This window comes from Pteropus medius, unplaced genomic scaffold (genome assembly GCF_902729225.1).
Source record: "Pteropus medius unplaced genomic scaffold, Ma_sr-lr_union100, whole genome shotgun sequence".
NCBI lineage: Eukaryota > Metazoa > Chordata > Mammalia > Chiroptera > Pteropodidae > Pteropus > Pteropus medius.
The window spans coordinates 4040030-4111948 of record NW_024354502.1 but is presented as its reverse complement, the minus strand read 5'-3'; the positions used below and the strand labels follow the sequence as shown (position 1 = coordinate 4111948).

Sequence of the window (71919 nt, the reverse complement as noted above, 5' to 3'; positions counted from 1 at the left end):
TGCCACCCAGCTTCCCCCATGACACCATCTTAAAACCATAGAACGTTTTCGAGACTAGGGAACCGACATTGACATTGGTACACCACCAAGGCTGCTTGGTTTTCATCACTTTTTACATGCACCTTTGTGGGTGTCCCTATGAAATTTTATCTCGTGAACTAGATTTATGGATTCATGTAATCACCACCACAGTCAGGATACATAATTGCTCCATTACTACGAAGAAACTCCCTCCGCTACACCTTCGCTATGAGACCCTGCAGCCAACCCTCTTCCCCGGCAACCACTGACCTTTTTTCTATCACTATCGTTTTCTCTTTTCAAGAGTATTCTACAATGGAATCATGTAGTATGTAACCTTTTGAGATTGGCTTTTTTCACCCAGCACGACATCTTTGAGTTGCAGCCGTGTGGTTGCATGGATCAGTAGTTCATCCTTTTTTATCTCTTAGTATTATTCAATTGTATACCCGTACACAGTTCGCTTATCCCTTCCCAGAGGGAGTCATTTAAGTCCCGCCCAAGGGGACCCTCTGGGAGGGTGAGAGGAAGTCTGAATGGAAAGGATTGGTGGGGAACCAGGGGTGGAGCAGGAAGTGGCAGCTGGGATAAAATACTTCTCCTTCGTCCTGAGAATTAAAACTGGAGTGGTCCCAGAGATGGACATCTCCAAAGATTCCATGAAAATCGACATAAGCAAGAGGCATTTTTGTATACTGGCAAAGCCCAGAGAGCACAAAGTTAGCTTTCAACAGTAGCAGTCACAAGCCAATTATAGTACGTCCGGACAGAACCAATGGTGTCTTTGCCTTCCGTCCATTTCGACGTGGAATCCCAACAGCAGCTCATGAGTGGGGGAGGAAATGTGAAGGAGTCATGGGAGAGAAAGGAAGTCGACTACATATAAGTCCCCTTTTCACGTTCCCCCGCTCCTCAGAACTGCTGGCTCTAGCTGAGAACGGACAGAAATCTTTGGAATGAAAACTGAATTCTTAATAAACATAATGAACTGACACATTGAATTACTCTATTAAGACCATGTACGTGACTCAATGTGACCATTGGGGCTGTCATTATAAAAGTGACCAGAGCAGGCAGGTACTGCAGTAGTTGTCATATAGAGTCAAAGAAAAGCTGCTTTCCCCTTCCTACTACTCACTCCCATGAACAAATTTTAAAGGGTGGTGGGAAAAAAACAATAAAGTGTGTTTTGATTATGTGCACAAAGCAGTTACATAAATAATTGGGAAATAAACATCTATACGTAAGCCCTTTTTTATAGTGTAATTTTCTTGGAGCAAACTCTTGGGAATGGGGTTAATAGGTCAAAGGGCACGGATATGTTTTATGGTTCTCAAAACATATTGCCAAATTTCTTTTCTAAGGATTTGTACCAATTTACATTCCCACCAGATATTGTATGAAAGTTTTATCACATATTTAATGGTACAGGATAATATCATAAGATTGTTAATGTAATGGCGTTTAAATGCTATTTGATGTTTGGAGTAATTTTTAAAGTGCTTTTATGACATGACAATTTCTGTATGAGGTGTTTTAGCAATCTCTTTAAACTTGGCATTCATATCTTAAGTATAGAATACTGCTAAGGGTCTGATTTTATAAATGAATTACTGTCTCTTCCTGTCTAGCTTCCAGAGGTTTCCCTGGAACACTTGAAATATCAAGTCCTGTAGGATTTGTGGGCAAGGGAGAAAGGGAGCGAGAATGGCCAGAGGATCAGTGAATACAACAGACAGGTTCGAGGGCTATGGGTGAGAGGTAAACAAATGAAACGGGGGACCAGGAGCAAGGAGGTGGCCGAGAAGTGGAGAGGAGGTGGGAAAGGGCCTCTGGAGACAAAGATTCTGGCACAGGCCCCAAACAGGGCAGCGGGGTGGGAAATGTGTCCTCTCCTCCCCAAATATCAATGAATTCAAAATTTATTATAAAAAAAAAGCCAAAATTTACTATCTTAACCATTTTTAAGTGTTCGTTCCAGTAGTGTTAAGTATTCACATTGGTGTCAATCACCCCTAGAAGTTTTCCTCTTGCGAATTGGAAGCTCTTTACCCCCTGAGGAGCAGCACTCCCTTTTCCTGTCTCCCCGGCCACTGGAAGCCACCATTTTACTCATTGTTTCTATGAGTTCGACTACTTTGGATATTTCATATAAGAGAGATCATGCAACATTTGTCTTTTTGTGACTGGCTTATCTCATTTAGCATACTGTCCTCGAGGTTCATCCATGTTGTATGGCACTTGAAGGGATTTTCTTCCTTTTCAGGCTGAGTCATATTTTATTGTGTGTTTATGCCATATTTGGTTTATCCATTCATTTGTTGATGGATATTTGGGTTGCTTCCCCCTCTTGTCTGTTGTGAGTAGTGCTGCTATGAAAGTGGGTGTGCAAATGCCTCTTTGACACCCTGATTTCAATTCTTTTGTATATATACCCAGAAGTAGATTGCTGGATCACATGGTAGTTCTATTTTTAACTTTTTGAAGAAACTCCATATTGCTTTTCATAGTGGTTGCAGCATTTTACAATCCCACCAACAGTGCACAATGGTGCCAATTTCTCCACATCCTCACTAAAACTTGTTATTTTCTGTTTCTCTTTTTTTTTTATTAGCCATCCTAATGGATGTGAGGTGATAGCTCATTGTGGTTTTGACTTGCATCTCCCTGATAATTAATGATGTTGAGTATCTTTTCATGTGCTTGTTGGCCATTTATATATCCTCTTTGGAGTAATGCCTGTTCAAGTCCTTTGCCCATTTTAAAATCAGGTTATTTTATTTTTTGTTGTTGAGTTGTAGGAGTTCTTTATATGTTCTAGATATGAACGCCTTATTAGATAAATGATTTGCAGATATTGTCTCCTGTTCCACAGGTTGCTTTTTCACTCTATTGAATGTGTTTGTTGATGCACAAAATTTTAAAGTTTTATGTAGTCCTGTTTGTCAATTTTTGCTTTTGTTGTCTGTGCTTTTGGTGTCATATCCAAGAAATCATTGCCAGGTCCAATGTCATTAAGCTTTTCTCCTGTGTTTTCTTCTAGGAGTTTTATAGTTTTAGGTCTTTAATCCATTTTGAGTTAGTTTTTGTATATGGCATAAGGGTCCAACTTCATTCTTTTGCCTGTAGATACGCAGTTTTCCCAACACTATTTGTTGACGGGATGACTCTTTCCATATCGAGTGGTATTGGCAACCTTGTCAAAGATCATCAAACGTTGCTGTTATTGTCTTTTCGGTGGAAAAATGATAACAAGGTCACAGAATTCTTCTTTTACAAGGTAGATTTGGGGGCCTTACCATGACCTTTTGAATGAAGTGGAGGAGTCAAAATAAAACTGCAAAAATGTAGATAAACCTTTGAGATTATCAGATGGGACCTAGTAACACCTTTTCATAAAATGTCTTCAGTGCCAAGGGAGAATCAGTTGATTGACAAACAAATTAAGCGAGTGATTATTGAGTGCCTACTGTTTAGGCATTAATCAGGCCAAGGGAATGCAGGTGGGTATGAGAGAGAAGTCCTGATACCTGTGTTTCTGTGTAGAATTTTGTTTTCTGTTAGCGTCATCAACAAAGATGTGTGTGCCTGCCTTTTCTCTGCCAGAACTTTGGAGAGGCATAAGGGACCTGAGTCATTGTCCTTGCCCTCAAGGGCCCATGAGCTTATTCTTTTCATGGCCCCCCAGAGCCCCTCTGTGCCCACTGCTCTTTGCTAAGGGCTAATACCTGATGAGATAGGCACATTTCATTACTAGAAGAATGAAAGAGATGAAGCCTTAAAGGCTGAGGGTTTCGTCCAGATCTCTGAAGGAGCCAGTGTTCCGTCTGAAGCTAATCTCTGTAGGGCTATTTCTCAAAGTCTCCTCAGGCACATCCCACTCTGGCTGAAACCAGAGGGTCTGTTGTTTCAATAACCCGAGCATTCCATTCAAGAAACAGGGAAAAAATAGGGTGAATAGAGATATTGGTTTTGCAAGTCACAGACTAACAGAGCCTTTCAATAGCACCCTCATTTGGGCTGAACAATGGCAGTTGTGTATGAGATAGCGTAATACTTTGCTCTGCAGTTATTTGGCCAGGTGTTTTATTTCTTTTTAATGGAGTCGGTATGCCTGTGTGAATTGGAGTCTCTTTTTGTATTGACTATTCCCTCGGTGCAGCTTCTCTTAGCAGCTCTGCATGAAGGTTTTTCAGTATCGTTGAGAGGTGTATCAAATTCATATGAAAAAACCAGTTGTAGTATTCGTTGTTGTAAACAAATTATTTATGCTAAAGTTAACTGTCCCTTAACCCGTATATAGTTCTCACTCCATAATGTAGGTCCAGTGTGTGTGTGTGTGTGTGTGTTTTTTAAATAAACTTTTTACTTAGGGATATTTTGGATTTACAGAAAAGTTGCGGAGTCCCCCTATATCCCTCACTGAGTTTTGTTGTTCCCTAACGTTACATGTTATCACAATACTTTTGTCAAAACTAAGACACCAGCGTCGATGTGTTGCCATCAGCTGAACTCCAGACTTTATTTGGAGTTCACCGGTTTTTTCACTAATGTCACTTTTTTATATTCGACAGGTCAGTTTAGGGGACCACATTGCACTGAGTTGTCACGTCTCTTTAGTCTCTTCTGGTCCGTGACAGTTTCTCCATTTGTTTTCCCTTTCGGCACCTTATTCACCTTGCTTCACTTTATGAAGTCAGGTTGTGAAGGTTAAAGGAAAGAACAAATACAAACTCCGCCTGCAGCTCCTGGGACATTCTAGGTGGTCAGAAAGTGAATGTTTTAAAAATGACATTATTATTATCACTATTAATATTATTAATACCATTGGTATGCACAGGCACTGAATTACAAATACTTGGCTTTGAACATAGCTGTTCCTTTTTAAAAAAACTTTAAAAATGTTTTGAAATAATTTTAGACTAAAAAAATTATGAAAATATTACAGAGGATTCCCATATTACTTCAACGTCCTCCAATGTTAACATCTTATGTAGAGTATGATGATTATAACCAGGAAATTAACATTGATACAATGCTAAGTAAACTACAGATCTTCCTTAAATTTGCTAGTTTTCACATTAATGATCTTTTTCTGGTCCAGGATCCAGTCATGGATCCCACATTTAACTTAATTATAAGGAAACTAAGTCTTCGTGTAGTTTTTCCTTGTTTTTATGAGCTCTACGGTTTTGAAGATAAACTGTCAGTTACTTTATGGAAAGCCCTTTGATTTGGGTTTGTCTGTGTCTTCTCCAATTCAATTGAGGTGATGCAGTTTTGGCACAAATACCTCAAAGTAATGCTGTATTCCTCTCCATGCACCATGTCAGGAGGTACACAGTGTCAGTATATTTTGTCACTGGTGATGCTTACCTTGACCCCTTGGCCAAGGTGGCGCCTGCCAATTTCTCCACTGCACATTATTCTTTTCCATTTTGTAACTAACAAATATCTTGGAGAGAGACTTTGAGACTATGAAAATACCCTGTTTCTCACAGTTTCACCCGTTAGTTTTAGCATCTATGGGTTATTCTTCTTGAAATAATTATCATTGTGATGTTTGATTATTGATGGTTTTCTATTTCTTTCATGCCTTCACCATTTATTAATTCAAATTCCTCTATAAAGAAGAGTTGTCCCTATTTATTTACATTAGAATGGGCTTATGCATATTTATTTCATTATGGGTTATAATCTAATATTGTCACGGTTTATTTTGCTGCTCAAATTATTTTAACTTTGGCCATTTATGAGCTTAATCAGGTTGGCTCCTGTATTCCTTCAACATGTCCCATCATTTTTGAGTACCTTTTTTTTGGTACTTCCATTTTGTTCTAGGCTTTTCTTATATTTTCCTTGCCCCGACCCTCAACCTTTTCTCCAAAAAGCACTAGTTTTTGAAGTGGAGAATGGATTTGGAAATCAAATTTTGGTGGTGGGTATGCTCATTGCTAATGGGGCATCATTGCTTCTAGGTCTTTTCAGTGAACAAAAAATATTTGTGTGTATACAAACATACACATCTATATTAGTTTCAATATGTGTATAAATATTAAAGGCCATTCATTCTAAGATAAATGCATGGGTATCTGCAAGGCAGACTTGTTTGTCTCCCAGTAATAAAGAGAACAGGTTCATTACCACGTTGCAGAGTCAATAGTACTTGTTTACTTTCAATTATATGTTATGATTCAGATAGTCAAGGTTGACAGAGAGGAGACCTCACCTCATGGTAGATCCCCCACACTGTATAACACTGCCCATGGGTTATTAAAGGAGATTTTTAAAATGTGTTTTCCAGAAAAAAATATATGTTCAAAACAAAATATTTATCAGACAGCATTATGAAGCAGAAGATAGAAGAAGTAAACATGTCAAATCTATATACATTTTCTGTCGCATGAATTTATTTGGGACTAAACGCACAAAAACTCAAAAATTTTAAAGTGTAACCACATTTCTCGTTCATAGAAGTTGCCAGAAGGTATGACTTGAAGTGGCTTTTAAAACCTGGGAGGAAAATTGCATTAGCTTTATCAAGGAGCAAATATGTTCTTTAGAAAAAAAGGTGTTCTCTATTCCTGCCACTGAAATGGAGCTTCACAGAATTTATGGAAAAGCTGACAACAAAGACAAAAGATCCTTTTTCAAAGTAGTCATTTTGTGGATGAAGGTAGAAACCTACAATCTTTCCTCCACCACAGCATTTCATATTTAAACCTTCTATTTTTAACCTGATGGTGGGATTCATGGCTAATGCTTATGAGATCTGTGTCTAGACAGTTGAGAAAAACAGGAAATGAGTTACATTGTCGTAGCTCAAGAGAATTTAACCTTTTGTCTTCTAGCTCCAAGCTCTGCTTGCTTTTAAAACAAACATTCCTTCTTCCCTTAGAGAATTTTGGGGCATTAAAGGAACTATAATAATCCAAGGCCTCTTCAGGGAGCAGAGATGGCTATTTTGGTGGAAAGGGAAATGAGAACATGCATTTACTGTGCTTGGACCATAAAGTGAATGGAGCCATTTGGAGGGACATGTTTGCTGTCTTCTTCTGAATGCTAAGTATGTGCTCACAGCTGTCTCTGATTGTGAGCTTCTAAAGGGCAGGAACTCAGCCTAGAGAACTCTCTCTCCTACGCTTGATGCATAGTTGCAGGACATGAAATGTCCCCAGAAGAGCAAGTTAAGGAGAAGCAGCTGGCATTTATGAAATGTGCCAGGCACTGAGCTAAGCATATCACATATATTAATCTCATTTAGTCCTCTTAACAACCCAAAGCTTTAGTTACTGTTATCACCCCCATTTTACCTATGAAGAAATAGAAGCACAGAGAAGTTAAGGAATTTTGAGAGTAGCAGACCCAAATCAGTATAATTCTAGAACCTATGTTCTTAGTAGATCTGATCTACTGTTGCAGGGCTTTCGTGAGTATTAAATGAGTTGATGTATGTAACAAACTTATCCTAGTTGCTGGCCCATAATAAGCATCACAGTTAATTCCTGCTATTATTTACATATGTAACTAAAATAATGTTGTTCTTCAGTATTAAGACCCTACTCATTTCGCTGTTGTAAGACACACAACTTTGTGCTTCAGAGGGTGGAGACATAGAATAATGGAGTCGGGACAGAAGGAGGAGGTCCAGATCCTACTGTGCATGGGGTAGTAGGTGACACTTAAGACCTGATGGTGAAAACAAGTCTAAGAAGAGGGAACAATACAAAGGCTTTGAGGTGGGAAAGAGCGTGACACGTTCCACGGCTTGAAAGAAGAGGAGAGTGGCTGGACTATAAGAGGGGGAGGGGAGTGAGACGAGACTAAAAAGAAAGGCAGGGCCAGATGGCAGAGGGCCTTCTCAGCTTGCTGGTCCCAAACTGGGTTTCATTGTAAGTGTGATGGAAACCCACCAATGCTTCCTAAATAGACGAGTGACATGATCTGATGACCCTACTCATTTCGCTGTTGTAAGACACACAACTTTGTGCTTCTAAGTAGCTATTGAATTAAAATGAATTGAACAGTGGTGGTGAGGATTTGTACGCAACGTACTTATTATGGCATTGTAATGGGGCTGCAGATACAATCATGGCGACAGCTGTCAGATCAGAAGGTTTGTAAACAAGTGCAGGGAACTGGCCCACACCGTGATGAAGTCAAGCATTTTGGCTTTATTAACCATAGCTTATTAGAATCTTAGAAATGACCATATACTACATTTAACAATTATATTAAGGGCCCATTTTGTCAGACTCAAAGGCTGTAGGGATACCATGTTAGAGAAGACATAATCCTTGTGCTCATGGAATTTACAATCTAGCAGGAAATACATTAAAAACAAACAAAAGAAATCATTACAAATTGCGATAAGCACCATCAAGGAAATACTCAGAGGGTGGAGACATAGAATAATGGAGTCGGGACAGGAGGAGGAGGTCCAGATCCTACCGTGCATGGGGTAGTAGGTGACACTTAAGACCTGATGGTGAAAACAAGTCTAAGAAGAGGGAACAATAAATACAAAGGCTTTGAGGTGGGAAAGAGCGTGACACGTTCCACGGCTTGAAAGAAGAGGAGAGTGGCTGGACTATAAGAGGGGGAGGGGAGTGAGACGAGACTAAAAAGAAAGGCAGGGCCAGATGGCAGAGGGCCTTCTCAGCTTGCTGGTCCCAAACTGGGTTTCATTGTAAGTGTGATGGAAACCCACCAACGCTTCCTAAATAGACGAGTGACATGATCTGATTTGCTGCTGTATGGAGCAGAATGGTGTTGGTTTTGTCTGAATCAAAAATGATGGCGGCCAGGACCAAGAGTCCTTGTAAGCGGGAGGCTGGATGGTCGGAGACGGGAAGGGAGATGGGCTGACAGAAGTGGAGGTCAGAGCGATGTGGGGCCGAGAGCCAAGGAATGCGGGCAGCCTCTAGAAACTGGAAACGGCAAAGAAGTGGATTCTTTCCTGGAGCTTCCAGAAGGAATGCAGCCCTGCCAGCCCATTTAGGACTGTTGACCTATAGACTATAAATAACATCATAAGTATTTGTTTGCTTTTAGCCAATAGGTCTGTGGGAATTTGTTGTAGCAGCATTGGAAATGAACACAGGAAACTTCACAGCCCTTTGGCCTAAAGAAGTGAGAGGAGGGAGGCTGTGACCAGAATCCACTGGAAAAGCTACATGGAGAGGGTCAACTGACCACCGCGATGGCCTTCGGGAGAGGGAGGCCGCTAGCTGGTGGCCCGGCAGGGCGGTGTCAGCAGGAATGAATGGTCTTCCTCCCCTCACCTCATTCTCCAAATCTCTTGTCTTCCTTCCACTGGCCAGGCCTAACCAGCAGCCACAGGCAAGGGACCCACAGATGGTGTCCATGGGGGTCAGCCTCCCAGGCTACGAAGGGGATGGAGAAGGGTGGAGAGCAGATCTGGAGCAGCAAATGGAAAATATCCAGCCTCGAGCAGTTACCAGGTTGAGTGGTTTGCTCTGTATCTGGAGCTTACAATAAAGTAGCAAGTTTGGAGTGGTGCCCTTGCTTGCCTTTGCCCTCTCTTTTGTGAGTTATATAGGCTTCTAACCTCTTTGGTTTTTACCTCATACTTTTATAGCACAGATAAATGATGTCAACGCACCTATTTCTAATATCGAATTCACTCCTCGGTGTGATGCAGCAAGTTTTCAAAGTAAATGACCCAAATTGAAGTTAGTTCATCATTTTCTATAAAAATAGATGACCAAAAAGCATGTGGCATCGCAGCGTCACAAATGAACTCTCTTTGACACTGTTCATATTTTCCCCTAAAGTAGAAGTCCCAAACCATTTATCAACTACATCAGGATTCCCAAGGATGTTTTAAGATTTCACAACTTTGGGGATTTCACTTTTGGAGATTCTGATTTAGCAAGCCTGGAATGAGGACTGTGGAGCTGTTTTCTTTTTAACATGTGCCCCCAGAGATTATTGTAAGCAATAGTTGCCTTAGATCTAGACCATTTCTTAAGGCAAAATGACTATAGACTTCTTAGTTACATATTGTGTGAAAGCAGAATTTTTATTAATCTTAAACCTACCTTCTACAAATGCTTACCCAGTTCTACCTCTAGTCAGCTCGATTGCGGTTGGAATTAAACTCACCAAACAGAGTTTTGATTGAGCAGAAAAATCCATTTCGTTAATGGTAGTTATACCGTATATATGTGATGAACCACTGTGATGTGGCAGCCGCTGAACTAGGCACTGTGGATACAAAAATGAATGCGTTATAATACAGGTTTTCAAGGATTTAGTCTTTTGGGAGGGACAGCTCTGCAAACAGATAATTATAATACAGCAAGATCAGGTCTATGATGGGAGTATGAACACGGTGCCTCAGGAATTGGGGGGCGATGCTCAGAGAACTCTTTACAAAGAGGTGACATTTCAGCTGGGCCTTGTAGGTTGTATAGGAGTTTACCAGGCAGACAAGATGGGAAAGGTCATTCTGGACAGTGAGAACAGCACGTGCAACGGAGGCATGAAGTCAGAGGCTAGTTGAGGGAGCTGCATGTGCTTTGGAGGAGCTGAAGCAGAGGATGCTATGGCTCTTGATGAGGCTTTGAGAGAGGCAGGGGCTTGATTATAACTGGCCCTGCCTCCGTAGGGGTGAGCTTGCATGGTAGACCAGTTAACAGGAAGCTTCAAAATAATTTGAAAAATTATTATAAAATTGACAAAAGTAACTCTTGCCAAACTTTCAAACAACCCAGAATTATTTTACATTGAAATGTGAAAATCACCTTTCACTGCTCTCTTCTGTATCCATTCAAACTGGTACCCTGCCCCTCCGCCCCGGGCCGCCCCCCTTGCCAGAGCTGGCCACAGTCCATGGTCTGGGGCATCCTTGTTGACGTGTTACAAATTTTATTATGTCAGTTTTCAAACCTACTGCTATAGACTGAATTGTGCCTCCCCCCACTAAAGTTCACATGTTGAACCCTGAGCCCCAATGTGACTCTATCTGGAGAAAGGGTCTTTAGGAGGGAATGAAGATTAAATGAATTTATGATAACATGGATGGATCTTGAGGGGATTATGTAAGTGAAATATGTCAGACAGAGAAAGACAAATACTTTATGATCTCACTTATATGTTTAATCTAAAGAAAAGAAAAGAACTCATGGATACAGAGAACATATTAGTGGCTGCCGGAGAGATGGGGGGTGCCGGTGGGGCATGGGTAAAATGGGTGAAGGTGGTCAAAAGGTGCGAACTTCCAGTTACAGCATAAATAAGACCTAGGAATATAATATGCAGCACGGCGACTATAGTTTTTAATAGTGTCGTATACTTGGAAGTCGCTAAGAGACTGGGTCTTGAAAGTTCTCATCACAAGAAAAAAAATTGTAACCCGTGCGTGGTGACGGGTGTTAAATAGACTTATTGTGGTGACCATTTTGCAGTATACAGAAATATTGACTCATTATGTTGACGTGAAGCTAACGTAACATTATACAGGCATGCCTTGGGGATATTGCAGGTTCTGCTTCAAACCACCACAGTGAAATGAGTCGTAATCTTTTTGCTGGTGGAGGGTCTTGCCTTCAATTTGTGAAAAGAATGCAACATCTGTGAAGTACACTAAAGCAAAGTGCAGTAAAGCCAAATATGCTTGCATGTCAGTTATATAATAACCGACATGTCAATAAAATATAAAGATGAAATGAGGCAAGGTGGTCTGCACTGTGAGGCTGCAGTAGAAGGCAGCTGTCTGCAAGCCTGGAAGAGGTCTCACCAGAAACTGAACCCTGCCAGGCCTTGATCTTGGACTCTCCAGCTTCCAGAACTGTGAAAAAATAAATTTCTGTGGTTTAAGGCCGCAGTCTATGGCATTTTTTTTTTAATGGCAGCTGGAGACTAAGGCACCTACCAAAAATAGGAAAAATAGGAAAAAGAATTTTCATTTAGCCATTACCCAGATGCAACAATTATTTATTGTATGATTTTAAGCAAGGGAGTGATATGATTAGATATGTGTTGTAGAAAGACTTCTTGGGCAGCAAAGTAGGTAGGTGTGCTGAAGGGATTCGGGCTGGAGATAAGGGGACAGGTTAAGCACCTCTTGGAAAATTCGAGGCAAGTGATGCCGAGGGCTCTCGTTGGAGAGGAAGCAGTGGAGAAGGAGAGAAGAGGCCGATCAGGGAGAGATTTAAGAGTAGAATTGATAAGTTACATGTGTTCCAATCACGAATCTGTGTTTCATTAAGTCTTAGATGCCAGGGATTGTAAGATGTAGCCTGAATTCAAAGACATTAAGAATGAAAAGAATGTTCATCTTAGAACTGATAAAATGCATTAGAATTAAAAGCTGGACTGCTAACCTTACCATGGGAACAGTGGACACGAGCTCACAATTTATTAATGTGTAAAAGAGAAGCACAATTTTGGTATCTGAAATCCTGATGCACAGTATGGATTGATGAATATGCCTTTTTTTTTTTTATGCTTCTCAAATTGAACTCTCGCTCTCCTTGATTAAAAAACGCGTTTTGTGGGGGAGGGGATTTATGTGGCTGGGAACTTTATAGGAGCCTCTCCATTTAACAAAATGCTACCCAGATGCGATGATGTCATTTACGAGACCACAGTCACTCTCAGTTTGTGGGCAGCCAAATTCTGTTTATTGAATAAAAATGGATGTTTTGAATGGTGGCGCTAGGGGACCTGGCCTGCAGCTTTCTTTTCCAGGAGCTTTCTTGGGCTTCCGGAGACAGAGTGGATTCCACAGACAGATGGAGCTATTATCCGTGTTTTCTCTCCCTAGCGACAGGCCTGCAAGTCTGTAATTACAGAGGACCAGCATCCCTTGTTTGGGAGCTGGGATGGTTACATAAACACTGAGAGCAGGCATAGCTCACCCAGGCTATGCTTTGAGGGCTCAAAATTCCCCTTAGGAGGGAGTGGCATCTAAAACCAAGCCAGGCACTTGTCTGAGGGGCAGGGACAAAGCTTTCTGCAGAAGACTGGATGTAGGGTTACAGGATCAACATGCCAACATGGGCCCCAGTGGCACCAGCTAGCAAGCTGATGTCTGTGTGCCCTGGACCCCGTGATGAATTTTTATCTTTTCTAATTGTAATTGGATTGAAAAATCATGCGAATATTTGTAAAAAGTTTCAGAGCCAGACTTTTTGGTTGCAAGTTATTTTAGGACCACATTTTATTGGTTGCTGTTTTGGAAAAAGTATTTTTGCCTTTGCATTCCTGGAAGCACCCCCCAAATTGGCCATTCTAACCCCTATGTTGCACAGTGAGTGCACACTTTGGGTTTACACAGAGTCTAAGTTTGAATCCCGCCTCTGCTGTGTGTCCCTGGGCAAGCTACTTCTCCTTCCTGTGCCTGCTTCTATATTCTGTGGCATGGGAATAATAGTACCCATTTCATAGAATTGTGTGGATAATCAAGCATTTAGCATGCTTAGAACAGTGCCGAGCTATGGGATATAAAATAACAGTAATAACTATAATATTGAACACTAACAAGCATCATGTTTATTCTGTGCCAGGCACTGTTCTACATAAAATAGCTCATTTAATCCAACCAAACATCCTATGAGGTGGGTACTCGTATTATTCCTATATTATAGATGAGGAAATTGAAACACAGAAAAGTCTATTCAATATGAGTATCATTGTGTCTCTGCCGAACCTCATGTGTACTTGGTTGTAGAATACGAAAATTATTGGTTTATATGCCTGGCTCTCTCCCATTAATGGGTGGCTCCTCAAATACGATGACTCTATCTTCTTTGATTCGATAGACCTAGGGCCAGGCACACGGTAGTTAAATAATATTGAATAAATTGGAACTAGCTTACTAGGAAGGTTCAGTTTGAGGTATAAACATGAAAACATTTTTTTTCCAGTATTGGCTCCCAACCATCTCATATGGCTTCGTGGGAATGGCTCCTTGGATGACCTTCGGACTAAATTCTGCAGCTTTTCAGTGCCTGTTGGTTATTAGCGGTCTCATTCCAGTATCTGAGCATCGGTCTGGTTTATTTTATAACGTCTCTCTCAGACCTGATCTGTAGCTCTCCTCTTCATTGGCTGCAGTGTGAGGTTAAAAACAACAACAAGCTAATGAGATCTGACCAAAAATTGGCCAGAAAGTTCAAAAGAGTCACAACTATTTGAAATTTATATCCATCATTACTAATGATGACTCTCCTAAGTGTTCATTATGCTTTGAAATGTTGGTTAATAAAAATAGTGCTTGCCTGTACTTTATAGATAAATAAATACACATATATTGGGTTTATGCTTAAAGAACGTTTACCAACAGGATGGATGGAGGCTACTGGTTTAAGTAATAAGCAAATGCTAGCATTTGGGGGGTGGGTGGTCATTGATTTACTTGTTATGCTTCTCTTTGTAGACAGTGAAGTCACCATGGTTTTGCTGCCTGGAGCACATAATGCAAAAGCAAGAACAAGATCCATACTAATGAATGTTTATATAAAGCTTAGCGTGCGTTAACCATTGCTCTAACCACACACAATGAATTAATGTATGTACAAATTAATGTATGTACAAAGTATATCACACACAATGAATTAACGTATGTACAAATTAATGTATGTACAAAGTATATCAACTCAGTTGATATCCTCACAGTAATTCTGTGATGCTGGTACTGCCATCATCCCCATCTTACAGATAAGGGAACTACAGCGTGTCAAGGTTTAGCACTGTGTCCAATACAGCTAGGAAGTGGCGAAGTGGGGTTCGAACCCAGGCAGTTTGGCTTCAGCTTCTTTGCTCCTGATGGCAGTGCTGTGTGCTGTGCTGCCTCTCTGAAGGAAGGAGGGGCTCTTCGGAATAATTTTGGAATTAAGAAAAAACTAAATAGTTAAATATAATTAAACCAACTGAATGCAAGTTTAAAAAGTATAAGGAAAGGGAGCCACTCAAACACTCGCGTGTGGGTTGAGTGACTATTTTGTTGCCCTCTTTGGCATCTGCCACGTGAGTTTTCAGGATGTGGTAGTTGGCTGACTGCCTCTTGCAGCCACTAGATTCTGCGCTCCCTCTGCTTTTTCTCGCTTTCCCTCCTGCCGTCTGAAGCCTTCCTCTAGATTCTCCTTGTCCTTATTCTCTTTCTAGGAGCTCGTCTTAGTCAGGGTTCTCCAGAGAAACAGAACTAATAGGATGTGTCTGTCTGTCTGTCTATCTGTCTATCGATCTAGTATCTATCTAGATGTAGATATATAATATCTCAATAGATTTTATTCCTTAAAATTTTAAGAAATGAAAATTTTATTCTTTAAAATTCATCTAGCTGTAGAGATTTATTTAAAGAAATTGGCTCACACAATTGTGGAGCTGGCAGGCCCGAAATTTTCAGGCAGGCTGGCAGGCTGCAGACTCAGAGAAGAGTCGATGTTTCAGTCTTGGGTCCACAGGCAGTCTGGAAGCAGAATTCCTTCTTTTTGGGGAAATATCAGTCTTTTTCTCTTAAAGCTTTGACTGATTGGATAGGGCTTCCCCACATTATGGAGGGTAAATGAGCTTTACTCAAGGTCTCCTGATTTAAATGTTAATCACATCTAAAAAATACCTTCACAGCGACATCTAGACTGGTGTTTGACCAAGTAGTTGGGTACTGTGGTCTTGGCAAGCTGACACATAAAATAACCGTGACAGAGCTCCTTGGAGGGACCTGGGGTTCATTTGGGTTTCTGTTAGTTTTCTAGGACACTGGTGGACTCGGGCATTGGAGTTCCCGGGGACACAGAGAGCTTCAGTTTCCTCCAAAAAGGAAATTTACTTAAAATTCAGTGGTTTTTTTTTTTTTTTTAAACATCAATACCACCATTTGACTTATCACCGTGTGGTAAGTCTTGGTCTCTGATGCTTAAGCCACAGCCTCTGGCTCCTGGACCCCAAAGGAGGAGGCCCTGTTCCCACTAGTTCAGGAAGAAGGTGTTGGGGGCTGGCGTATTACCTACATCCTTCTCCTTCTCAGAAGCACGAACTCTGTCTTTCTCTGATTTCCTCTAGTACCTCCCTAGGGCCCTTGGAACTTTGGATCTTGTGTCATAGTTGACATACATGCTCTCGTCCCTCTCGGCCCCCCACCGGGTTGGTAAGTTTCCTTGGGACAAGCGCCAAGCTCACACTTCTGAATGGCTGTTCCAGTGCCCAGGGCACTGCTGCTCCATAAACATTGCTTATTGGAGAGAATTTGAAATGCTGATTCTCTGTGATGTCTCGTGGGCATAACTGTGATTGACGTCAGCCTCACGTAAAACGGGAAGGCGACAACTTCACCTAGTTTTTGCAGTGCACATATCTGGGCGGTCAAAATAACTCTCGCCGCTGAATTAGGCTATAAAGACAGTTGTGCCTTTCATTCGCGGACAGATCTTCGCTCAGCTTGGGGTGGGGACAAGCAGCAGAAGGGTCAGTGGGAATTTGTCTGAAGGGGCAGAACCGATAGGGAAGAGCTTTGTAGGGATGGGCTGCTGGGCATGTTAGAGAATCTGTCAGATTAATTGTTTCTGCTGTAGCGAATTACCACAAATTTAGTGGCTTAAAACAACACGTTATCTGTAAGAGTTCAGAAGTCTGACATGGGTCTCACTGGGCTAAGGTCAAGGTGTTGGCAGGGCTGCGTTCCTTTCTGTAGGCTCAGGGGGAATCATTTCCTTGCCTTTTCCAGATTCTAGACTTCGCTTTTATTTTTTGGCTCGAGGCGCCCTTTCTCCATCTTCAAAGCCAGCGATGGCAGGACGAGTCCTCTTTGTGTCACATCAGTCTGACCTCATCTGCCTCGCTCTTCCACTTTCAGGGACTCCGTGGTCACACTGGGCCCACCCAGAGAGCCCAGAGTAATCTCACCATCAATTACCTTAATCACACCTGCAGTTTCCCCTTTGCCACTTAATGCACCGTATTCACAGGTTCTGTGGATTAGGATGTGGATGCCTCTGGGGGCCTTTATTCTGCCCACCTCAGTAGCCTTATGATTTCCATTTAAAATAAGAAATCAGTGTAAGGTATGACTTTAGATGGAAAGGTATAATAATTTTCCTAATTTTAGTAATGTTAGAGTCTTTTTTAGGGAGTTGAAGATACATTTATGCTTTATTAAATCTGTAATAATTTTACTAATTTTAGTAATGTTAGTCTTTTTTAGAGAGTCAAAGATATATTTATGTTTAATTAATTAAATCTGTAAGTTATTACTTGAGAATGTTTTGCTTATTAGGGTCGAAGCTTATCCGAGCAGGTATGTGCAGTGCTTATAAAACAGCAAATTCATTAGACTTCTAATTGCGGCTTTAAAATGTTTACAGGAATTTCTATTAAGTTTGTTAAAAGGACTTATTTTTTAAAGGGACTTTAGTCTGTTCAATTTGAGTTCATCAAACAGTAAAGAAGGCCCTCTTATTTTGTATGAAAATTTACTAGACTTGTAAAGATTTAGTCGAACTTCAAAGAAACTTTAATGAAAACTGGGTCTCTACCTTTGTTACCATCATTAATTTTTTAACCAAGAAGCTATAATGCTATTCGTGCCCATAAACTCATGCTGATTTTTATTCTAGTGGAGGGTAAATATGTGGTCCTAAGGGAGACTTTCAAGAGCATTTTATGTGTGGGTTTATTCAGCCTGGGCATTGTGCTAGGTACTATGATACAGCCAGAAATCAGACTACAATGTAACAAAGTCCATAAGCAAAAAGCATTGTGGGAGCCTACTCATTGGAAGAGGCTTCAGCAAGGAGGTAGCCCTCAGGAGCAAGAGATGCTCACCAGACAGAGGGACAGGGGAACAGCATTCTAGGAAGGTGGAACAGCCTGAACAAAGAATGCATGAGATATTTAGGCAGTGGTGAGATTTTGTGATCCTGGTGGAAATGAAAAAAAAAAAATTTCTAGTTACTCTCATGCACCTTTTATGTCATTTTCTAATGGGGAGTTAGTGGCCGGATCAGGGTATGTTCCAGAGTGAATGAACCTAGTAAATCAGTCACCCGCAAGTAAGTCACCTGAGCAAATCACACCCAACTCACACACACAGTGCGATTCCTGACCCGATTTTCAGACCCGATTTTCAGATTCTCGTTGCTCAGGAAATCAGAATTGCCTATGTTTATTGAACTTATAGTATGTGCTCGGCTCTAAGCACTTTAAATATATTCACTTAACTCTCACAACCATAAGAAATAGAGTATCGCCATTTTGGAGTCGAGGAAATTGAGACAGAGAGGGGTTTAGTAAGGTGACAAAGGTCACACTGCAGGTAAGTGGCAGGACCATGATCTGAACCTTGCACAAGCCATCTCCTCCTCTCCTTGTGCCCTCATCCTTCTGAGGCTGGCTCCTCCTCACCGTTTGGGTCCCATCTTCAACACAGCTTTCTCGGAGTGGTCCTCCACGAAGCAGGTCCCCCGCGTTTAGCCTCTTCATAGCACGTGTTACAAATTAAATTATTTTCCTACCTTTTTTGGTCTTTCCCACTAGAGTCTAAATTCCGTTAAGGCAGGGACCTTATCTGTCCTGTCGACCATTCTGTTCCTTGTGCCTGCACATAGACTAGCATATAGCGGTTATTCAATAAGTGTCTGTCGCTGAGTAAATCGATATTGACTTCATTATTCCCTAATCATTATACTATATAAACAGTAAGTGGAAATATCCCATTTAAACATAATGCTGTATTACTGATGCAGGTTGGTACTCGGCAGCAAGCTTTTTTTTCTGTGTATTCCTAGAAATTTTACAACACTGATAAGTTTCTGGGAAAAGAAATATAAGCCTCACTAGGCAAAAGATAAACATACTCAGCATGATAAAAAGCCAACTGGAATTGACACACACTAAAAATGCACCAGTGTATGTTTTTGGAAAAACATTTATTGCAATTCAGTGTCAAAAAATTTTTACAAAAATATGCCACCGTCTGGTACAAACAACTATAAAAAAAATCAGTTTATCATGCAAGAAGAGTGTGCAAATAATTTATACAGAAGGACTCAGCTCACACAATATTAAATAAACACCTTTGCATGTAATTGGTCTAACCTTATACTTTTGGTTACAATGTTCAACCCTCTATAGTATTTTTCATTAAAAAAGTAAAGCCTCTAAGCCTAGGACATGGACTTTAATATACATCCTCTTTAGCCAGGATGATTGGCACTTGGTGGAATAAAGATGGCGCCAAGAGTTCTCAAGTATAGAGTACCGACCGCTTGGAGCCTTCTGTTTAACAGACTCGTGTATCATTAATTAAACAAACATTTCTATACTCAGAGACAGAAAAAGTCATGTTTAAAATCCAGAAATAATGTTGTAGCAGATGGAGTTTCAAGAAGTTCAGCGTTTTGGAGCAGCCATCCATTTTTGGCCAAATGGAGCAGGGCCTAAGTTTTAAGAGATTTTTCAGGAAGCTTTGTTTGCTGAATGAGTTCAAGGGCACTTTGAAAAATGTCAGCAGACAAAGTCATGAGTATTGTGGTCCCTTGCTCCTTGCTGCCTCATGGAATAATCAATTGCCTTTGTTTAGTAAAGATAAGGTTTAGTGGAGAGTGAGCTTGCACTGGGATGGAAGCTTATGGGATGGAGATGCAGAGCAGGTACTGGGGGATAGGGAGGTGGAGGGGATAGATGAAATGTACCTCTTAGCCTAGGGGGAGAGGAAATGCCTGCTTGGTAATCATCAGAACCTCAGTTTCTAGAAAGTAAGCCTGCTGCTCAGCCATTATGGGACTTAAGGGCCACCTTTATCATTAAAATGTAGGTACCCAGGGGAAAGCGAATTTGTCAAAACATGCTGCTTACTTTATGGCAAGCAAACTGCACTCACTAGAATGCTGTGCTCACAACAGAGTCAGTCAGAAGTCTGTAAAAACATTAGGTGGCTCCTTAACTTCTCCAGGAAGAACCAGGGACTTAAAATGTTTGGAAAAGTTAACGGCCAGATGCCTAACACTGGACCTTAGCGTTTGCCTTTCACAGTGAAGGTCTTGAGAAGAATCAGGTCGGGTGTCACATGTCTCCGGCCACACCAAAAAGTGCTGCGGAAGGAGACACAAAGTCAAGGCCTCGGAAAGTCTCAGGTTTATGCTCAAGTCCATCACAGAGTACCAGGGGGGCTGAGGCATATCCCCTGAATATTCTAGACCCACTACTTCACCTTGAAAGGCAGAGGGAGTGCCAGACGTCACTATCCTAACCTTCCTTCCAGCGCTGAAGTCTGGGGTAAGAGTTTCCTTCCCTTGGAAAACCACAGAGGGTTTACTTTTCCTTAACAAAACAGAGAAGAAAGTATCTACAGAAAATGCTGAGTTTAAAGGAATTACGACCTTGTTTGTTGAAGACATCAAGGGCCCAAGATATATCAAAGAGTCACATGTCTGCATTTGCCTAGAGGTTTAGGGTGTTTCTGAGGTCTGTTTAAACACTAATAGGATTTTAGGCCAGTATCCAGTCAGAAGGGATGGTTCACAGACTCAGATAGTTGGAAACAGATTAAAAAAAAAAACAACAAAAAAAACCAGATGTCAACATAGAAACTGATGATAAAGTTTAGTTAGAAAAAATTCACACATAAAATTATAGTTAAAAAAATTCACACATAAAATTGAATGTTTGCATAGCAAGACATTATTGCCCTACAACCTGGCATAAAAATATAAACTCAGGTGCATACGTTATGATAAACATTGTATTGAACACTAAGGATGATAAACTGTCAAACATGTCTTGAAATGACTGACCTTCTTGTGAATCACACCTCTTGCTTAGACAAATGAAATTCCAAACTCTCTTCTCCCACATAAAAACAAGAGGAACAAGGAGCGTCTGTTAATAGCAAAGTCATCATGAAAAATAGTTTCTGAATCCATAAAGATGAGAACTAACGCAATACACACTTGGCCGACTTCACCATCACCAGGTAAAACTCGCTCGTGTTGAGTTTTGCAGTGTAAACCCAGCTCATCTAAAATATCTCCTCCAAGCCCCTTCATTGTAAAATTGATCATCACTAAAGAACTGTCGTAACACAACTGACACCCTGGGGATGTTTTTACCTTGTAACTTCTGCCACTTGCCCTCCTATGGGATTGTCCCATCTGCTCAAAGTAACAGCATTGAGTAATAATGCTACCTATCTAGTTTAACACGTCATTGGACTTTTTCTGGGTCTTGCTATCAAGTGAGCATTCCTAAGCTTCACATATTCCTTCTCCTCAAATGCTGTGCTTTATTCCCAAGAAACTCTAGGCTCATTGCTCAGAAACCTTTGAGTTGGACGAAATTATAACATTACTGCCTCACCCTGCCCTGGACAAAAACTCTTTCGTTGTCTAGAAGTCGAAATTACTTCATGTTTGATATCGACTTCAAATTCTACGTCACAGGCTTGGGGGACAGGTAGGTTAAGTACAGTGAAGAGAACAGAGCATTCTGTTTCTTCCAGCAATTTCCTTGGTCACGTCCCTGCAGCAGTTCTCAGGGATTCTTGGGATTCTTGTTTTTCTGGGTCAGGTTATTCTGGGAGGGTTTACCAATAGAAATTCAACAGATGATTAGTGCCCAGGGAACAAGAATTTTCTTTCCACCTCACTTTACTCATACGCGAGGCTCTGGCCATGCTTCACAGCTACCACGTGGCACCGACACAGATGCTCGATGCCTGCTATTCTTGTCCCCATGGCCCTCACACAAACCACAGCATCGAAGAAATGCACTTGTATTCCTTTCCCTCTCCCTCTCCACCTGCCATTTCCTTCCTTATTCTCCTTTTCCAACGAGAGAACCACACGTTCGTTTCTTTTCTTTCCTTAAAAATTTCCCTCGGCTCTGTCACACACCACCTCCATAACGCCAAAGGAGATGGGAGAGCCCAGAGGCACCATCTAGGTAAACATTTCCGAAAACCATAGTCCCGTCACTTCTGGAGGGTTCGTGCTGCACAGATGTACCTTGCTGCTTGGGGACAGATGTACAATCAGAGCTTTGTGCCGACAGTCCAGATGAGACTGGCTGGCCAGCCTCGTGCTGACAGTCCAAAGTGACAACTCTTCTGGGACTGCAAACCCGAAGGCGCCTGGGAGCTTTCGCCTCCTCGATCAGCACGAAGGGAAGATATGGAAGGCCTCGAATAAACTGGAAATGATCAGAGTCCAAGGTTCCAGAGCTCTCACAGCAACAACAGACCCAGCTCCACCCCCATCTTAGCGGAAGCTGAGGCATTTGAGAGAACATGTCCAAATTATGGAAGAACTAGCTTTTTCATTTTCAGTGTGATTTGGACTCTGGGGAGGGGAGAGCGAAAAGCACCGCTTGGTATCACAATAGCTTGTGGGCCTCTGAAGCTCCAATTTGCCCGATGAGATTTTATTGTTTCATATTTAATTTTTCTCATTCGGGAGAATTTAAATTCAGTTCTTTTCCTTCTTGGAGGGTGATAATGAAAAAAATATTGAGCAACCCCGGTGTAGGCACCAACACTGCAAAGTGAGGCGCACTGATCGGCAGTTGGTTCTCTTCCAAATGCTGGTACTTGGGGGTATGTTGAGGGTAGGGTGTCACTAGCGGGTCCCCAGGCTTGTTTCTACACACGTTTAACCAACTTTGCCCTCTGCAGGTCACCCCAAGCTCAACCCCTAAGGATTGACCGTTCTGCAACGTTAATGTGAACCGATGTGAACCAAGTTCCTATTTCTGCTTCACTAACTTGCCAAGGACATGCAATTTTATTTACAAAAAGAAAAAGAAGACAAAGCAAATACAATGGCAAAAATATGTACATTGTTGTAGAAAAGCAAAGTTCTATAAAAAGTAAAAAACAAAAACACTCCTTACTCCCTCCCAGGACTATCTGACAACAAACTGATTAAATCCTGAGATTTCCTTTCTTCCACATAGGTATCTGCTGATATTTGTCTAACAAGATCCCCTGGGGTATGACGCAGGTTTAGATGGACTCACGCCTCAGTTCCCTATTGGATTGGAAGTCCAGGCTTTATTTGACCATCCTTGCTTGAAGCCTTAGCTCAGGTTGACTAAATTTTCATGTGGGACATAAAGCAAGCTCCTCGGCTCATCACCCGTCAAGAGGAACGAATGGTAGCCGGTAAAAGGTTTCACTGATATGTCAAACCTGCTTTACAAGCCTTTATCAGCATTCTGGCTCCGACCAGTCCACAGAGATATGCTCATGCTTATCCGTGAAGATACCCCAGGAAGCAGACAAGCCAAGAAATGAAACAGGAATAAGAAAGTCTTCACAGCTATGGGCAGCTAATTCTATCTTTTCTGTGGCAGGACTTCCTCTGGGACAGTCTGTAATTGGCCTAATGTTGTCCCCCGTGAGCTGTGACATGAGAGGAACAAAGGCCTTACACGTTCTGTAGTTCTCGAAAGGAAGCAACACCAAGGAGTGCCCCGTTCCCTAAAAAGGAACAGGGTGAAGTGTGCTTCCAAGTTCACTTCCCATTTTAAATCACTTTTGTATATGATGAAAAACAAGAAAAACAGACACTGCCTATTGGACAATGCGCTCTGTCAGAGAAATCACTGTATGCTTTCCGAGGTAGACTATTGTGTGATATCTTCGTAAGATAAGGCCCTACGTCCATGCAGGTTTAAGATGCGTGGTGCTTCTCTGCCTTTTCAAAGCAAACCCAAAATCAAAACCAAAAGCCCAGGGAATTTTCATCTGTAGTTCCTCTGCTTCTTCTTCTCCTTCTTTTTTAAATGCATTTTCACATTGTAAACAAAGCGTGTTCTATCTCGTATTCGAGTTTTGTCCTCCTTTTCCACATCTCTGGGGAACTATACAGGAGTGTCAGTGATCATCGAGAATTCCATTTTCACCAATGAAACAGAACTCCTGCCCTTACCGTCTTGCTGGCAAATCATTGAGAAGAAACGTTTATTTACAGTATTTCTGCTTTTCCATACCGATTCTAATGAGAAGTCCGTATTCTTAAATTCCCAGCCAGCGACTGCATCTTTCCCCTCCAATGTCCTCTCCATGACCTATCTCAGAAGCTTGGAGCCAATGTTTCAAATGTACACTATTTACAAACGAAGTGTCCAACTCTGTCTTCCCAACCATCCAATCAGCAGGGGAACCTCTCTGAAGTGCTGTCACGGGCTGGGATTCAGAACTTGAACAAGTTGATAAAGTCCTGGGGTGAAAGTGAAACGGAGCAGCTCTGCGGGTTATTGGCTGTGCACGGGTGGTCAGTGCCCTGCAAAGGAACACGACGGTTAGGTCTGAGTCCTCAGAAGCATCTTGCTGGCCTGGAGCGCCACAAGGCATTCCCCAACCTCAAAACCACATTCCTCTGTCAAGGATGCCGTGTGCGTGTATGTGTGTGCACCTGTGCACAAAGAGAGGGGAGAATTTGGGGGTGGGTGGGTTGCAGGAAAAAATAAACATGGAGGGGGGTGAAGGAAATTAAGTTCTTTGAAAGTTTCTCTTCCCAGGGACAGAATTGGTTTGACCTTCACCTTCAGCTGGAGGCTGCAATAGTGAAGAGCAGGGGACGATTTGGCATTGTAATGCTGGCACCACTGGCTCTTAGTTGCTGGGCTAGGGGTCTGTGGCAGTCACCTCCGAGACACATACCTTCCAGGAAAGAATGTGACAGTGTTTGCAGAGCTGTAGAGTATCTCCATACTGCTCCTTCCGCGGGTAACATCGCACAAGTTTAAAATACATCTTCTTCCAATCCAACTGTCCTTTGTCTGACAGAATTAATCGCTTGCGGATCTAAATATCAAATAAAAGTCATTGCAGCAGAGTTCATCAGGAAAAGGGTTTGTGGTTTTCCCGTTCTGAAAGGTTCTGCTCCCACCCTGTAAGCCCCTTTTCCATCCCTACCCTGCGATAGCTATGGGAAAGAGCCAAGATAGAAAGAAGTCTCCTGGGCTCTACCCAGTTAAAAAAGGAGCTTTTAACCAGTCTGTAAAAGAAACAGGTGGTTAGTGATATCTTTCTAGTGACCTCCGCTAAACTGCATTTGGATGGTCCCTTACAGTTTAGGTGACCTGGTAAACACCTTCGGCCTCTTCTTTGCTACAGGCTTGAGTGATCACTTCCAAGGAGCTGTGTGGCACAGTGACTATTTTCTATTTAACTATTAGAGGCTTCACGAACAGAACTTGAACTCACAGTTCTGTGTAAAGAAGCTGGGGAAAAAAATCGGAGGCCATGTGCGGAGGGGAGAGAGGCCCAGAGCTGGTGTCAGAGGGCGTTTCCGCACCTACAGAGCCACTTCGCTAATTTGCATGTGTCACGCAGCCGTTTGTGGCCTCCGTCTGTTCATCTCTTTGAAGTGGGCATCACGATATCTACCCTTTCCCGGGTCATTAAAATAAAAAGAAATAATACCTGTAAAAGTACTTTAGCTATAAAATATCATAAAAGTATGTTACTTTGTTATAGAAAAGAAGGACCAGTGCCAATTTGTGATTTTCTCTTTTTTTGAGAATATTGTAAAATGTGACCAGGTTAAGAATATAAGTGTTTCTTTCCCTCATCAAAACCACCTTAAAAAACCCTCACACACATTATTTAGAAACTCCTTAGACTACTGTTTTCCAGTCAAACCAAGAAGGTCTAGAAGGTGGGCACCTGCACCTCGAGCTTGAGAGAGGTGCCCGGGAAGCTTGAGGGTCGGGGGCAGAGAAGGGAGAGAAGGAAGGAGGGCTGGCTGGGCCCCACCGACCTGCCGCTCGGAGAAGTGGTACTGGCAGAGCCTCTTCCACAGCAGCCGGTCCTCGCTGAGCACATGCAGGTTGGGGCCCACCTGGCCCAGGCTGACCAGGTCGCGCCCATCACTCAGCCTCTGCATGATGTTCAGTTGTAGGCACAGAGGCAGGTCGGTGAAGGTGAGGCCTTTGAAGGCAGGCTGCAGGGAGAAGGGTTATGTTTAGTTGTGGGGACTCGAGCTGCAGTTTGCTAGGCGACACCCTCCAAGGATGCATCTGTCCCTTCGCGCTCCGTCTTCAAGCTGGTTTATTGATCAGAGATCAAAAACAGTAATTCTTCCTGCCCTAAGTGCAGAAACAGGACCCATGGCCAAGATCACAAAGTACCACCTGTAACGGCTGGAGCTGAACGCTGCCAGAGGGATTTTCCTCTTTCACAAAGTTTTCTACTTTGACTCTTAAAGATTCTCCCAGCCGCACATGTTGGATTCTTGTGCTTCACTAAGTTGAAAGATTCGCTAACCTTCTGGAAGGGCTCACTGCACTGGACAGAGCACCCCCGCCTGCCACCCCAGCCTCGTGTCGCACTGTCCCCTCTTGACCACTGATCCCCCCAAGCAGGTTTTCTCAGCAGCACCGAAACAAGCTGCCCACAAGGTCCCCACTCCGCCAGTCCTCTCTGCCTGGCCAAAAGTTACTCCTCTTCAGAGCCCGTCAAACCCACTTCCTCCGAAAGGCCTTTCTGGTTTTCGTGACTCCCTGGGCCTTATTCTTTGCATCGTCCTAGAATTCCTACGATCTCTTTCAGATACTTTTTGCAACAAGTCCCCTTTAGTTATACAATGAAACCCTCTCCAACAGAAAGCTGGAAAGGAAGATTCCTGCAAGAATATAAGCTCCAAGGAGGCAGGAATTTTGGTCTTTTTTCACTGCTGTGTCCCCAGTGTCTAGAAGAGTGCCTAGCATATGGCAGGCACCCAATAAATATTTATGGAATGAATGAAACCCGATAATTAAAGAGGAAAATAGCAACAACAAAAAGACCCTGTACTGACGTGTGCGTGTGTGTGTGTGCGCGCACTTGCATGTGTGCACACCTGTACGTGCACTTGGAAAATGGCTGGTCCAGAACCCTTTGGCCTCAATGCCACCATCGCTGAGGCATCTCTGTTCAAACATAGGGCTCCTTGAACATTTCGAAAACTTCCTCTGTGGATAATACATTGGTAATTAATCATGAACTTCTCCAGAAGCTGCTTCTACTATATCCCTGATCTTATAGTTAAGCCCTTTATTGCTTAAAATTTGATGGCCTCATGTTACCCCACCCAGCCCTAGATCCTTGCGGCCTGGCTCTAATTTCATAGGGCTTGCAGACTAGCTCAGCGCCACCTCTTTTGGTGGCCAATATAGGCTGGCACCGGAGGTGCTGCAGTGGGTTCATTAGGCTGGTGAGAGACCCAGAGACAAGCAAATAATTCTAGAGCAATCTTAAATGGGATCAAGGAGGCATGCACAAAGTGCTCTGGGAACAGTCTGTACACAGGGGCTCCTCACTAGTATTTGCTGACAGGCCATTAACGGCAACTGGATGCTGCCATCTGGATAAGGAGTCAGCACAAGTCACCTGAGACTGGTTCTTTGCCCTTCCCTTGATTCCTGGGTGAGCGCTTCACTTTGCACTACTGACATTTTTAGCTCAATGTTCTGTCACCTCTTGGGGGGTCACAGGAAAAAAAAAATACAGAATGAAGAAACCCTTCCTTAGCTCAGGGGAAAATATCCCGGGAATGGTATTGCGTTCCTGCCTCAGAGGTTTAGAGAATCAGACTCCGTACGAGACATAGCAAAGCCGGAATGCGCAGGGTTCCCGGGGGATGTGTGGTCTTAGCAGTTCCATCCCGTGTCCCCGCAACGCAGGACAGGCCTGTAGAGGGAAGGTGGGCAGTGGAGAAGAATGGGAGGTGGCGCGGGTGGGACATGGGATGGACAAGCGGCAGGTCCCCGGTACCCTGAGGAAGTCTGGGTCTCAGTTTCCCCATGTCTGAAATGAGCTGGTTTAGAAGAATCTGCAGATCCCTTCCAGCCCCAGCGATCTGAGATTTGGAGCCGTTTCAGACCCCTACCTCATCAGAAGTGCCTCTGACTTGGCAATTTTTATTGCTCAGGCTGCTGGGTTGAACTTTCGATTGTTTGCAAAACTCAGGACTTTGCTGGGCTGCAGAAGGCCCGAGACCTATTTGTCGTTTATCATCTGCTGCTGATCATATGAACTAATAAAACTGCCATGAGCTTTTCTTTTTTGTTTCCAGCACTTCAAAGCGTCTACTTTTTTGGTTAAAAGTCCCAGGCCAATTATTATATGAACTCCTATTAAAGTCCACTTGGCAGGGTTCACGCTCAAAGTTTTAAACCTGAACTTTTCCAAAATCCTTGCCCAGACCCCATGCCAAGCCCTTATTCCTGATAAATGGTTAACTGCTTGCATGCTTTCTTCTTTTTGAATATATAAACATATATGAGAAAAATAAGTCACTCTCGCTCCTGCAATCAAGCATTCGGCTAAAATCCTTTATGTCCGCCCTGCCCCCCACATTTCAAAACCCTGCCTTGCTCACAGCACACTGTGATTCTATTTAATTTTTCTCCCTATAAACCATGTCTCTTTTTCTTCGTCTTTTATTATGTTAATTGTTTTACCAATAAAAATTGGCTCCATAGGATTAGATACGAAATTTTGAAGGAAAGCAAGATTATGAGCTGGGAAGACACCGATAGAATTTTGGCAAATAGAAAGAAATTACTGGAAATGTCACCTTAACATTTTTGTGTAGTAACATACTTTTCTTTGGTCCAGCCTGTTAAAAAGTGAGCTTTAAAATACAGTCCAGACCGAAGTAATTAAGTCACCCCTGCCTCTTCGATCTTTTCCTCTGGAGAGTTGGGCATTTGTGTGAAAAGCTCTTTAGGGCTCTCTGGGCTCCTTGCTCTCAAAATCATGCAGCTCAGAGCCAAGGAGGGTTGGGAAGGCTGGCACGAGGGAGGAGAGCGTGCCGAGTAGAAGCACAGCCTCTGCAGACAGGCCTGGGTTTGATCTTAGTGCTACATCTCACTGGTGGTGGGGCCCTGGCCAGAATCTTCCTAACTACTCAGTCTGATTGTTCTCATTTATAAAGTGAGGAAAAGCATATCTTATTATACTGTTGTTGGGAGGAATGGATGAGATAGTGCATGGAAGTCCTCAGCACAGTGCCCAATAAATATTAGCTATTGTAAGGACTCCCACTTGTGATTATTCACTAGATGAGTTAATTACTATCTGTAAAGGAATAGAAGGGTGTCTGCCACAGAGGGAGCCCTTAATAATAATAATAGCTGATGCATATACAATACTTGCTACACGTCAGGCACGGTTCCAAGTGCTTTCTACGTATTAACTTATTGAATCTCACACCAGGGCTATGAGATACGCATCGAGACATGAAGAGGCTGATAACTTGCCCCCAATCCTGCAATTGGTAAATTTTCATCATCATCCATAATATAGGGCGATATTTTCCAATTGTATTTCTCTGAACTTTGAACAAGTGCTTCAGGCACATGGTGGGAGGAGACCTCCTTTCAATCATTCATTTACTCAACTAAAATTTACTGACTGCCTTCTGGTGTGTCAGGTAGAAGGAACAGAGCAGGGAACGAGATGGTAACGTTCCTTCTTTGTGAAGCTGATAAGCCAGTGGACGGAGACAGGAAAGTGAATACACATATGAGATAACTTCAGGTGGTGATAACTGCTCTAAAGAAGGTGAAATGATCGTGGCTTCAATAGATTGAGGAATCAGGGCAGGCAGCAAGCTCAAAAGCCCCAACATAGGACCAAGCATGGAGCAGAGAAGAGCTTGCCCTGACTGGAGTGTGGTGAGCAGAAGGGGGAGCAAGGTGAACCTCAGTGTTTGACTGGTCCTGCGTGGGATTTCATTGGATTTAAAAGGCCTGCAAAAAGCTGGATCACTGAATAAATAGTTGGAAGAAAGCTGGATTGAAAAAAAGAGTTTGGAAACTACTGACGTTAGGAAAGCTTTGCCATTTTAGGAATAAGGAGTCCAGGATTCTGGCCTCAGCTCTGGCCCTAATTGCTGTATAACTCATGAAAAGTTACTGGGCTTCTCTGGTTCCACCCCATGAAGAGTAATAGCAACTGCAATGGCTACCTCCCAAGACTGTGTATGGATCAAGTAAGGGGAACCCTGGGGAAGTAAGCCCATGGAGGTGTAAGGTATGTGGGTGCATGTGGCCAAGGGGGGCTCCTGTGAGGTGGACAAAGGGAACAGAGGCCAGCTCTGGGCAAGTGCGACCAGCCAAATGGGTGTCCCAAAGTTACTGGAGGGAAGATGCCCTGGGGACAAATGGGACTTACTCATTTATATCACTAGCTGGGTAATTCTCTTCTGGGCTTAGAAAAGCAGTAAGTATTAAGTCCAGGCTATAGAGAATGCCAGGAATCAGGCAGAAGATGTAAGTGGGTTTTCTGTGAGAGAAAAGTGGAAATGTGGGTCTCAAATTCACATTGTCAAACTATGCCTACACTTGAGAGATGGGAATGGGATAAATTATTAAATCAGGTAGATGTTCTTAAGAAATACTCATATTCTCTTATAATAATCAAATAATTGAGATAACTTTTGAAAGATTACCTGGGCTCGTGTTGCGCATTGCGTGCGTGTGCGCGTGTGTATCATAGTCCAAGTGACTCTAAGGAAGTCACATAACCCCTAGGCTTCTAATTATTCCCTCAGTTTCAGAGTTTAAGAAACTAAGGCACAGAGAGGCTATTAACAGTAAAGTCAAGGATTTGGGATTTTGAAGACATTGGATTTTGAAACCATCATATAGTAAAATAATTATTTAAAAGAGGTCAAAGAGGTTTTTTCATGTTACTTTCTCCAGAGGTGGGGCAGACCCAAACTTTATCAGGTTGGGTCCCGGAACCACTGGAACCACTTAAAACAGCCGTGGTCAGTGATTAGATAAGTAAGCCAAGTGCTACATGAGCTGCCTAAGTGTGCCTGTCCATTAGTGAGCCTTAGGAGATTATACCAGCCTCTTTCTCACACTTTTTGTGAGCCTTAGTCCTTCCACTCATTATTAAGAAGAGCTGGGCCAAGTTACATTTTAAAAGCTAAAAGCAACTACTGATAGTAGTTAAGCTGGTAATGTGACCTATTTTTGGTTTTGAGTTAGAATCGCTCCTGTCTTTTCTTACATGTACGTTCACAGTCTTTAATCGAGTTTCCTTTGTCATGACTATGGATAACTGGCACTAGAATTTTATTTAATTTAATTTATTTTATTTAATAATTTTTTAGGCAAGGCAACCCTTGGTTGACCTCACAGATTGCAAGGACCTTGTCAGCTTACAATCCCTTATTTTTTATTTTTTTATGCCTACAGCACCTGGTCTTCCTAGGTGGTCTCCCATCCAAGTACTAACCAGGCCCGACCCTGCTTAGCTTCCGAGATGGCACTAAAATTTTAAAAGGTTGATACCAATTCTCCAAGTCACTGTCATCACAGCTCTGTTGTATTCAAGGCAGCACCCAAAAGCTATAAGCGACACATGCCTTTAGGAGGAAATGGGCAAAGAAGAGAGATCACCAAATTGCACTAAAGATGTCAGGGGGAGAGCCAACATCTTCCCCAAAGCCGGATTCCTGGTTTTCCCATCATGTTCAGTCGGCTGCCATCTTTCACATGCTTTGATCCTGTTTTGCCAAGTTCTCCTCCCTTGGTCAGGCAGCCCCCCGGCCCTTCTCCAGCATCCCGTCCAAAGCGTCAGAACGGAACGGCCCAGACTCTCCCATCACCAGAGACAAGGACCTGGCAAGGCCGCCCGGCATCTCAGTGGAGGAGGGGACTGAAGCCTTTCCTGCTGGGAGGAGGCCGGGCTTCTGCTTACCCTGGTAATCTGGATGTTGTTTAGCTGCTGCTGCCAGTGTAGAATCGTCTCCATTCGGTACACCCACATGTTAATGTTCCCGACGAGCACACACTTGCCGACTCTTTGGACCAAGGTACATAAGGACGTGTAGAGGGTCTGGAGTAGCTCCCTTATTAGTCTAATGTTTTGCTGGTCTTCAAGGACTTGAGTGGGGAAAGAAAAAAGAAATACCGCTTATGCTACTGAACTCTATATTTTATAAGTGGGCCTTTGTTTTTCTCGCTTCTGCTCGTGTTACCTGGGCACTGCCTCTAGGCACAGGGTTTTCTTTCTTGCTGGTGTGTTTCTTCTCCACTTGGCTAAGCTTCCACCCTCGAGGTCACTGGGTAGAGTTTCAATTATCTAGGTCCCTCTTTGTTCGTTTCTCTCTGGTTTTCTACAGAGGCTCATTCTCTTTCATTGTTACACCAGCATCCATCGCTCGCCCAACCTGAAAGTAGTTTCTTTTGCCCTGTGGTGCTATGTCCCTTTTAGGTGGTCAGCAGTAGGCGCACGGGGTGAGGGTCAGGAGCTTGGGTTCTAATCCTGCACGGGTGACTCTTTGTACGATTATGGACAAATCATTCTTCCTCACGGGCCTCAGTTTCCCCATGTGCACAATGAGTCAGTTGAGCCAGAGATCTAAGGTTCCTCCTCGCTCAGATAGTCTATGAATCTATTCCGCCCTGTTCACACAGCTCAATTTTCTAGGAATTTGGAATCCAGAGGCTTGGTCGTCAAGGTCGGGACATGTGTTTACACTGAGAAGCCTGAGAGGCTCACAGCAGGGCAAATGGATGATGCCAATAAAAGGAAGGGAGGTTGATGGTCTCACTCTTTGTCACAGGCATGAGCTGTACCTCTCTATGAACTGGAATCTGGCCCTTCTGAAATGCATCTGGAGTTATTCCTTTCTATCTGCTCACAGTCCCTTAATTCTAACGACATGTCCACTCTATTGGAAAATCCATCTTCCCGTCCCCATGCTATAAAAAGGGGTGAGAGTGAGAGAGAGCTCACCTTTCAGAACCACTTTTTCCAAAATGTTCATGAAGTTCTTTTGGGCAATGCCACTCAGGGATGTGAGCTGTGACTTTGCTATCAGTTCCAACAGCTGTGGATAAAAATAGAAGTTGCCAGGCTTAGAATACAGAGATATTTTTCTCCTCTAATCTCCACTTTTGAGTCACATGACACGTAGATACAGACTGACGGGGAGAGATAAATGGCAGGCAGGGACACGATGCAATAAAAAGCAGATGCTCAAAGTGAAAGACAAATGGGGGTAATTCAAAACCCAGGAATCAGGATGAATATTTAATTGCTTTTTTTCTTTTCAAAATAAAGAGTTTGGCTTCAGCTGGGGCTAATTCATTCTACTTGTCCTACTTCAGCGAGGGAGGCTGACGTACTCCTAAGGGAACAAAACCTCCTATGCCCTGCGAATGTCTGAGTCCCATACAAACATTCCCAATGGTAATTCCTCTACCTGCACTTGAACTTCTTTCCCACTGGCACTGACAGTTCTCGAGGCACCTAAAAGCTCGTGTTCAGTATCAATGTGCACTTTCCAAGGAGGTGTCAGTTCTTATTCAGATCTCTCTCCTGCTTATGCAGCGTTTCATAAAAATGTCTATCAATTAGACTCTTTCACTGCACCTTCTGTAGAAAGAGGCCAATGACTGGAAAAGAGAGAAATTCGTGGATGTATAGTATATATACAAATTTCTACTTAGAGGTTATTAAGACCTTTGCAGCTCTAGGTTTAGGTTCAAGTCATGGTTTGACCACTTATTAGCTCTGCAACTCTGGGTAAATTCCTGAATTATTTGGTGCCTCAGTTTCTTCATCTGTACTACTAAAAATTAGAGCTTTAAATGAGGGCACTCACATACAGCCCTTAGCACAGTGGATGGCATAAATTAGGTAGAAAGCAAAGGTGGGTTTGTTCATTGAAGAAGTATGTCCCATTCCCGCCACCCCCATTATTGCCAAACAAGAACAAATAAAAATAATAATTTAAGTTGGTGCATCCTTAGCCCAATCTTTCTTCCTTTCCATAGCAAAATTCTTTACAGATATGGCAAGGTTTTTAAAAATTCAAAGATTCTTATTGAAAAAGTGAAACTTTAGACTGGAAAGGGGTCTCAGAGATCATACGGTTCAACCTGTTTAACAGATGAGCAAAGTGAGGCTTGAGAGACTAAACCTTACGAACTACTCCATCAGCAGTGAGAGGCTCAGCAGAGTCCCCAACACACTCATATTTTCGTGGCGTTATCAAACAAAAGAACTGATGTAAAATGAAAAGAATTAATTTTACCAGAACCCACCAGGCCCCCAAGTAAAACTAACTAGCGTTAGACTTAAAAAGAAAACTAGACTTCGAGAAGCTGGCCCCCTGCTTTATTTTAGAGCTCGAATCTCTGATCCTAGGAAACTTCCCAAGGGCGTTTCATCTCCTGGCCAGGCACCAGCCCGACTTTTCTTCAGGTCGATAAACACTGAGCATGACGCTGTGCTGGGTGCTGGCATCAAGGCCGAAGGAACTAGCAAAGTGACACTCCAAACACTGGGCTGCACAGGAGAACTGAAATCTTTGGATCCAAGCCCCCAAGCAATTCAAAGAACCTCTGCTTCCAAGACATTTGTTTAAAAATTTTGTCCCCATGGAGCCCCTAGGGAGCCTGTCAGACCATGTACAGACTTTTAATTTCCTGAGCGTAATTTTACTTTAAGTTAAAAACAAACAAACAAACAAAAAAACCCAAAACCTTTTCCAGCCTGGCTTATGAATCTCTCATACATGCAGGCAGAGATGCCGTCATGTTCATCTGACTGGGAGGAGGCGTCGAGAAAAGGCTTGAGGCTGGTTTGTTAAGATTAGTACTTGTGATTCAAGGTTGTAAGTCAGGAGCTGACCAAGTAGCCACCAAGAAAGGCATTAATTCAGAACATCAGTAGAGGCCCTGTCCATGGGTGGTGACCACACTGGATGCCCTCTGCCTGTCTGGTTCAGCTGTCACCAGCCAGCACGTGACAGTCAAAAGAGGAGTGAATAATGGCACAAAGGGACTGGCCAAACCTTTCATTTATCTCCCTGACCAACAAGAAGATTCAGAAGGCCAAGCCGATGGTCTATTAATACCCTGAGCCTCACATGACCAGCGCAAAGCAAGATGAAAGAAAACAAAGCCTTGAGTCGCTCTTGGAAGGGCAGTAGGCTGTGCGCTGTGACTCATCGTGGGGCGGGAGGTAGGTCAAGGGGGTGGGAGGAGGGCGGGCAGAGCTCAGCCTGAAATCCATCCAAGACCCAGATTCCATGTGACTATCGCCTCATGAGGGTGTCAGTTTTAATCCTGTCTAAAAATGCACCAATCACAAGGACAAGAACACTCTCAGAGTCATGACTATGCATTTGAAGGAAAAGAGATGATCTCTGACTAAGGAGGAGGAGGAATACAACAGCAAAAACTTGTCAATTGGCGGCAAAATAGAATGACGTGTTAACTACTCCATGTTTAATCCTAACCTCAAGGGAGAGTTCCTCTTTTCACCCGCAGGCAGCTGTGGGATCAAGAGAAAGAACCTGGAATTGGAAAAGACTTGGATTCTCTAGCTGGGTGACCTTTACACTGGTCATTCGTTTTGCAAGTATTTTTTTTTTTTTTTTTTTTTAGAGTGGCCGTTTTGGCCTAGTAGGTGATGTGGCTATGAAGACAAAGACACATGATCCCGACTCATGGAGTTTACTGTCTAGTTTATGGTGTAAGTCATTTAACTTCTTGGAACCCCAGTTTCTTCACTTTTAAAAAGACTACTTACATCACAGGGTTGTTATGAGAATAAATGAGATAAATATGTAAAAGCTCATGGTAAAAAACAAACACAAGGCATTATTATTATTATAAGACGTTATTTCTTCCCCTTCCAAACTCCAGTCTTTTAGTGAAGTTTAAAGTTGATATTGAGGGTTAGCAACCTTTCTCTCTGTAAAGGGCCAGATAGTAAATATTTTAGGCTTTCTGGGCCAACTGGTGTATGTTGCAGCTACTCCATTCAGCAGTCGTAGTGTAAAAACAGCTGCAGACAGTAGGTAAATGCATAGGTGGCTGTGTTCCGATAAAATTTTAATTACAGAAACAGGTAGGGGGGCACAGTTTGCCAACTTCTGATGTATATATCACAGAGTTCAAGAGTGAGGGCTACAGAGTCAAACTGCCTGCCTCAGTTTCCCTATCTGTAAAATATACATAATAGTAGTATCTATTTCGGCGTTGCTGTGAAGATTAAATATATTCATAAAGCAGTCATAAAACAGTGCCCGGTACCAAGAATATGCTCAACAAATTATTATTCTATTTTATCATAATACAGAGAATATTACTAGGTAAAATTATTGCCAAGGAGGGTATAGTGAATTAGTAAGGTAAAATACGACTGGTATTAAGACTTTTAGAATCCCTGTATTTCAATTTTATGTATTATCAACCATATGCTTCAATGCTTTCGAATTTTAATATTCCTGTCATTTTTATTGTCCTTGTAATATATTTAATAGCTCCCTGTTGATAAGTTAGTGTCGATACATTTTATGACTTATATAGTTGTATCTACCATGAAGTCTTATTTTGCTAATAATAATGGGTGTTTATTACATGCCAGTAACTGTGCTAAGCACTTTACATGTGTGATCTTGTTTAATCTTCAATGATAACCCAAAGGGGTGGATTCTCCATATGATAAAAGAGGCTGCTGCAGCTCACAGAAGTTAACTCACCTAAGACATACCAGCATTAGTAAGTGGCCAGGACTTGAGCCCAGATACATCTAACAGAGAATATGTATTTTAATAGCTTCAGGACTTCGGTTTGTTAAGATCAATCAAATTTGCACATAGGGCCAAACTTTGCTCTCAAAATAGTAGCAATACCATGTGTTATGTTCTGGGAAACAGAGTCTAGAAATTTTATATTAATATATTGTGACAGGGAATCAGCTCTTAACATTAAAGGAGAAATAATACATAGAAAGTGTTAATAACGTGTTTAGGATGAGGCAATTGCTTTAGGTAAATCATTTAGGTCTACTTTCGATATCAGCATAATGCTACAGGCCCAGAACCAATAGGTAGTATTGTGTGAAACTTGTGGTCAAGAGAACAGAATTTATTTATATTATTTCTGTGTCAAGAGAGCTGTAAGCCTAGGAAAGTAGAATTGTACTTAGCAATTTATTTACCAAAATGGCTTAGCCAATTAGATTCTTTGCCCCTAGCCACGAGAAAAAGAAAGCAGGGGAAACTGTCTTGTCTGGAAATGGCTGTTTGTTTTCTGCTGGGCAAAATTTAGCCTAGGTGCCAGTAATTTGTGGTTGTGTTTAAGGAGAGGCAGGAGGGTGAAGGGGGACGAGGAATAAGGTTCTTGGCTCTTCCTGAGTTCCATGGTGTCATCACCGTGTGGGCAGTCTGGGTATCTGGCATCCTTTCCAGCAACTAGTTGTGCAGTATAAGAATGGTTCTGGCTACCGGAGGAAGGGATGGTGGTCACCCATGACGAAACCACATCCTGCCCCTCAGCGCTGGCTCACATTGAGTGGGAGAAAAATCTAGTTGCAAGCAATATTGTATAGCAAATCTCGGAGCGGATGTCAACTACGGTTTGAAGTGGTTTGTGGAAGATGAACGAGCAGAAGGGAGACTTCCCTCCTATCTCACTTTACCCACAGAAGAAGCAGGGTTTGTACCTTTTCTTCCCTTCAGTTCATCAGCTCACGTCACTTCTCTGCTTGAAACCCTCAAACGGCTTCCCTTTGCACTCAGAAAAAAATCCAAACTCCTTCCGGTGACTGGCAAGGTGCTCCTTGCTCCGGTCCTTGCTCCTTCTCCCGCCTCATTTTCCACAGCTCTTCCCCACTTCATTCTGCTCTGGCCACAGAGCCCACCTCTGGTTCCGGGAACAGGTTCAGCTCATTCCCACTTCCCTGCCTCTGCCTCTGCCTCTGCCACATCTTCACGTGCTGGCTCCATCCCATCTCCCAGGTCTCTGTTCATATGCCAGCTGCTCAGAGCTCAGAGACCTTCCGCGACCATCGTATGTGGAAACCTCACACTCGCCATCTTTGTCTTACTGTGGTTTCAGTGTCCTTCACTGTTCCATTTATACATGTCCACAATGATAGTTTACTTACTTGCTGATTGTCTAATTGGGATGCGAACCTCAAGACAGCAGAAGTTGCTTCATTTACGACTCTACCTCAGCCTGGCACATGGCAGGTACTCAACAAATATGTGCTTGTTAATACATTAGCTTAGAATCAAGGAGTGTTATAGCTGGAGGGGACCTGGGACACGGTATACTCAAATTCCTCCTGCTGTAGATGAGAAGGGTTCTGATGGTCAAATGACACAATCGAGGTTAATGGGAGATGGTCTGAATTGTCCGGCTGGTATCCCTGTGGGGTCTGGACCCAGCTGATGCCCTAGGAGGAAATTACTTATAATGCAAACATACTGCAAACACTTTCCAGGAGGGCAAGGAGCTGAGTTCTAGAGGGACACTGACCAACGGGGGCTTCAGAAGTATCAACAAAAAACAGCAGCTGCCCTACCTGCTATCATTGGAGATAAGACCACACTGAAGTTAACCATGAGGCTTATAATCAAGTATACTCTATCTTGCACAGAATATTAAGAATATAATTTATCCCTAAGTTCTGTCATCTATGACAATGTGCTCTGCAGTTGAATTATATGTCTGAGTGGAAAGCATGCACAGGATTATCAAAGATAGGAAAGAAGCTTCACGAAACTTCAAGAAAGCCCTGCCATTTCTCACGTGCTGGGTGCCCGTAGGAAAATTATGTCTTTTGCAATAAACTCTTGGTTACATCAGGCAGTGCCTCTGCCTGCACTGAGTGCTGTGTACTTCCAAGACCCTTATTTATTCAATGAATAACACAGATTAAAAACCTGGAAAGTTTTGTCCTGACTTTGAGCTTGAACACTGACAGGTTGGAAGAGAGAAGATCTTAGCTACATTAATAATCTTCAGGCATGTCAACATTGGGTAAATATTATTTACAAGTGAAAGATCTAACTGAGGGTGTTAAAATCCTCAGAAGGCAGGCCAAGTTTACATGAATTAATTGTATTCTCGGCCGAGAGAAACTTGCCCCTCTGTCCTCTATCCATCCTAGATATTTTTGAACTTGCGATGGCGCCTACTCTCTGCTGCATTAGTCTGAGCAGCTCTGTTGGACTCAGTGATCCTGCTTAAACTGGGCTCCCCATCTACTCCAGCCCTTCTCACCTCTACCCTAGGATTCTTTGAAGGTGGATGTCACGTGGCCCTCAGCCCCTGGCCCACTATCACTCCTCTTCTTCTGTTCTCTCCTGTCTCCAGGCTTTTCCTCATGCTGTTTGCCCCTGCAGAGCCTTCTATCTAGGAAGGAGACACTCAGGTTCTGCCTCTTCCAAGAAGCTGTCTTCAGTGCTCCTTCCTCCATCCTCCAAACAGGACCAAACTCACTTTTCAGTCATTGTGCTTTGTTCCCCCAGAGTAACCCAGAAGCTCCTGACAAGCAGGGGCCAGCTCTTACATGATTCTCATGTGGCTATGGCAACACTAGGTATATGGTATGGGCTTAATACAGAAATACCTGTTAAGGGATTTGAAAGCATTCACCCCAAGCAATCTGCTATGTATTGGGACCTAACGAGAGGATGCTGTCAACTGATTGTCATCAGAGGGCGTTTCCTTGAGGGGCCTTTGGAGCCTAGGTCACAGATACTTAAAATAAACCTCTCTTACCCTCCACCGGAACAGCTCAGAGAACCGTGTCAAATGCTCTCAGGAACCTCCCCTACTTGAGTGGGAGAAAAGTCTGCTGAACTGGCACCTAAAATTCTGCTCACCTGTCTAGTTTAGCACGTCCCCCTATATAACGAGCACCTGATTTAGCCTAGAAACCCAGGTAGACTTTTAGTATAAAATACACTTCTGGTCCTGGGGATGGGATACGTTTAGATTCTGAGTCTTCAAGAAAGACATTATACAAAACGGGCACACCTTTGATCTAGCAGTCTCCAAAGTGGGGAGGGAAAGAAAAATCAGGTAGAAAAATCATAAGACATCAATCTCTATGCTTCGTTTCATCTTCAACTTCTATTTTTGTGTGTTTTCTAAGGCCTGTAATTAGGACCCTCAAGATGAGAGCAACAGCAACGACTGATACCCAGCGCTTACCGTGTATCTGGCATTCCTTGAAAGCACATATGTTCAAATTCAGTTTCTCACAGCCACACAATGGGGTAGATACCATTATCAGCACCTTTTAAAGGTATGTGACTTACAAGTAAATTTATGAAAATACATACATGGAGCATACATGCTTTCATTATTTATTTCCAGTTAGGAGTCCATGGCCAGAAACACCACTATCCAGTCTCTCAACCTTTCCCTATTTCTTTGGATGCCCCCACTTCTGTGGGTACCCTCCTGCTTTAGCAAGCACCCTATTACTTCCGTGACTGTGTAGGCACCCCTACTTCTTCAGGTAGCTCTCTACTTCTGCATCTTCTCATCTATGGTTATACTCTCGCGTCTGTGAGTGTCCCCCACTTCTGTGGGTACCCAGACATTGCAGGTCTGCTTCCCTGAGTGTATTTTATGACTGGGAAGGCCAGGAGTTCTGAGAACTGCAGACTTTCTTCTGCAAAGTCACTGACATCCTGATCAGCATTTGCTGATGGACCCGCCCTGTGCTGGTACTGTGAGTGAGTGCCCTGCAGTGAGTTCTCACGGGCCCCAACCATTCTGCGAGTCATTTTCAAATACACTCATGGCTCTGCTATTTTGACTTTGTTGCCATTGAGGTGGCTGGCCTCCTCTCCTCCATCCCTGCTTCTTAGTCCCAATGGAAAAAGATACCACCAGTTTTAAGATCCAAAGTGGCAGAGGCTACACTCCATCAAAGGCAGGCCACCGAGTGTGTGCAGCAGCAAATTAATCCAAGGTCACTGAGGCAGAGGGACCTGGTGACGCGGCCAGGCCGCTGATGCACATCACGACCCGCCAGGGGCTTGGCGACGGCACGCCTTTTAATTGAAGGCACTGGGTTTGCATTTGAGTCATCATGCCATATTTCAGCCTTCCGTTTGCCAAACCGCCAGTCAATTTAAACTAAAACATGTTTCTGGAAGAGACTTTTAGGGGTGGTAGGAATGCATAACTTGCTGGAAACATTCAAATGGACTTAGGGTGGTAACGCAAAAAAATAAAAATAAGAAAAAAAGAATGTGCATCGGTTTAGGCTGTGAAGTTCGTCTTTGCTGCAGAAGGACAGAGAGGATGTGGTGGCAAGCTTTTGTTTGTCCTTCCTGATCTACTAGCACATCCGGGTCAGTTCATTCCAGTCAGGAAACCGGTACTCAGGGTATTCCTGGACCTTTCTGGTCTGAACGTGGCGTCCGTAGTTCTCATCTATGTGACACATTCTCATTCCACAGAGAGAGCTGGGAGGACCGGGTCAAAGGCCATCATACCATTAAAGCAATTAAAGCTCTTTCCTGTGCACCTGCCTCAATGTGTCTTGGTTAAAAACTTGGCTTGCAAAATATAACATTTGGGCTCCCAAGTAGTTTCTGAGCTGCTTTACAAATTTGAAACCACACTGGGGATCAGCTGGAGGATAAATTTCCGTAGCAAAGCTTGGGCGCCACCTTCAACTAATTCGATCAGATGCTCTAGAGGTGGGCTTCTGTGGACCAGCTTCACAGGTGATTCTGGGAACCACCGGGCCACAGTAGGGTCACCTCACAGAGCCGTGAGCCAGTGTGAGGTCTCTGAAACCCTCTCCCGTTTACTGGAGACCCGCTTCCTTCGCTGGCCTCTCTGTGCCCTGGGCGTTAGTCGGCACTGGCCTCCTTGCGGTTACCCAGTTCCCACCCCACCAACCGCCCAGCTCCTGGAACTCTCTCCAGCTCCTCAGGGGAATTTCCAAAATGTGTTGGTCCTGGGGCATGGTGTAAACTAAGTTCTTTAAAATGACCTTTCATACGTGAGTAATTGGCTGCTTCTAAAGATTCGAAATCATCTTTTAAACCCCCAGTTAAAATCGTATTTAAGCCACTTGGGGGTGTGTGTGGAAGAGGGTACAGGCAATGAGTGTAGCCTGAAGCCAGCTAAGGTCAGGTAAAAAGCTAAATAGAAACCTTAAAATTTTTGATTCCGAAAGTTCCACAAAATTTTTGTGCTAACTGATCAAAATTATGACATCTTGAGATAGCAGTGTTGGCCATCTCTTTTATTCCTTCCCGTGTCTCTTTTCTGGAAGGTGACAGCCAGCATGAACACTACATGTTTTTAAAAATGTAGTTTGCCTTTAAAGAGATTTAAAAAAAAAAATTTTTTTTTAAGGCCTTCAAAACTGGTTCGGTTTCTTACTGGAACTAAAGAATCGTTGCGGCATTAAGGAACCATTAGTTCGAGGTAGTAACATAGGGATAACGTACTGGCAGGCTACGCTGCAGAGTTGGTTTAAGGATAAGAAGACTAGATGAGAAGTGTATTGAGTTCCTTAGAAGAAAAGCCTCAAAATGCAGTGCCTATCATTAAAATGTTTTAAGCTCTTCATAAAAATAACATATTATTTCTCAAATTACAGAGGGCTCTAACAGTGAAGGGGAAAAAAAGATTGTTCTTTCCAAAACAGAAAGATTTTTCCACTACTTCTGAACCTAACAACTCTGAAAGCATTCAGCCGTTTCTCGAACTTCAAAATTATTTCAGTGCTCGTGATATATATTTTGCAATTAGATATTATCAGACACAGGTTCTCTGCGCTGTGTCTTAATCAACTGCAAGATTCCTCGGTTATTTTTTTTTAAGTAGAAAAACATTTTTATCGACTAAAAAATGTTGATAAACGTTAGGAGGAATCAATGATAATTTTAGGTAGGTAATAATAAATATTAGAAGCTGAATTTATAGAATAGGTTCTGGTCTGCAGAGTCTTTTCATATAAAATATATCTAAGTTCAGGTTGTTGCAAGTCTCTCTTGCAGAGGGGAAGGGGTCTCAGAGAAGATGAAATGCTTAGAAGAGTGAGCGGGGATCTGACCCCAGGCCATTTTAACTTCCAATCCTCTTCTTACATAGAACTCATCGTTGCGCTTAAGAGTGTGGACTCTGAGACTGCCCAGGTTCCAGATCCTGGATTTGTACTTATGTAGCTTTGTGACCTTGAATGAGTCACTTTATCTTGTTGTACCTCCATTGATTCAAACAGAGACAATAAAAGTACTTACACTTCAGAGGGTTATTGAAAGGATAAAGGATAACGCGCATACTTGCATGAAATAGTTTCACTGTTATGATCCGTGCATAGTTTTGTTATATTATGTTCCTTTGCTTAATTTTATTTCTTGTGAAAGGAAAAACAGGTAGGAAGGAGAACCATCTAAAAACTGTCCATTTGGCTGACCAGTTTGTAATCAAGACGCCAGATCTGGGTGTCTTTTTCTAACACCTAGAGGATGGAAACTATTCATATTCTTAGCAACAGAGTTTCCAGTCTTCCTGGGCCTGTCTCCAACCAGCCTGGACTGGGCTGCAGGCTGCAGTGACCTCCCTGAAGTGGCAGAGTCACACTGAGTGACATGAACATTTCATCAGGACGGTCTCTTATTTTTGACCCTTTCGGACCAGAAAAAGGGCTTAGCTGAAGAGGGGACAGATCTGCTCACGTGGTCAGGGCCGCAGCTCAGAGCGTCTGACCTCCAAGGAGGCCTGGGTTTCTATCAGGTCAGCTGGGACGGCAGCCCTGCATCTGCCCAGATGACAGGTGAACGATCCAGGACTCAAGGGAGCTTGAATGTCATTTCTCTGGCCGAGTCTTTGCAATCATCTGACTCTATGACATGGCACCGAGAAGCACAACAACCCAGGAAAAAGAAAATAAAATCCAAACCACTCAACACCCACAGGAGGAAAATTCCCTCCTACTTCTGAGCCTAAAATCCAAACAGCTGCTGCCTCACAGGCTGAGCCACTGACAAAAATGCTCAGGGGGAAAAACAACTGTAAACCAGTTAAGAAGAACCGCCGACTTGAAGGTCATGGTTAGACTTATTTGCTTCACTATCTTCATCACTGATATTTTGCTAAAGCTCATTAAAAACCTTTTCTTCCTCAACATAGAGTTTAAAAGGAAAAATAAGTGACCCCAAAAGGTAGTGTCAAGCTTTAGGTAAACACAGGACTAAATATTGTCATCACATGGGAGTGGGCTGGCAGGGAGCCACGGGAAAGCAGCACTTAGGTGCTTTGAACTCATCCAGTTTTGTGGTCTAAACTCAGAATGCCTTGGGGTCGCCTAGAATCAGCTGCAGTAGGACAAGGAATGGGACAGTGTGAACAATCAGAAGGTTTTTTAAAACAAGCCAAGGTGCTTTATGGCTTGCTTCCTGCTGAATCCTCTCTTGCTATCATTGCCACCAGAGCCAGTGCTGGCTGCAGCATGCTCCCATCTGTCCTTGGGGGCTGAGGGTGCCTCCCTCCAGGTATTACGGGTATCACGGCAGTCCATCCGTTAGTGCCAACCTCAGGCACATCCTGACAGGATCCAGATAAAAACCTGAAGTATGTTAGGAGAGAGGGAAGTTGAGGAGTCCATTTCCTGCTTCCCTCAAAATTCCCAGGGTCCTAAAATGTTATTTCTTTGAGGAAAACTACTTTAGATAACCTGAAAAGGCCATTCGACTTGAGAGAGAGGCTGGATAAGCCTTCGGGTGCTTGAGACTTACCCGTACGACATAGTTGAATCTTCTGGAATCCAGGATGGCAGTTGAGAAGTCCAGCCTGTTGAACGCTTCCCCTAACGTGCAATAACCATGACGCTAAACACGAGAAGAAGGGGAACCGAGATTATTCTAGACGATCCACCTGGACTCTACCAAACAAGCTTGATGCCTGCTTTAGGTAGCCACGGCCATTTGCTCCTTCTGGGAACCTCCCTTCCCGAGACCCACAAATATGGGGGTAGTACAGCTGGCGGATACTTTGGTCAATGATTCACATGTTAAACACCCCTCTTTGTGACTTGCACCATTTAGATCCTTGTTCTCTGCACACAACAGCCAGGGAAAATCACAAGTAGTTGCTTCTCAGGGAAAGGGTGGGAGCTGGATATGTGATGTGCGAGATGATGGTGGTGGGTCATTGTCACGTACTCCTGAGAGGAGGATGAGACCTGTCTGCCAGCTCTGCCTGCTACCTCGCCTCAGCTCTCTAGTGCTTTTCTCATTGTGATCATCAGCAGCATTTTTCAGGCTTCACGAGGAAGCACAAGTTTTGATCTTTGACCTATGAACCCACAGGGAACTGGCAGTAGAGAGCCCTGACTCATAGTCCCAGCTCTCCTTGAAGTATGGGTGGGCTCCGGTGTATCACTGACCCCCTCTGGGCCTCAAATCACAGAGGGATATTCCCTGAGCTCCCTGACAGTGAAAAAAATTCTATCATTCTATCATACTGCCTTCTATCCTAGTTGTCCGAGCCAATAAATGCCTGTGTAGAGAGAAAATACACGTAAAAGGGTTTTATAAAGTGCCATGCAAATGTAGGTATTACAGTGTCTTGACCCCTTCTACATCTAGCTCAGTGCCTCACACAGCACAGGCACTAAGACTTCTGCTGTATTTGATGACCAGTCATTCCAGGGCTAAAACTTAACTGAATTGAATTCTAAAGAGAACAAAAAGGAGGGACTGTCCTGAGGGAAAGGTCAGGGCTTTATAATAATACTTTGGAGGTGGCATATTAATCTTTATAGACACTTTATATATATTATCTCACTAAATGGTTGGAGGGATCCACTTAGTAACTTTTGCTTCTCTCTCTCTCTAGCCTCAAACTCTGATGGTTGGCTAGTTTTAGTGAGCTGCTAGTCACCATCCACCCACACCCAGAGGACAGTCATGATTTGAAATCATATTGTTGCCCAATTTCCCACCTACTCTGTTGGGAAAGGCATTAAGCTATGCCTACCCTTTAATAAATTTAATCAACAGATGGATGCTCACCTCTTTAGTACTTCCTTTGTGAACATAGATCCATTTTTCTTGGTGGAAATCTAGACAGACAAAAAGAAAAATTACCCGGCTTTAAAATTTATAACATGCCCAAGATTTTAAACTTGTTTCTTTTTCATTTATTCCAAAGCGTGAAAAGGTTTGAGAAAAAAATACAAAAACTCTACTGACCATTTAAGAGGATGCAAATGCCTAATTTCTGCAGCATATAAATACTGGGGTTATAATTTACTTTGTCCAAAGCACTCCAAATCTTTGATACTCAGATTTAGTATTTCATAGCTCCAAATGAAAAAAAAAAAAATCTAATACCTAAGTACAAGTTTGTTTTAAATGCGAAGCCTACAACTTATATAAGGCTATAAAGCATAGAAATAAAACAGATAACATGAGGAAACCATGCAGTATAGATGGATTACACTAAAGATCTGTAATTCATGCTTATTAATAGAACTTTATACTCTGTTAATACATACAGCATCTAGAAATGTTACTAGTATTTATACAAGGAAAGAGAAACAAATCTATTTTCAAAGCCTCAAAACACAGTTCAGAATAAGCGCACACTGGATCCGATTCAGCTGACCATATCGCTGTATAAATAACTAAATTAACTATGTCAAATATAAGTGACAAGCAGGGAAAAAAATGCCCCAACTAGCAACTGACTTATAAACAAGACTATAAAGAACACATTAATCTCCCTTGTAAAATGCACAGCCAGGTTTCTGAGTGCAAAGTTCCCAGAATCCTCTATCAATGACACAGTAAACACTGAAGCAGATGTCGAACATTCAAGGTGTGAATTTCTCCCCCCTAAAGAACCAATCATAACGATCTTCGAACAGCTTTCTCCGTTAAGTTCAAAACAGCTTACACTGAGTTTTGGTTTTGCTGTTCAGCATGTCCTTCTTTCTCTTCTTGGCTGCAACATCATAGTTCAGGCTGTTGAAAAGATTCTCCTTATTATATACTTCCTTGTTGCAATAACTAGGAAAAACAAGACAAGAGGGCATGTGTGTGACAGCTATACTTTAATCCGAGCTGTTTCTATAAATAACTTACTGGGTTATAAAACACAAACATACATGCTTCGCAAAAAAACAATAAAACTCCCTCAGAAGAAGTCTATTGCAGGCACAGACTTTCTTCTGTTAGGATCGAATATTGTCACATCTCTGTGGAAGGCAGGGATGGGCGCTTCTGCTTCTTTTGAATTCCCAACAGTGCCTGCCATTATATCGAACACACAGCCCTGCTCTCTTTAACTAAGGGTACTACAATATTACTTTAAGCAAAGATGATGAATGGAGGGTGAGGAGAGGGGCCATGACTGGTATCACTGGAATACACAATGCCTTCATTTTGCAAAAGCATCCACCCCAAGTTGCTTTTTAAAAAGATATAATGCACATGCCATACAATTCTCCTAAAGTGTACCCAAACTGCTTTTTTAAATAGCTGCTTCTGTCACGCCTTAAAAAGATGATCACATTTACAAAAATCTGACTTACGAACTCCATTTCTAGGAGATGTTTCATGTACAGTGCTAGTTGTTTAGGTTTCACGGAACTGAGTAACACTAGGCATGAGGTTGTGAGGTGAAGACCTTGGGCCCTAAATGGAACAAGCTGAGTTCACGATGCATATATTTATGAGGGCTGAGAAGACAGAACTGCCCAGTTCCCAGGTCACTGAAGGATGTGGAGGTTCACCTCAGGTCATGTGTGTTATTTCCCTTGTAGGCTAAGCCATCATTTGGGGTGTGTGTGTGTGGGGGGGCTGGCTGAGTTCTAGTCTACTGTACAATGTAATTTCAAAGTTTCTGGAAATTTCTGAAGAGTTTCCACAGAAGGGATGCAGGAGAAATACAGAGATATAATAAGAAGGTGGGTACCCGACTCTCCCGACTCTCACGGGGGTATGTATTTATATGCAAGGCAAGTTTTATAATGCCAATTAGTAAAACGTAAACTAGGTTTTAAAAAATCACACCAATATATTAGAGTACTTTACTTTTCTGAGTTCCTCTGAATTTAAAATATGATTTACATTTTTTTTAGACATACATCTATTGGGTAAAAGGAGGTACACTTGTACTTCTCCATTCCATGGACATTGTGTAAATGGAAAAAAAAAAAAAAAAAGAGGGTTTGAAAAAAGTTCCAGTATCCTGTTGGTACAACAGTCTCTCAATTAGCGCTTCCATAAGTACAATGAGTATCTTGCTAAAATGCTGGCACATGACATTGCCAACAATATACTCACTCAGTGTTTCTGGACCCATAGGGACAAGCTTGATAGGTAACCAACCATTTGTTAATCTTCCCTCGTAAGGACCTGCTTGACGCCATTTACCGAGTTTTCTGGTGTCTTTAGCCGTCTCCTTTTCATTCAGGAAAACAGGATATTTTTAGGTTTGAGAGAGAGTACTGCAGAAATGTCCTCTCTCAGGGGTACTTTCTTTTTTTATTTGTAATTTTTTTCTTCAGTACAATGCTTAGACATTGATATAATTTATGAAGTGATCCCCCCCATTACCACAGCACCCATCTGTCACTACTCACAACCACTACAATAATAGTGATACTTTCTTAATCAAGCCAAGGGCGAATGTTTCGGGCCAGGCTCTGTGTCACATGTGAGCGTGTGTTTGTCTCCTTGCACTAAGACAGGGGTACGAAACCACCCATCTGTCAGTTATCTGCTCTGAAGTCAGCAGGAAAAGAGGAGCAGGACGAAGGGAGGGCAGAACTCTTGAGTCCTTAAGGTTCACTTGAGAAATTTCAATCAAAGTTGAGAAGGGGACAAAATGGAAGGTCCCCTGGCTGGCCCACGATGTACCAGAGCTTGAGAAAGCAGGCAGGCCACTTCGTGGGGCCATTCCTTAGAAGTTTGCAATATTTATATTTCATCTTATTGTTTTCTAATTGAAAACATTCCTCAAAGGAATTGGAGCACTTGCTTTCCTCACAGAAACGCCAATAACCTGCTTTCAGCCCGAGTGACTCATTTCCAAAGCTAGTTTCATTAGAATCTGACATAATTGACGATGCTTTCGTACTGCAGAATGTAGAAAAGCTTTAACCCAAGAGAATCCCTGAACTTTTTGCTTAGTTACTAGGTTTTGGAAGGAAGGGCTATAGGGTTTATGTATGTTGCTTGCTTCTATGTTGTCTTTTAAGTAATAATATATTCAGTTAGAGGCTATTTTGAGAGTTGAATTATGTCCATTTGAAGGAAATACAAAGCCAATGGAAAATCGCAACAGAAAATTTTAACAAGCCACCACCGTTTAAGAACCGCGACATTTATTTTTAAAATAAGCAAAGCCATTTAAAGAGGCTTTCTTCATTAAGTTCAATCATAGCCAGTAAGTTGCTATTTTGTAGTCAGTTCTTACTAATCTTGATTTTTATAGGCACAGTCCTATAATAAGAAAAAAGACCTCTCCAGCCCTATACTATCATCACATTCCAAGGTACTTTAAGACAATTTTAGAAAAGGTGGAAAGATTTCAAAGTAAGACCATTTTGGCAGCGGAGATAAAGGGACAGAAGGAAAAGAAAAGGAGGGGGAAAAGCCCCATTTTTCATTTCATTTGCAATAAGAGGCCATTTAAGAAAGCGGTGGCTGCCCCAAAGGGCTTAGTTGTAGGTGAAGGCCAATGACATATCTATGCTGATTTGCTCCAGTACATACCCAAATTGTCAGACTCACTCAGCTAGTACCTAGATTGCTTGGTAAAACAAACAGCCTACTGTATAAAGCTCTTAGAATAGTGCCTTGTATACAGTAAGCACTCATAAAAATCTTACTATTATTTTTATTTTCTTATGCACCAAGGTAAACTTCCTGCTTCCTGGTTCAGCCTTAGCTACGCTGGAAAGCAAAAGGAAAGTTTTCAACTGCAGGACTTAAAGAAGGGTAGCTGAGGCTCAGAGAGCTAAGATTACTCATCTTGGGGGAGGGGATGGGGGAGTGTCATTGGTGAGAAGGGCTATCTGAGGTGCCTCAACCACCACTTCCTTGAAGCATTCTTGGATCACCCCAATTCATTTGGAGCTCTTTCCTTGAACTTTAAATCTGCCCCACCAAATTTAGCGCTTGTCATTCCTTCTCTATCTCAACGTAGTGTCAACTTTTTGAGAAGGGGCCCTGCTTTAAGCTTTTCTGAAATCCTCCTACAATCTGTTTGGGGCACTTGGCTGTGATGGGCTTTGTATCATTCTGCTATTGGAGGAAGATGGGGCCACAGGACCACAGAGAAAATGGCCAGCAGGGTCCAGAGAAGGTGTGCCGTGCAGACAAACTATGGTCAACATGAAACACTAGCCCCCCAGGCTAAAAACACAATGTGCCCTTCATCCCTGACTCTTGTTTGGGCAGCTCACACAATGTACGTGGGATTAGAGAAGTGTACCATGTCTCTGTGGTCCTCACCCACCCCCACCTTCGAAAGGGCCTGCCTTTTGTTGTCTCCTAACAGGAGAGGCATTTGACCTTACCTGTGTAGGCAGGCACTCAGCCCAAACCTGACATCACTGAAAAACAGCACCAAGACTGAAAACAGTAGGGATATTTGAGACTACAAACCCAGGTCTCAGAAGGCCAATGCTTTAAAGAAGTTGGCAGACTTCTCATGCTAAGAAGGGATTGTTTACAATTGCTGGGGAAAAAAAATACAGGCCTCTGCAAACAAACAGCCGGCTGCTTTGCTAGGAGATACCAAATGATTCCTAAGCTCTGACTCATCAAAGAACCACAGGCAGTCGCTATACCTGTATAGATCACCATTTGTGATAATGATGGTGAGTGAGACAGCTCTAGTTCAGAAGACTGTGAAATAGGAAGAAAGAAGGGAGACTCATTAAGGGGACAAAGGGGCAGTGAGCTATGGGTCCCAGCCTAGGTTAAACATTTTTAGACAGTTGAAACCATCTTCAGGTCTGCTGTTCTGTGGAGAGAGAGGCATCATTATTACTGCGAAAGGAAGGTGATAGCAACTCCTCTCCTGGAGCAGGGACAGTGGGAATATTTATGAACCAGAGGCTCTGTATTCTGAATCCTCTCCTGCTGAACCCAGGGGTCTTCTGCTTTCCACTGGGGAGCACCCTAAATTACTGGGTGAGCCACCGCAACACGGCTCAGCAGATCACTGCTGCACCTCCCTAGGAAGAATCCGAACTGTCATACAGAAATAAAGTTACTCAAATATTAGCTTATAATCCTTAGGAACGAGGAAGAAGGAAGGAAGGGCATAATTGACAAAATACAGTCTGGTGATAGCAGGTAATCTTTTTATTTTTCTGTAAGTAAATTATCTGGTTTTTCCATAAATAAAATTGCTTTTCTTAACAGTGGCAGAGACTGCCTAAAAGTATCTTTAACATAAAGGTCAATTTGCTGTTGTCTCTCCTTATAGGCCTCCAAGATTAAATATTGTGTGTCCCCCCTCCCCCCCTCCCCCGTGGCTGTCCAAATAACCATATTATCCCGATAGCTTTCTTAAAATGAGTGCCAAGGGCTCAACCAAACAACCACTGGGAAGTTTCAGTAAGTGGGAACCTGGCCTCACAGAACTCTCTATTGAAGTCAATTTGAGGGCACACGGGGTGGGATGAGGGGAGGTGTTTAACAAAAGGTGGTGGGAGAGAGGCACCGAGGGTGACCCCGCCGCGCAGTCGCCCTCTGGACCCATTTTCATTGCCCTCCTCACCTGGGCCAAATGCCAGGGATCTGGAAGTCACCCGTTGGGATCCTGGACTGACAGATTCCAGACCGCCTGATTTCTTAGGTGGTGCTTCAGCGCTATTAACTGAGCAGAACACCCAGCCCAGGGGACCTCGGATTTTCTACCCCACTGACAGAGCTCAGGTGGAATCTCCAGTCCAGGGGCTCAGCTGAGCCAGGTGGACTTTCTGCAGGTGATAGGCACCAGTTGAAAATGGGGTTGCACTCATTTGGCAAAGAAAACTGACCTAAAGGGTCACAGAGGAAACAGGTGCAAATGCTTGGCCTTCGCAGAAGCAGGAGACAAGGGTTCCATCCTCTTCCCCCCTCCCCCCTGACCCCCTCAGCGCGGCAGCCCTGACGCCTGACCACCGCTCCACAAATCCGCCGTGCAAGCGCCGGTGCCCCAGGGACCGTCTGGCCGCCCCTTCCTGGTTACTCATCCTCTCTGCCCACTCTGTGGTCGCCTGCCCACTCTGCGTGGGAAGAGCCTGGCGGCGCTTCGGCGGAACCTGCGTCCAAGGCAGTCACGCGACTGTGCCCACAGCCCTCGGGCGCTTCGAGCCCCGCCACCCCGGCGGTGAACGGCGCGCGGCCCACTAGCCCGCGCCCCCACACTTGCAAACTGCGCAACTCTGGTGTCTTCAAGGCCGGGGACCCTTCAAGGTGTGTGCTTAAGCGTGAGCGTGTGCGGACAAGCTCCACGTTTGTGGATAGATTCTCAGAAGGACCCGGGGTTCTGTAAGGGGTCGCGCCCACTTGGAGACGCTGACCTTGAACAAAAAGAGAAACCAAATCCTCCGAATCCCGTGCTCTGGCGACCTCTGCAGAAACTGGGCCACTCACTCCCATCTCCCCAGCCAGGGGCTCCCTCCTCAGCCTATTCCAAGCCCGCCAGCTCCGCACTCCCTCTGCTCGCGCCCCCGCCGCCCTCCCGGGCCTGCTTCGCGGGGCTGGAAGTTGGCGGCGGAACCACTTACCTGCTTAGGTCGCTCACGAAGCTGCCGCTCTTCTCATCCAGGAAGCGCTTCCAGCCGTCGGCCGTCTTCACCCAGCTCTGCCCGGGGGACCGCCAGTCCTGCCCGAGGAACGGCATGGTACCGCGAGCAGACCTGACGGGTGCACGCGAGCGACCGATGCACCGGGCTGGCCGGGCGGCCTCGGGGACGCGCCGCGCTGGGCGCACGCTCGGGGCGCGGGGGCCGGCGGCGGGGACCCCGCGCGAGGCGCGGCGGGGGTCGGGGTGCGGAGCCGAGCGCGCGCTCTGGCAGGCGGCGCGGCGGAGGGGCGCGGGGCGCGCGGAGTGCTGCGCTGCGGGCCCCGCCGCCGTATTTATCCCCGGCCGCTGGCCGCGGTGCTTTGTTGCCGGAAGAGCAGCCTGCTCTTAGCCCGGCCCCCCGGCCCCGAGGCCACGTGGCTTTGTTTATGGGCTCGGCCTGTTTGCCCAGGCGCCCGCGGCTCCCGCTCCTCTGGCTGTGTGTTGCACAACAGCGCGCGGGTGGAAACTTGAAGCCGCGCAGCGAGACCAAGACTCCCGTGGCCCCCTCGGCTTCGGTCCCCTCTGCGCTCCCTCCCCGCCCCAGGGCGCAGCGCCATCGCCAGGAGAGCAAGTCCCGGCGCTCGGGTAGCCGCGTGCAGTCCTCCCGCGGCTCCTGGGCTGGCGAGGTGCAGGGAGCAGGAGGCCAGAGAGGCGTCTGGGTCACCGCGGGGCGTGGGTGGGCAGGAGGGACAGCTCCGCTCCCGCCCCCGAGCTGTCACAATCGAGCCCCGCATTCTGGGCAGCCCTCCGAAATCCAGGCCTGGGCTCAGCGCCTGCGGGAGCAGGGTGTCTGTGGGGGAGGGGCTGGGTGGGCGCAGCCTCCTGATCCTTCTCAATGCCTAGACCCCACTCTTGGACCAGGGAGGACAGCCCCGCACCCTACCCAGCCCCGAACTGTTGTTAACGAGTCCGCAGAGGCCTGTTTCCCCAGGGGAAAAGGAAAGGGGGAGAGAGAGGCCAGGCAGCATCTGGTCCTCGCAGGGTGGGAGTGGAGTGCTGGGACCACCCCCGTCCCCATTCCCCAGCACCCTAAGCAAGCTGCGCTGGCGTCCGTGGCGCCTGGCTGGACAGACAGCGGCCAGGGAGCAGGTTAGGGGTGTCCTAGTCTGCTCACTGTACAAATCTCCTCTCAGGCTCGGCGTGGGGGTTGAGGGGGCTGGCCTTTTGTTTTGAAAAACAAATAACAAAAAACAAAAAACCCCGGCTGTACTCCTCCCCTACCTGCTGCTCGGCATCCTTTGAGCTATTAAGCCCTCTCCATGAAATAATAGGGCGAGAGTTTTAGTTTAGGAGAGAGGGGCCCAGAATGCCCCTCCGTCCGACTGATGGGGACTGAAGGAATTGCACCGTGAATGCCAGATGAGGGCACTGGGGGCCTCAGAGAAAGGTCAAACCAATGACTTACCCAGGGTTGCAAGGCTGGTTCGTCACAACCCTTAGTACAATCTGAAATTGCTCTGCGTGCTTTCACTTTTTTTTGATAACGATCTATCCCTTTCTGCAGGACGTAAAATCCATGAGAGCTAGTCCCTCCTGTCTGTCTTGTTCCCAGCATCCCAGCACCTTGCCAGGCCCAGAGTAGACAGACCTTCAATAGCTATTTGTTGTACCAATGGGTGAAAGGATGTGGGAGGCTGCTGGCGTCAGGGCGGCTTCTTGCCCTTCAAGACTTCTAGTTTCACTGCTTCGCCTTCTGAGCCATTTGGCAATTAGATCGCATAGAGCAGTGACAGCAGAGTAAAACTTCTGTGCTCAAGAATTAGCACAGAATCAGCTTCCAACTTGATTCGTCCATGTTCCTTCCTCTGCAGCCACCAATATCTTCCATTCCACCGACTTTGTGGGGTCTTTAAGGCTCAGAGTAGACAAAGAAATCATGTGTGCCTTGGGAGGTTATATATTGGAAGGGGAAGATGTTTTTAATAAAGTCTGTTTTCAAGTAGCCAGTTTTAAGAATCACTAGTTACATGTCAGTAAACTACACCTCTGTAGAAACCAAAGACAGAAGAGAATTTGGATTCTAATTCTGGTAGCACAACATGCTGCCTGTATAATCTGGATGAATGACTTCAATTCTGGAGGCTCAATTTTCTCAGCTGTCAAGAAAGAATAAAGCCTATAAAGCCTACCTTTCAGAATTGTTTAGAAAATGTCGTAATAGGGGTTATTGGTACTGGTTCTTTCCACCTCTTTGGTAGTGTTATGTACCCACATGGCCCATGGCCTGTTAGTGATGTACTCCCTGATTGTTGACATTGAGTTTGGCCATGCGACTTGCTTTGGCCAATGGAATGCTCTGGATGTGATGTCAGCAGAGAATATGGTGTGGGTGCTTGTCTGGTTGGGTTTGTCCTTTTATGTTTCCACCAACGCTGTGGCAAGAGCATACCCTGAGTAGCCACTGCTCCTTGAGTCTTGGTTCCAGGATGGGACACAGGAGCACACCCCAGTTGCCCCACATATACATTAGCAAGAATTAAATGTTTTTTTTGAATGCCACTGAGATTATTGTGGTCTTTTATTATATACAGCATCATTGTATTAATAGCTGACTACTACAGAGGGTTGAAAGGCTGAAAGTTTGTGATTTTAGTTTTTTTTTTTTTTAATTCAAGCACAGGTAGAAAAATCACAATTTTTTTTTTGGTCCTCTTTAGTTAAGAACTAAACTCAGGAAGCCACAGTGTTTATCTCTAGTCCTCCAGCTCTGTCCTTCTCAAAAAAAGGAAAAAAGCCACGTCCAGGCTATCCAATCTTAACGCAGCTAGGCTTCATCTGAAGTATGAGTGACTGCTTCAGATTTCTCACATCATTTAAAATCTAACTTGACACTTCTTCGAACACATGGTTTCTACTAGAAGGCCTTGTAATGCTGAGCTCCTCAAGATAAAGACTGTGCTAGGCCATGTCTAGAATAGTTATCATCACGTCAGATGTTGGCTTGACTTTTCAAAGGCTTCGTGATTAGAAGCCTTATCATGGCTGAGCATTTGAGAATCACAAAGGCAAAGTATCAGTGTCATAGCTTTGGATTGACGATACAGAGGCAAAAAGATATTCTGCTCAGTTTGAGTCGTGCATGCGACGTGAGTACCATGGCCATGAATTCCGTAGCATGGACACCGAGCCGCTGTGTTTTCCCGAACAGTTTTGTAAAACAGATTGCCCAGATTGCATGCTGGGTATTTTATTTTTTGATATTTTTACGTATACTTCTCTTCTATGCAGCTGTGAACTCTTTGTTGGTAGGGCTGTGTCTTAGTGGTTTGGTCACCACAGTGCCTAGCATGGTGCTTGGTACATGCCAGGCAACCGATAAATACTGCAATAAATTGTCGAACTACTCTGGGATGCTGTTATTCCCACATCTTCACCTGTTGACAACTCATTACTTCTAAGGACATAACAAGGTAGGGAAGAGGGAGGGTTGGCAACCCCCACATCTACCCTGCATAGCTGACTTCTCCATGGTGCCTTACCAGTTGGTGAGGCAAATAAGGAAGGTGGTCAAAAGGTAGCATCTTAGAAAAAATGTTTTAATGTGTTTGTTCTCCTAATAGCAGATGCTAGCCATGCTGAAGATACTGTGTCAAACACTTTGCAATGATAATTCTGTTTAACACTCTTTACAAAAGCCCGTGAGCTGAGTATTGTTATCCCTATTTTACAGATGAAAAAGCTGAGGCTCAGAAAAGTTAAATAGCTTGAATGAGATCACCCAGCTAGTATGTGGTGGAACCCAAGCTGGCACCCAAATCCATCACCAATTCCAACTGGAGCCAGATTGACTGGGTTCAAATCGTAGTTCCCCACTTAAATAGCTGTGTAACCTTGGGCAAGTTACTTAACCTCTCTGTGCCACGCTTTTCTCATTTGTGAAATGGGAATAATGATAGTTCCTACTTCAAAAGGTGTTATGAAGATTTATTGAGATAATACGTATACTTATAACGGTGCCAACACCAATGGTATTATTATTATTATCTTTATGCAAAGTTTTCACCTCCCATCTTTTACTTCCTTAAGGCCCTTTCTCTCCCACCACATTTTAAGTTTTGAGGGCCTGGAGCATAGTTCACTCAGCTAATTTCCAGATATGAGAAAAATGTGTCAATTGGAGCAAATTGTACAATGAAATGACAGTTTTCATATGATTAGTTACTATTTATTGCACTTGAACTATAGAAATGAGTCTTATTCTGTTTAGAGGTCTAGATTTTCAAAGGTAAACCCACTACAATTTTAGCCTGCCCACTGCCTCATAAGGCTGTTTAGAGAAATTGTTTGTAGAAAGAACTGAAAATCTTAATAAAATGCTCTGTTGTTTCTAAACCAAAATGACATTTCTTTATAGCTTTGTCTGAGAGAGTGACTACTTCTCACTGAAATGAAACGGCATTTTGTTTTTTCATAGTTTCTTTTTCTGAAAGGATATTTGTGTGTATGTGTGTATGTGTGTGTGAAAAAAACTTATCAACAGTAGTTGTAAGTTAAAAATAACTTTAGCTGTTGGGTATGGTATGGGCTTGAATCAGCCAAATCTGTTGGCTCACCCTGTCCAAGTTAGAGTGAATTTTGTGCAGGAAGAGCTGGAGGAACTCAGCATGTCCCTGTTGTCCCAAGGAATGTGTGTTTAATGCTACAACAATTTGCATATGACCTTTACACCCAGTCTGTCTAGGGCGGGGCATCCTTGAAACAGTGTGAAATACGTCTGTTAGGTGTGTTTGAGCAGGAACTGCTGCCTGTGTGTTATTTTTGGGTCTCTGGCTGCTATGAGTCCTGCCAAGTAAATTAAAGTCGGTCAGACACATGTCACTGAAAATATTCTCATTACTTTAATGAGAATCATTTGGTATTCTTCAAATGTGGGCCTGGTTCTGTTTTTGAGAGAGAGTCAAGGATGTTTTGCTATAATCCTCCTCCTTTCATACATAGCCCAATTGTTCAATTTTAATGAAAGTTCTTTTTTTTTCTTTTAATAACTAGCAAAAATGATTTAGAGACAAGACTGCTAACTTTTGTATAATATACAAAATGAATGAAACCACATATTTACATCAATACCCCAGACTTCCAGTGTCTTTTTAAAAAATACAAATTTTAAAATGAGGATGTTATGGTAAATTTGTATGTTAAATTTGTTATGGACATAAAGCTTTAAATACTACATTAGTGCCTGAAATTGGTTAAAAGAAGTCTTTCTATGGTCTTTCAAATGATATTTTTATCCCCATTTTACAGATGAAGAGACTGAGGCTCAGATATGTTAACTACTTACAGATCTGCTTAAAAATCAAAACAAACTTTTAGAGGTTACCTAATTCATTTCTCTCCTTTTACCCATGAGGAGGCTAAGGCCCAGAGAAGAGAGACTCACTTGAACAGAGCCAATTAGTAGCACGCCTGAGAATTGGATGCCATGAGACCAAACCAAAAGGGTTAGAATATTTTATTAGTCTTACCGTACTGACCGATGTCCCTGAGAAATGTAAATTTCAAAGTAAAATTCAAATGCTATGATTTACACATTCCAGTGATTGGATTTTTATCAGGACTTCTCATCAATGAATTTGGTCCAAAGAGTACAAGAAAAATAATAACAGGTATTTGAGTCCCTAAAGAGGCTACTATTCAAAGTCAGCCAGGATCCGAGAGAAATAGCAGATGTGAACAATCAGGTGCTTTATAAGTCCTTGCCTGACCACCAAATTGAACACACATCTGCAGCTTGTTATGTTTTGACAAATCGTAATCACTGCATGTTTTGACTTGTCAGCCTAATGATTGGAGAAGTGGTTTGTGAGTCATGTTAAGTATGTTTCCTCATATGTGTCAGCTACTGATTTGTCACTTTACCTGTTCAGTTTTTGCATTTATATGCACACACGCGTTATCGAGATGGTAGTATGATTCTATGACATCATTTTGTTGTCATAGTCGATAATTACAAATTTTCACTGGGAAATAAAACAATACAGTTCTCTCCTGTCCTTTTGCATGGGCGGTTTGCATAGCTCTCCCTGTCTTAAAACCACCATTTTCTCATAGGAAGTAAGTCTATAGATGTATTGTGCTCACTGCTGTATGCCTGTTGCCTGGCACAAATGAGTTGTCAGTGTATGTGGAATTAATTTCAAAGCGGTAGCCTGGAAACTGTGGACCATGAACTGAAAACCGTTTTACTGTTTGTCTCAGACAATTCAATAAAAATAAAACAATCTCTATGATTTCTTTTAAACAACAGTACATTCATTTCAGTAAGAAAGAAGCAGTTTAAAATAAAGTACAGAATGTTCATCTTCTTTCCCATTCTGACTACTGCCTGAGAAATTCGGTCCCTTAAGGGACCTAATATTTTCAACCAGAGTTTACTGTTGATAGTAATTTAAGAAATAGTTTAGTCTTTTAAACATCTGCTTTGCTAAAAATGGTATTCCATAAAAGCCTTTGCAAAAGGTCTTCAAGTTGTATGTTTATTGAAGAGATGGTACATAAATTAGTATTTTTTTTCTTCTATCAACTGAGCCAAAGGAGTGGTTATCTTTAGTTCTGTTTTTTGATCATTTTACAGGCTGTAAAATTTATTATGGAACATCATTCATTCATTGTCTCAACAGGGATACATCACACCCTTGCTATGTTTCTGGTACTTTTCTAAAGCAGCTTGGGGAACACAAAGATGAACATTTACTCTCAGGGAGTATATAAGGCCGTAGGGAGATAGAGGGACATAAATATGGATTCCTAAAACTGGGGTGTGTGTGCAGTGATAGAAATGTGCATAGGGATTGTTAGGACACCCATGAGGATAAGACACCTAACCCTACCTGGCTGGAATGTCAGGTGAGGCTTCCTAGAGTGGCTCTTAAGTTGGGTCTTAAAGGATGAGTAGAAACTGATGAAACAAATGGAGGTAAAGGTGGGAGTGGCTTGGGCTTCCCGGTAGAGGAGGCAGCATAACAATGACAAGAGGAGGGGAGCGGCATGGGGTGCAGGTGAAGGACAGAACTTGAGGCTGGGAGTGAGGAGCAGGGGGCAGATTGCAGAGGGCTCTGTGGGATTTGTTAGAAGCGTGAGCTTTTTTCGGAAGTGGTGGGAGCCGTGGAAGAGCTGTAAGTAGGGGAGCGACATGGGTAGATTGAGCTGTCGGTAGGTATCTCTTGCAGGGTGAAGGGACGGATGGAAGAGATACACGACAGGAGATGGGGGACAAGTTAGGAAGATGCCACTGTTTTCAGGCAGCAGTTGACGAGCACCAGAACCAGGAGAGTGGTAGTTGGGGAGGTGAGGAGGGAATGAACTTGAGATGTGTGGGAAGCAAACACTTCAGGACTTGGTGGTTGATCGGATGCAAGGGACAAAGAAAGGGAAGTGCCAAAGAAGGCTTATGAGATTCTAGTTTAAATGAAAGAAGAAATGAATGAGTGAATGGAAAACTGAGGACTAGAGTCTCTTGTTATGAGACCTCACTTTCACTGATTTTAGGGCCAAGAACAAAACAAACTATGTTTCTTCTGCCTCAGGGGAGATTGCCTGTGTTGGTGAAAGCACTTCCTCCTAATTGCCGGGCCTGCCCTGAGAAGAGGAAGGAACTTCATATGGGACAACGTTCAGAAAGGATCTTCTCTTTTTGTCCTCATCTGTCCGATCTATCTTGAATAAGATGGGTTTTCTCTGTCAATGGTTATAGGACACGGTCCTGTACCATGAAATGAAATGTCCCATTTTCGCATACCTTAAAAAATGTTATAAATATATATAATGTATTTCTCACTACATATCAGGTACAACAAACTTCGTTTTAAACAAATAAGCAAAGAACGAAATTGCCTAAGACTAACGAATGGGCAATGAGAATGTGCTGAAAATTTGTTGTGTATATAATCGTCCAGTCAGTACTGCCTGCTGGTCCCCTGATTCAGGTGGATGCCTTATCGTGTCTTGATGGGAGGTCATTCTTATTTCTAAACACAGGCCCTATAAGGACCAGATCTTGCTCCCTGCTGTGGTCCATCCAGGGGCGGCACCAAGTGACTTAGGCTTGAGGGATCACATACTCTCCTGGGGGAGTGATGGAAGGAGGCCGATAGTTCTTTGTTGGAGGGCGTCCTGGCCAGCGTTGTTGGAGGGATGCTAACCCTCAGTGGTCCTTACTGCAGCAGCTTTGCATGGTCCTGCTGTCTGTTCTTCTTGGGGTCTCTTAGTTTCCACACTTGTTTCTTTAGCCTCTTGACGATGCTATGAACCCCGATGTCTTCCAATAAAACCTTTGTGCTCAGGAGAGTCAAGGCTGATTTCTGTTGCTTGCAAACAACAACCCTGACAGTGTGGAACTTCCATGTAGGAGAGGTATTTAGAGACTGGGTCACATACAAACACACACTCTGTCCTCCACCTATCACTCCGCTAAGCCCCTGCAGTCTCATGTGCTCATCTGTGCATTCGGGCCAAGGGTTGAATTAGACCAGAGAGGATGATTTGTAAGTATTAGGACTTACCAAAGAAATCACCTGCTGAGAAGACTGGACTCAAGCCCAGACATGGGATTTCAGCTTGCACAAAACTGGCAGATTTAGGCATATTGAGACAGAAAAGAATGTCGAGCTGTCCATGTGTGAAAGTAAAAGATGAAGAATTGAAATGCTGAGAGCCATAGATTTTTCTAATAAATCCATGTCATGAGCATCATCAGGGCAGCAAGGCAGTGCCCAAAGTTCAACTGGTGATAGTTTATAAATTTCCCTAAGGTACCTATTTTGTTATAAACTGTTTCTAAAACTGATGCTTCAGATGTAGAATTTAGCTCAAAGGCAGGGTGAAGGGAGTAACTTTTTTTTTTTTTTTAGGCGAGGCAACCCTTGGTTGACCTCACAGATTGCAAGGACCTTGTCAAGCTTACAATCCCTTTTTTATTTTTTACGCCTACAGCACCTGGTCTTCCTAGGTGGTCTCCCATGCAAGTTCTAACCAGACCCAACCTTGCTTAGCTTCCAAGACCAGACAGGATTGCGCTTGTTCAGGGTGGCATGACCATAGACTAGGGAGTAACATTTATTGAGTGCCTATCATGTGCCTGACTTTTATTTACATTGGTTTATTTATCCCCCTGCCCCCTGACCCCAACCCTACACAGTGGGGACAATATTCCCATTTTATTCACAAGGCGACTGCACAGTTGGAATCACACAGCTCACAAGTGGCAGAGAATTTGAATCCAGGACTTTCGACTCCAAACCTTGAGCTCTTTCCATGACACCATTCTGCCTCCCAAAGGTTACATGGGGGCAACAGGGAAAATGGGAACAGAGAGTGTGGACTGCTAGACCTTAGGAAGAAAATTCTTCTTCCATGTAAATGAGACACAGGACCAGAAATACAGCTGACCTGTTATTAACATAGCTGCCACTGTGTAGTCTGGAGTGACTTCGACTGTCTTGGCATCCTACACAACATCACCTGTAAGTCACTAATGAACTCACTTTATGGCAAAAGGAGTTCAGTACCGGGCTCTAGATGACAAAATTAACTGATTTTACTGTGTAACCTATCACTCAAAGGCTTGGCAGGACCTCGAATGACCATCTGAAGACTGCTGGGAAATAATGTCCTAAATGGTTGGGGATCCTGTCCTATGGATTTTACCTAGTGTTCCCCGCGCATCCAGAATGCACAGTCTTAGCACCAAGGGAGGAAATGGGAGAGGCTGCATCTCACTTTAGACTATTATACCTAATGACCCACGGAGAGCATTTTGGCTTCCCATGCCTGAAATCTTCGTTGGTTTGGAGGTCCACCAGGAAGCATAGGCATGGTTCCGTTACAGCTGAAGCTAGAATTGTCCCTGATTATTTGAGGTTCCTCATGCCATTGAACGAACAGATAGATTACTATATCGACTGGAGCAATTGATCCTCATTATCAAGGGAAATTAGTTTACTGCTACCCAATGAAGGTAAGAAAAACCATATCCAGAGCCCAGAAGACTCAGTGGGTTAGTTCTTAGCACTCTCATATATAATAATAATGGTTAGTGGAAAAGTTGAACAACCCAGCAAGTATAGCATCATTAGGGGCTCTGATCCTAGGGAAATAAAGGGTCGACTCATCCTATCAGTTAATAAAATTCCAGCCATTTGAGGTGCCGACGGTAGGGAGAAGGTGGAATGGTGATGGAAGAAGGATTTTTGATTTTCATCGCATGACCAGCAACTGAGGAGTGGACTGTAGCATCTCTTCTCTAATTGATTATAATTATCTTTTTCTGCTTGCTTTTCTGCTACCTCATGTGAGGGGTATGTTGCAATTTAGGTTCTGAGTGAGAGTGACTGAATCGACATCTCCTTACCATGACATGGCAGTTTATGGGACTTTATGTCTCAATAATGTAGGGGATGAGAGTTTCTTCATTGGAATAAAGGGCAAGATGGATGCTGAATGGATGCAAGAGGAGTGGGCCGCGCAGGTTGCTCTCCATATCCCTCGCTACCCTTCCTTCCTATCCATTTGCTGTCCTTCTCTAGGCCCAGGAAGGCTGAGCGCCACAAGCTACCTCACCTGGGCTCTGTTGCTGTTTTCCGACTGGCTTTGGTCAATGAACGTTGCCTGCAAAAGATTAGAGAGTGAGAGAAATCAGAGTATTTCTTCCTCTCTCCTTGGCTTCAGCACCGTAGGCTTAGCCCTTCCACTTCAGTTCCTGCCAGGCAGCTCCACTGCCCTGATTTTGGCTCTTATTGGATTCTGCAAAATCACTTTCCTCCTCTTGCCCCTTGAGACCTAGAGGTAGCAACAGCTTCCTGCTGCCCCAGTCCCTCGTAAGCCTCCCTTAACTCATCTACACCTCTGTAACTGATCCCTTCATTAAAACCTCTTAAGTTAAACCATTTGAGCAGAGTTTTGTAACCTGCTGGGCCCCTGTGTGAAACAAATTGGAAGCTCATTTCATTTTATTGAAGCATAAAATTATCATTTTATTCATTTGATTGAAGCAGTCTCCATTTTCCCGAAGGATGTGTAGTGGTGTTTCTTGAAAAAGCAAGGGTTCCTACAATATTAAAATCAACGTGATCTATAAGTGTTTGACTTACATGCAGCTTCCCAAGAAGAAGTCATGCCAGGAATAATACAAAATAAGAGGGGGCTATTTTAAAAGTCTCTTTTACCTAAGAAAGTCAGGCACACATACTTTCCTCCTGGCATTTCTTATGGCAAGATACATCATTTCTGTCATAAATGAGTAAGTTGATTTTACAGACATGTGGTAGAATTTAGTTGTTACTCTACCTTTTTCAATGACTGTTATCAAGTTGTAATCCTTTGGGATTTGTAGTAACTAAACATTTACTTATTCCTTCTCCAAGCTTTTATTTGGTACTTACTGAATGCCACATAAAGTCCTGCCATTGGTGAAACAAAGATGAATGGCCTTTGCTTACCAGGCACAAGCTGGATGCAGTGAGAGAGCCATGGGTAAGTTCATTCAAGTCTCTGCTTTTGAGTGTCCTCATGAGTGAAAATAATACTTTTATTTATTCAACAAGTATTTTTTGAATGCTCGCCATGTGCCAATGCTAGGTGGTGAAGGTATAAAACTGACAAAAGAAAAAAAGCAAACTCTCTAAAACACACAAAACAAAAGAAAAAATGAAAATAAGAAAAAAGCAAAACAAAATCCCCCTAAATAAACAAGTGAAAAAACCCCAGCTCCCCAAAACACATACCCAGATGGTCTCTCAGATATGGCATTTAGTGTCTATGGATCTACTGCAGAGCTGCTGCGAGAATTAAATGAGGTGTTTCTGGAGCAGCAGGCACATAGTAGATGTTTAATAAATGTAATAGATTCTGATCGTCTATTGGGGAGACAGACTCATTGCAATAAAATGTAATGTATAGCATTTAAGTGCAAAATGGTAGAGGAATATAGAGGAGGAAGGAAATTTTCTGTTCCGGGGGAATCATGGAGGATTCCACACGGAAGAGCTGACATTTGAAGGACAAACCTCACTTCACTGATGAAAGGACGAGGGAGAATGACATTTGGGCAGAGGACAAAGTCATGCAGGAGTGAGAGCGCCCAAAGGCGTTGACTCAGTTTTGCTGGCACAGAGGTTGCATGCAAGGAGACAGGAAACGAGGCTGGAAGGCAAGTTAGGGCCTGATCATGAAGACCCTCCTCTGCCATGTGAAGGGAGAGAGCCCTTGGAGGCGAGACAAGCATCTTCCGTAGTGTTCAACCCTAGAACGCTGGAGAAATGTTGAAACCTGTGAGGCCATCCTCGTGAATGGGCCTTCCATGTTTTTATTCTCTAAACAGTTTTAAAGGCTGAAGGAGCCGTAGGATCCTGTAGTGCTAGGGAAACCAACAGATCCAGAATGCAGTTTCGAGTAGTAAGTCTGTAAGTATTGGTGCAGGATCACCATGCTTAAAAGGCACCCATCCTTAGCAGGGGTCTTTCTAGAGAAAGCACATGGCTTGTGTGTCACAAAATTAGTTTCCTTTTGCAACATAGCAAAAATATAAGATACGACATGAAGGACCAGCACTGTAAGCTTCTGGGACTGGTAGACTCCAGGAAACTGAAGTCAAATGCTGTCTTATTTTTCTTATCTATTTTCCAGAACCAAAAAAAGGGAAGAAGGGCCAACAACAGATTGGCAATCCTCAATTGAGCACGTAGAGTGTACCATGTACAATGCTAGCTGCTGATGATTCAGAGATGTATAAAATGAGGTCTTTGGCCTGGGAGAGGCTCACAGCCTAGCAGAGCAGACAATTCTATCTGCCATGTATCAGGCAAGGTGTTGGGCTCCACACATTATCCGATAATGACTGTGAGAGGCAAGTATAGTTATCCTCATTCTCGCTGTGAGAACTAAGGTTCCTAGAAGTTGAATTACTTGCCTGAGTTTTCACAGCTGAGATATCGGTCAGGGTCTGTGAAGGAGACACATGGCACCCTCAGATGGGGTAAGTGAGAGCAATTTAGAAGGACAGTTTACAATGGTATGGGCAGGGTAAAGGAAACCAGTGAAGGATGGTGGGACATCGTTTGGTTAGCAGTGGGGAGGAGAATTCCCACCCCTCCTTCTAAAGAGCAGTTATAGGAACCCAGAAACAGGAGCTGTGATTGTAGCACAGGGCTACCAGATGAGAGCTGTGGCCTTTGGTCAGAAGATACAGCCAAGTCCCAGTGACTTGAGAGAAAGGAGCCAAGGGGAACAAAGACCCTGACCTCACTCTCTTCCTTCCCTTCAATCTCCTGCTGGTGCTTCCCATTGATAAACCCAGTCAGAAGCTGCAGAGCGAGAGAGCCCACTGCTGCAGCCTCCTGGAGGCACAGAGCAAGGGAGGGAAGGGCAGAGTGTTGTGTCTGGAAAGTCAAATGGAAAATACCCAGCACAGCTGGTAAGGGATAAGGAGGAGGCTTAACCTCTACCTTTTTTTCTGACTACATGTCCCTTGACTTATTCACTGTGCCATGTTAAAGCAGCAGCTCGATAACATGTGACTCACCTGCACAATTACCTGGAAGATAATAGAAAAAGTCAAAAGGGTTAAACAGTACAGAATGGTGAGGTGGACTTGTGTCGCTTTTGATTACTCCGACATCCATTCCCCCTCTTCTTTTGACAACAGCACCCCTCCTTGATACTTAACACATGTGCAGTGGGTAGGGCTGACTCATTTGCAGGTGATAGGGTGGGCATGTGGCCCAGGTGGAACATTTCTCTAAAGGACAGGCTTGGAGACTTGGTGGAATCGACCCTGAATCTTATAGCTGTCAGTGTCCTGTGACAAGTGCGGAGTGTACACTGTCAGCAAAGTGGACCAGGAGGTCCCAGGATGTGCTTACTTCTGGGTTGTGGTGATGGGAGTCTGCCTGTCCAGGGTGAAGTCCCATCGAAACTCCTTCAGTGACATTATTTATGATTGCGAAAAGTGCCTTTGTCAAGATATTTCATCTAGATCTGACATCTAGGTTCTGGAGACAATTTCTTACTGGGCCACCAGCCCCATCTTGTGATATAGTTCCTGGGTCATGTTTCTTTACAGTTACCTATCAATTAATCAATCTATCTACTATCTATTTATCTCATATGTACCTTATATAAATACATCTCGTTATAGGGTCTAGAACATGGTGAGCAGTGTGTGGGCTTGTGTAGTTATTTCTCTAGAAGGTCCAGGAGGGCCTGAGGGTGGGACATAGCCTTGCAGCTATTGGCAGCCATCTTGCCTCCATAAGGGATTGGAGCCAACATAGGACAGCACAGCTGAAGATATAGACTAGAGTGACCAATTCATCTCACACTATCCTGATATTAAAACTTAAAGTCCCATGTCCTAGGTAGACTGGAATAGTCTCCACCTCAAGCAGAGAGTGAGAGCGTGTGTGTCCTGATGACGTCATTTGAGCTCCCGGATCCAGCCCTGCCTGTGGACTTTTCACTGGCTTCTGTCCTTTGTAACCAAATGGGTCCTGACTAAGCCAGGGATGGGCAACTTAGGGGACAGCGGCATCTGTGTGGCTTTGACCAAGTCACTAAAATCTTCCAGTACTTCTTGATTCCCCATCTTTAAGATGAGTGGGTGGATGACTTTTATGTTCTCTTCCAGCACCGTAAATGTATCAGTCCAGTATTGCAACCTCCTCCTCTCTCTTTTTAAAATTAAAACAAAACAAAGCAAAACAAGACAAACCTGCTGTGTAGTGTTCCAAAATGCAAGCAATGTGCTTGAGTTGATGTTATCATCCCTTAGCACAGTTTTACCTAGATGACAGTGAAGACTATTAAATTATATGTTTGCAACTTTTACGGTAAATTTTATTCTTGGGAAGAGGGCTGGAACACTAAAGCATGAAATGGTACAGCCATACTCTGCCTAACAACGGGGATACATCCTGAGAAATGCATCATTAGGTGATTTCATTGCTGAGGAAATATCACAGTGTGTTTTCATGAACCTAGACAGTATAGCCTGCTACATACATCTAGGCTATATGATATAAGACTAATATTTCTAGGCTACAAACCTGTACAGCAAGTTACTGTTCTGAATACTGTAGGCAACTGTAACACAATGGTATTTGTATATATAAACATAGACGAGATACAGTAGAAATACGGTATAAAAGATAAAAATGGGAGCTTGCATAGGGCACTTACCATAAATAGAGCTTACAGGACTGGAAGTTGCTGTGGGTGAGTCAGTGATTGAGCCGTGAGTGAATGTGAAGGCCTAGGACATTGCTGTACACTACCGTAAACTTTATAAACACTGTACACTAAATTTATAAAACAACATGAGATTAAAGCAAGCACAGGAGGAAATGATGCCATTAAGAGACGTGGCAAACACAAGATGTATGAGGCTGCTGCCAGTGTAACACATGCTGTTTTACAGCAGACTTTTTTTTTTATAACGAGAAAGAGTATATTCTAAAAGATTAAAAGTATAGTATAGTAAACACATAAACCAGAAACATAGTCATTTATTATCATTATTATATACTGCACGTAATTGTATGTACTATACTTTTACACAACTGGCAGCACAGTGGGTTTGTTTATACCACAAACACATGAGTAATGTGTTTCACTGGACGTCACCATGGCTAGGATGTCACGACGGCTGGGATGTCATGGCAGCCAGGATGTCACTAGACAATAGGAAGTTTTCAGCTCCGTCATAATCTTATGAGACCATTGTCCATATATGCGATTTGTCATTGACCTGAAAATTATTATGCGGCACAAGACTATTTATTTTGCTTGAGATACTATACAGCTGGAGAGTCTTCAAGAATTAGTTAAGTTTCTCACCGGCAGTGATGGCTCTCAGGGTGCAGCTTCCACAGGCAACCTGAAGCAGGTATGTACTAAGCCAATGGTGCCCAACCTTTTTGGCACCAGAGACTGGTGCTCCTATGAGAATCTAATGCCTGATGATCCCAGGTGGAGCTGAGGTGGTGATGCTGACTCTGGGGAGAGGCTGTAAATACAGATGAAACTTCTCTCACTTGCCGCTGCTCACCCCCTGCTGTGCAGCCAAGTTCCTAACTGGCCACGGACCACTACCAGGCCATGGCCCTGGGTTTGGACTGTTCTAAGTCACAGCTCTCCAGAGCAGAAAGAGACCTAGTCTGGGAGTCAGAATTCTTGGGTCCTAGATTAACAACTTAATACTTAGTGGTTTAGGGTTGACGATGCATTTTAACACACATTATCCCCTGGGAGGTATTTCCTCCACCTGTAGCATTCTTCCTTAGATGCTGGGTTTTATTTCACTAGTTCCCACTTACTCTTTACTTTAGGTCTTTTCTTCAATGTCCTTTGGAGCATCTTTCTGGCACCCTTAGCACAGCTCGGTTTCTGTAGTGATCACAGTGAAGCAGGATAGATATTGTTTGTCGAGCACATCATCTCATATTCCCTTTTTGATAACAGCCTCTCCTGTCCTCTGGGGGAAAATTTCCCCCCTTCTGTCTGCTAATCAAAGTGACATCCTCCCTCCACACAGGTGTTGCCAGGTAACCAGGCTGAGCCAATTATAGTGACTACCACCTGGCATAGTGATTAGTCCGTAGATAGGCGTGTGAACTAAGCGAGGCCAATCAGTCTTCTCTGTTATTCATCTAGAGAGATCTTGAGCGTGTGTGTCCTTCTGATGGAGCTGTTAAGCCAGAAGTGTGTACATCTAGGGATACCGGAGGCTATCTTTCTTAGCAGCATTAAGGAAGACTATCAGCATAAGGAGAAAGAAGGCACAGCACAAAGGGGAGCGGTGGTGAGTAATGGAATAAGAACGAGAACTCTCTTTAGAAATATACACCACATGCCATAAAATGGACACTTTTAAAGTGTACAGTTTTGTGGTTCTTACTTTATTCATGGATCTGTGCAGCCATCACTATTATCTAATTCCGGAACATCTTTGTCACTCTAAAAGGAAACTGTAAACTTCAGCAGTCACTCCCAACTTCCCCCTCCTCATAGCCCCGGAAACCGCTAATCTACTTTCTTTCTCCATGCGTATGTCTGTTCTGGACATTTCACGTAAATGGAATCATACAGTATGAGGTCTTTCTGCCTTTCTTCTTTCACTGGGTATAATGTTTTCAAGGTTCATCCCTATCATAGCAGGTATTAGTACTTCATTCCTTTTTATGGCTGAATTATATACTGTTGTATGGATATACCACATTTTGTCTCTCCATCAGTTGATAGACATTTGGCTTGTTTTTGGCTGTTATAAATAACGATGCCATGAATTTTTCATAGAATCTTACACAATTGTAATAAATCATTTCCGTGATAATTTGTTAATGTCTGTATTTCTCCATACTCATCAAATCTATGAGTATGGGAGAGCTTAGACAGTGCCTAACAGCTAGTGGGTTTTCAATGATTACATATTTGCTGAGTGAATAAATGAAAGACATAGGAGTATGATCCCCATTTTACAGACAGGGAAGCTGAGGGCCAGAGAGATTAAGTAACTTGCCCAAATCATGTGACTGGTACACCCAACAGACTTCCTAATTATAAACAACGGAAACCAACTCTGGCTGATTTGAGAAGAAAAGTAATTTAATCAAAGGCTATTGGGGGACTCACAGAATCACTAGGGAGACCCAGGCTTAGAAAATGAACTAGAACAAGGGAGGCAAGATGGTTGCCAGGACCAAGGCCAAGATCATGTCTGAGAAGCAGCCTAGTAAGGACACTGCTAACATCTCCCCTGACCAGAGACATTACCAGTATACTAATGCCACTATCACTGTCCTCGGATATCAGACGTTGCTGCTGCTGGCCTCACTAGAATGTTTTTCCTTCGGCCTTACTTCTTTGTATCACCAGTTCTGACTGATGGGCCCATCTGTTGATTGCCTGCAACTTAGCTGCAAGGGAAGCTAGGAAAGTAAGTATCTGGCTTTTTAGACTTCTGTAGTGGAGGTGGGTGCTTCTTTACCCCAGCACTCTTAGAGCAGGAAGATTTAGTGTTGGGTAGAAAAAAATAGTCTTTACTCTAGTAATAGGTGGAAAGCCAGATCTCCAAATTGAATACATTATAGTCGTTTGATAGCTTCTGACAAAATGCCCAGTTCTCCGAACCTTTTGAGTCGGTAAAAGCCTTACTCTGTCATTATTCATTTACTCCCCACTCTCCAAATGTCAGATGTCAAAGCTATGATAGGTCATCATGTACTCAAGAGGCCTATTAATTGCTTATCTACCCCCCACCTTTTATTTTAAAAGCAAATCCTGCCAGAACACAGTACCTTTAAAATGTAAGCAGAATTGAATGCCTTCAAAAAGTAAAAAAACAAAACAAAAATACCCAGAAAAGCACGAGGGCTGCAGAGTCTGATCTTACCATGCATTAGGGAGTTTTCTTGTTGCTTTAGACCTTGAGAGGACCCTGGTGGCAGTGCCCATCTCCCACCCTCTGCATTCATACTGAGAACACCATGGCTTTTTCTTTGGTTGATGTCCCCACAACTTTTCATGAGTGAACTCCCTCAACATGACTTCAAGGGAAGCTGGCCCCAGACCATCCACCTGGTGTTCATGGAAACACAGATGCCACACCATCCGAGAGGCTTCATCCTGAATGAAGCAGTTATTAATTAGATCTGTGTAAATCTGTACCCACTCTCCTCTGCCCTTGGGCACATAGATAATTAAGCCGCATAATTATTCAAACCGCTAAGGAGGTGGTAACCTCTCTGTATTTAAGCCAAGGGACCTCAGATTTGCTAGACCATGGGGGAGGATGTTTCAGAGGACAAGGCCACCTTTCTTCATCTTACATATTCTGGCAAGAGGGATCTTAGAAATAATCCAGTTCCACCTTGACCATTTTAAAGAAATTGGGTCCTAGAGACATAAAGAGCCCACTCAAGCTCACATAGTTTAGAAGGGGCAGGGTCAAGACAAAACTTTAAAATAGATGTGATAAAAGTAGTGAAAATTTTGCTTGTGACCCACAAGCTTGTTCTGACATCAAATAACAGAATACACGTGGAAACACTATTATACAAATATTAGGTAAATTTAGAAGAACTTTGAGCAAGTGCTTAATCTCTTTGCCCTTCAATCTCATCACCTGTGAAATGGGAATGATATTATCAGTTTCCCGTCATCGAGTTGTATGAAAATTAACTAATTAAAACACGTATGTTACTTGGGATAGAACTTGGCACATTGCGTGTACTCAATGAATGCTAGCTATTATGTTGGTTTATTGAATATAACTCCCAAATGAAACTTCAATTAGGTCCTGCTACTTGGCTGATCAATTAAAAGTTAATTGACTAGCTTATTCCCCTCCAGATTTTC

General features: G+C 43.4%; 1 protein-coding gene, 1 long non-coding RNA gene and 1 pseudogene across 2 annotated transcripts; all 3 read right to left on the bottom strand.

The window, feature by feature from the left end:
- Positions 1-20524: 20524 nt before the first annotated feature.
- On the bottom strand, positions 20525-52741 carry FBXO32 (F-box protein 32). The gene is made up of 9 exons (XM_039853477.1): positions 52514-52741; positions 46678-46790; positions 45792-45841; positions 44514-44606; positions 32729-32822; positions 31688-31872; positions 25749-25931; positions 24647-24790; positions 20525-24266 (listed from the first exon to the last, which is right to left on the bottom strand). The coding sequence occupies exons 1-9, from the start codon at positions 52627-52629 to the stop codon at positions 24177-24179; spliced, it is 1068 nt and encodes a 355-aa protein (XP_039709411.1). The 5' UTR covers positions 52630-52741; the 3' UTR covers positions 20525-24176.
- Positions 35355-44506, bottom strand: LOC120595393 (uncharacterized). The gene is made up of 2 exons (XR_005650814.1): positions 38221-44506; positions 35355-38161 (listed from the first exon to the last, which is right to left on the bottom strand). It is a non-coding gene; the product is annotated as an uncharacterized LOC120595393 (long non-coding RNA).
- Positions 52742-61494: 8753 nt separating the features above from the next.
- LOC120595882 (uncharacterized) lies at positions 61495-61613 on the bottom strand (annotated as a pseudogene).
- Positions 61614-71919: the final 10306 nt, after the last annotated feature.

What these genes read in the sequence shown, in the direction of transcription:
- FBXO32 (XM_039853477.1), bottom strand. Translation starts at nt 52,629, where the DNA reads ATGCCGTTCCTCGGGCAGGACTGGCGGTCCCCCGGGCAGAGCTGGGTG. An exon ending in ACAAAGGAAGTACTAAAGAG is followed by an intron (nt 44,607 to 45,791) that starts GTGAGCATCCAT and finishes TCTCGTGTTTAG; the next exon opens with CGTCATGGTTATTGCACGTT. An exon ending in ACAACATCCAGATTACCAGG is followed by an intron (nt 25,932 to 31,687) that starts GTAAGCAGAAGC and finishes TTCTCCCTGCAG; the next exon opens with CCTGCCTTCAAAGGCCTCAC.